This window comes from Dicentrarchus labrax, unplaced genomic scaffold (genome assembly GCF_905237075.1).
Source record: "Dicentrarchus labrax unplaced genomic scaffold, dlabrax2021, whole genome shotgun sequence".
Lineage (NCBI taxonomy): Eukaryota > Metazoa > Chordata > Actinopteri > Moronidae > Dicentrarchus > Dicentrarchus labrax.
In genome coordinates this window covers 14,342,622-14,402,329 of record NW_026136719.1, presented here as the reverse complement: position 1 = coordinate 14,402,329, position 59,708 = coordinate 14,342,622, and the positions used below count along the sequence as shown (strand labels likewise).

At 41.1% G+C, this 59,708-nt stretch overlaps 1 protein-coding gene across 1 annotated transcript; it reads right to left on the bottom strand.

The window, feature by feature from the left end:
- Window positions 1–20,188: 20,188 nt before the first annotated feature.
- On the bottom strand, window positions 20,189–52,709 carry acsf3 (acyl-CoA synthetase family member 3). The gene is made up of 10 exons (XM_051379947.1): window positions 52,626–52,709; window positions 51,026–51,830; window positions 47,828–47,983; window positions 43,926–44,080; window positions 43,132–43,277; window positions 38,321–38,415; window positions 37,867–37,993; window positions 24,404–24,538; window positions 23,801–23,912; window positions 20,189–21,500 (listed from the first exon to the last, which is right to left on the bottom strand). Exons 2-10 carry the CDS (start codon window positions 51,746–51,748, stop codon window positions 21,386–21,388), a joined length of 1,764 nt encoding a protein of 587 aa, XP_051235907.1. The 5' UTR covers window positions 51,749–51,830; window positions 52,626–52,709; the 3' UTR covers window positions 20,189–21,385.
- Window positions 52,710–59,708: the final 6,999 nt, after the last annotated feature.

Sequence of the window (59,708 nt, the reverse complement as noted above, 5' to 3'; positions counted from 1 at the left end):
ATACTTAAAACACTAAACAATGTCCCTTTATTGACAAGTCCCCTCTTACGATTTAGAGGAGCATTAATTTATTTTTTTACCACTTGGGGGCAGCAGAATAAGTTATAAACACAACATTAACATATTATCTGTGGTGAAATATAACTAAGTAAAACATTTTTGAGGAACTTATAATTTACTTTATGCTACTTTATACTTCTATTACTCTACAGCTCAGAGAGAAAAATTTTACTCCACTACATTTATTTGACAGCTTTAGTTACTAGTTGCTTTTAAGATTAAGCTTTTACGTGCAAAAAAATATGAGAAGCTTAGAAAATGTGATGCAGTGCTTTTATTAAACTAGCAGTGTATACTGTAACTAATATTGGGTACACATTGATAAATTACAACAACAAGTAATAATATCCAATAATATAAACGTGTTATGAATAAGTAAAACTCTGAAATGAGTGTTCCTGCATAATGAATACTTTTAAATTAACATTTAACATAAGGAGAATGTGTGGTGAGAATGTGCACAATGATGATGTGGACATGAAATATAAGGTGAGAGATGTAACCTTATAGAAAAACATTGTTTGCAGTCCACACAGCCTTCTGTAAAATTTCACTCAGAGGCGTATTAATAAACCTAATTTTAAGTAGTACAAACAAATTAAATAACATTATAAATGCAGGACTTCTACTAGTCATGGAGTAGCTTTTACGTAAATACTTCTTCCACCACTGCATATTATCATTCTGGAGAACCTGTTAGTTACACATTCAGGAGACACAGAGCAACTATCATTAATTCAGAGTCGGGTTTCTTCCGGCCTGACAGATAAGTCCAATAGTCTATTCAACTTTATCTTAGTGGGGAAATGAGAGCAGTAAGAGTGAACAGTAAAGTTGCAGGATATACAACAGAAACAATGAGCTAAAAAATGCTAAATGTATAGTTGAGGGGAACCACAGAGCACATTTGTACAATCCCTTACACTTCAGACTTTCGCATTTGAACCCTGTTAATAATAAAACATTAGTGCAGCTTTAAGGGACCTCATCTCAGTAACTGTATTTATATTTTTGTATCCCCTGCTTCTTTAAAGGAAATACTTCGTTCTTTCTTGTCTTTTCTTGTATATGTTTTTAATTAATTTCATTTGAAATTTGACCCAGATTGGTATGCTGTAGTGTCTTGAGCTCTCAGGGCCAACACACTTGCTTGCTAGTACTGCAGCTCGCTCAACTTCTGGCACTGCTGTTTTGGGTGATATGTTTGATAGTCAAACTGGCCGTTCAGAAAGATAGAAAGACTATGTCTATTATAAATTAAGTGAGTGACATGCGCCAAGTCAGTTAACAGTTCAACAAGAAACGGCCAGTATCAGAGCTTTCAGTATTTTTTCTCTTTGTCAAAAGAGGTTCAACAGGTTTGGGCAATATCATTACATATTTATGGAAATTACAAAAAACAACAACACAGGAACTTCAGAAATTTGCAAGTTAATTATGTAGAAAAGAAGATGACATCCAAAAACAGCATTTGTGCACTGCACCACGTTGTCAGCTTTGAATTACTGAAGAATATCAGACCCAGCAGAACATGATGAAATGAGATTGTAAGTTTCAAAGGCTTATTCGTGTAGGGTCCCACTGAGGCGATAATAGCAAAGAAGACTTGTGGTGCTATTGAAGCTGCAGTCAGATCACTACACAATATTCTTCTGAAAACACAGGTGGCTCGGAGCCCCACTGATCAGGAAATAAGGAGCCCAGCCTGGTGGCTGTCTGGCTCACCAGGCAGACAGTAACACTATTAATGATGAATATTGGAGGGAGGCAGAGGAAACCTGTTGGCTACTTGGTTTTGACACTATATTACTGACGTCAGTGCCCTATATTTAGTCAAAGTGTCATATGTTCACCAATATCCACGTTAATAAAGGTGATTAATATCAGGCCATTTTCTCCTCCAACAGACAAATCCCCACTTTAAGGGTTGATTAGACTTTTACAATTCACTGGAAGAAATCGGCATTGGTCCAATATTTGGGTTAACAAGGAATTGTCATAAATACTTATATTTATTTATTGTATAGACACTTTCATTAATCTATATGCCCTTTTTTCCTAATTTCATTCAATAACAACACACATTCCAAAACAAGCTTTTTACATGTATATTGTTTTGGGCTTTTATTGCCTTTAATTAATAGTGACAGCTGAAGAGTGACAGGAAAGAGGGGATAGAGAGGGAATGACAGCAAAGGACCACATGTTGGAGTGGAACCTATTTCTGCTGCAGTAAGGACTCAGCCGTGGTACATGGGGCTCCCACTCTACCAAATGAGCTATCTGGGCTCCCCCAAAACATCTTTTAAAAGAAAACTAAATCAACTCAACTTATTTAGTACTTTGATTTAGGGTTAGGGTTATTATTAGGGTTATAAATAACCCTAATAATGTTTGCCTCCTTGACAGGAAGTCAATTCCAATGGCAACAAAATATTACAGCCCCTAAGCAGCTAATTAGGCCAAAACTCTAACACCCTTTGAAGTGCACTGCAAAGCACTAATATAATTTCTGCATGTATAATGTAGAAGTGAAACTGCCATCATCAGTGTGAGTCATTGATCAGTCGTCAAAACACTCGCTAATGTTGCAGTTTTGCAAAAAGTAGCAAATTGGTTAAAAAAACACAAAGTTGTGTTATGTTTGTATGTTAATTTTTTTAATACACCTATATACTATTACATCCCATCTTTCTTTGTTTATATTAAATGACTTACAGTAGATTCCACCTAAACCAAATATGTATTGTTTAGGTGGAAAATAACAAACCAACCAAACAAATGTATGAATAAAAAACTAATAAGTTAAGTAGGTGCATATCTATTCAGCATAGTCATGGAAGACTGAATAAGACATTTTACACTTGATAAACTTATTTTTTCTCAACCAGTTTGACAGCAAGATTATGCCCACCTAGTCTACCTAGGATTTTTGTGCCTTTTTCATTTCCTTGTAGAAAGATAAAGATTAAACTGTGACTGGCCAAAAATCATGTCTTTGTATTCTGTTTCAACGCCAGTCTTTTCTACTTTTTACAGCAGTTGTACACCTCCAGAGGGCAGTGTTAGACCATGTAAGCATTCAGCTGAAGAGGCGTATAGAGGAGAGGAGAGGAGAGGAGAGATAGAAATCTTGTGACTTGAGGGTTTGTCTAATAAGAGATCTGTTTGAAGAATAGAACAAATAATGACCCTGAGGATGGAGAGGAAAATATTATGCAGAAAAACAGCAGACACCGACTTACAATACAACAGTCAAACAGTAAAGCGCAGACTGCTAATCAAAATAACACAATCGCAGAGACAAAAGCATTGCAACATGCACCACTATGCTATACACCATACAATAGATACATTATAATGCTCTCTGTATTATAGTCAACTAGTCACCGTGTTTTTTGTAATGTCTCTGAATATGTATTTGTATCAAATTTGTTTACAAATCTGTAATTCATCTGATTTCTTTGTCAGAAAAACAACAGTGACGCGAAAGCCTTGAACAACACAATGCAACATTTCCAAAGGCAACAGTGAAGGGAGGTGAGTGTGTGAGAGCAGGAGGTGGTTGGGTTACTTCAGCTCTGCCTTCACCCCAGCCTCAACCAGGGTGGGTTGCCAATTAGAGCCAACACATATGACACACTTGACTCCCCCGCTTGAACCATGGCTGGAGATAATAGGCCTCTTCCTGCAGCTCAATCGATGACATACTGTCCCAGGGTGGATGTCTGCCTCAGTATACACACACACACACGCAACACACTCTTTCTTTCCCTCTCTCTGGCTCTTATCTGTCACAGAGTAAAATGTCAGCTTTCTGTTTCTTACACAGAAATATACAAGCAATACACACACACACACACACACACACACACACACACACACACACACACACACACACACGCACTCACAAAATGGCTTTCTTCTTTCTTTCTTTCTCCCTCTTTTTCCAGCCATAAACAATAACTTCCAACCAGAAATACTGAGCCTATTATTCACGGTGAGATAAAAAACTATAGTGCGGACAACCCTTGATGCACAGTGAAGTTATTTGTATATACTATACATATAGTTAATCCATCAGCTAAGTGTGTTCATACGTCTAGCTAACCTCAGAGGAGGCGTCTGGGCTGTGTGAGGGCACCCGAGTCATGGGGATTACAGACATTACGGTAATGGATATCTGCTGTGTACAGTAATAGGCAGACGGCTTGCGTGAACTTGCTCTCAGTACTCAGGTCTCAACATTGTTGTTTCTGACTTGCATCTTGATTCGGTTGTTAGGCCTCGGCAATCTAAACGGCTGGGTCACAGCTGGCTAAGCAAAAGCATAAACATTCACAAAGCTGTGTGATGCAAACCCACCCGCGTAACATCATCCCCTCAGTGCTGAGCCTGTAATGCTCACTTTCTTTCGGAAAACATGTGAAAAAGTGTGTGTCTGTATGTGTTTGTCTCAGTTCTTTTGTGTGTGTACAAGAAATGGACTAAAGGCGGGAGAGTCAGGAGTCAGCGTTGCTCTGTATGGCTGGGGGAGAGGAGGGATGTAGTTGCAGTTGAGGGACGGAGAAGAGTGGAAGGAAGGCCTCTGTGTGGCTTTTTGGATGGGAGGGGGTAGAATTGAGAAGAGGGGTGGATGGGGATGGGAGATGGTTGACAGTTGTGTGCGTGCGTGAGCCTAATCTGCCTCCATCAGCTGTCAGAGTTGGGGATGTCAGGGCTACCGAGGCTCCTGGTCCTCCCTCTTTCTCTCTCTCTCTCTGTCTGTCCCTCCCTCTCTTCGCTGGCAATGTCATGTTGTCAGCCCACATATGCTTGTCTGCAGTGGAGGGGAGTGGGGGTAGGGGGGTCGTGTGGAGGGGACATAGGCACATGGGCAGCCTCCGTCTTTTTCCTGTCGCTGTCGACACTTGTCTTCTTGCCTGTGCGCCACTGACGCTGTTCCCTTTTAACCCCTCCAGCTCCCCCTGTCCTCTTTCCCTGCTGCTCTCCTCTCTCCGTCTCTGCATGGATAACATCAGAGGCACCGCTTAGATGAGTCGAGAATTACACTCACAGGGATTTTACTTTTTACTGGTATGATTTTGTCTCCCTGCCTCTTTCTGTTCACTTAACATCACAATAGATTTTGGAGCCTCTGTAAAATTTGGGCAGCAGGGTAGTGCAGTGAGTATGGGGACTGTTTGTACTCAGCAGTGACCGTCGGATGTGACCTCCCAGAGACTTCCCACTACAGGGAAACTGTGCACTGGATTGTAATGCTAACAAAATTAAAATAATACATTTAAAAATTCAACAGCGACATGTTTTTCCAGTGTCCATGTTAATTATTTCTTAGCCTCAGTTTTTGCCTCTTGTGATGTATCACCAATACATTAAAGTCACAGAGCACAGCATCCGATTTTTGATCTTTGAAAATCCTGTAAGGTTGTTCATCAACATTTACCTCTGTTATGAAGGTATTTCAAAAATCTTCAAAGACTCCTCTGACCATTTGGATGAGAAAATATGATAAAAGTTTTGGAATATTTTGCTTGTGTTTGACAAAAAGACTAGGACATACACGAAAAGGAAATACAGTCACACCTTGAGAATCAGAGTCATTGAGAATTCTGGAAATATCATCAGAACAACATAACCTTCTGGGCTTTTTAAAGATCTCACGGTAGCCTATTTATTTTTTTGAATATATATGCTTGAATATATTTTTTTATGATCTGATGGAGGCAAAAATCTTAAAACCTCGACAAATAAATACAAAATTGATCTGATTGGCTGAACACCACTAGGGGTATTAAAATGCTTTTTTGGAAATTGTGAACCAGTCATTTAAGAACCTTACATTGAAAATAAAAATGTTTTACAGTACAATTCAGTCTGCAGTGTTTTGTTCACTGATCATGTTCTCCTATTTTTGTCATTTTACTCTATGACAAAACTATTTAAAGATGGTGTTTAATTTAATAATAGATTAAAAACATGACAGTGGTTTATGAACTATACAATACAATGCATGCTTTTTTTGCCACCTTTCCTTATAGGCTCTGATGTATGGCATGCCTGTATGTGCATTTATTTGTACTCTGCATGCTATTTATTGCTGTGTTTCATATCTTCCAGTAATACACTGTGTTTCTATAGAGCCCTTTTAACATCTGAACAGGGACAACAAATAAAAAACGGGCGCATTTAGAATTTCTGTCTACAGTGAACTGTCCCTGAAAAATAAAAAAATAAACAAATAAAAAGGTCATCACTGAATCATATCTCATTTCTGTGGAATCCTCTAATCTTTTCTTTTAACTCCAGATGAGAAACCATTGGGCTCATGTGTTCTGAGCAATGAGAGACCCATATGCCAAAGACAGCAGTCAAGCGTTTATATCTATATGGGTAACAGTGCTCTCGCCCCAGTGACCTGCCCCTGGCACCTGCCACAGGGGGCTTTGAGACTACCTGTCAATCAAACTCAGATGCTCCCCCCCCCATGCTTTCTTAGGAGTCACGATGCAAGTCTGGGCTAACTCATTATGTCCCGACCCCCAGTTTCCACATAAATATGACATCTCTATACGTGCTCATTGAAGCGCACCGCCTCCCTGTCTCAGCATGCACGTTGCATGTTAACTATAAATCCCATATACTGTACAGTATGTCTGCATGAATGGATTACTGTTGCACATTCAGCCACAGGCTACAGTTGTGGTTCCTTATTGAGCTGAGCTACAACCCTGTCTGAGGATTTCTACTCTGTAGGATATTAATGCACAGCAGCTTTAACCAGGAGCAGGTCAAGTCTGACATTAAAGCCTCTGCAGACTGCTTGTGAAAAAAAAATGATTTGTGTTAGCGGAATTAGAGTGCTGTGCTGCCCTCACTGCTTCTAGAAACCAGGAAAATGTCTGGATCAGACTGAGAGATATTTCTAATTAATCTTAATATTTAGCCTTAGCAATTATATGCATGATTCATAAAATGTGATCAATGACATGAAGCTTTCATGAGCTACTCCTGTGCATCTACATTAAATTTTCACACCCACACCTGCACACACGCTCAGAAAACACAAATATGCTCAATGAAAACTCTCTCTGTCACACACCAACACAAACACACACACACACACACACACACACACACACACACACACACACACACACACACACACACACACACACACCCCTTCTGGCTATGAGCACCCTTGCCCCGAGTGCTCCCTTGCTGCAGTCTCCATAGCAGTCTGAGTGCTTTATGTTTGCTGTAACACAGAGTCATCACTGTCAGAGCCATTGATTTGTCAACAACATAGTGATACACTGTAGATGGATAATGGCCCATCTTGTGCACAGTTGCTGCATTTTTCTGGACAGCCAAGGAGCATCTGTTGTTGTTGTTCTCTCTTTCCTTCCTCCACCTCCTCCTCTTAAACCTCCATCTCCCCACCCACACATGCATCCTTGCAGTCTGAAAACAATAAAATAAAAGCAATGTGTCTTGTTCAGCTACTAAATAGCTGTCTGGTTTGTGTCTCCTGAGGTGGTTGCACATCAGTGGCTGGCCCATCTATCAGACCAATGCATGGCCCTCAAACCTCCAGGTGTAGAGATGATAAATACTCCACCTCTTGAAAAGGGCATAGAAAAAGATGGATGGATATGGAAAGAGAGAGACAGTTACAGATATCGAAATGGAGTGATTGAGGGGGGAAAAGCATGAGAATTGAGGAGGAAAAATGAGGACAAATTCAAGATGAAAGAAACTGAAGAATAAAAATCCCAAATGTAATTTAAGCACACCAGGAGCTGGTTGCACCCGCTCTGTGTAAGTTCAAACTTAGCATATATATATATAAGTGGACATTTACGCGCCATATGGAAACTGCACCACACAAAGTAACTAGCCTTGTTCTCACGTTGAGATTAGTGACTAAATATTAACACCCATTAACCGCCACGTGTAACTGTTACATATGTAGCAACTGAACCAACAGACTAAGCTAATGTTAGCTTGCTAATACTTCATACGACCTGTTCAGAGTGAGGAGTAAACATGAACTAATATGAAATGTGGTCGCCATGTCCGACCTGACATTTAATCAAAATACTGTTTAAAACCCTTTACATTTCACACAAATAAACTCAAATTGCAAGTGGACTGTTACGAGTATCCCGAAACCCCAATAGTCCAAAAAAATGTCCCCCTGAACTAAAAGCCCACTGCTCCGAAGGCCCGTTTTCCCCAAAATATACACTATCTCTACCCTTAACATCTGTATTTGGAAGTGCTGAAAAGGACAATAATAAACATGTAAAACAATGGCAATTTGGTTGGGTAAAGTACTTTTGTTATATCAGTTAAGTTACATAAGTTGGTTATACCAGAGTGTGAATTTTTGCAACAACTGGCCTTCGGAACAATGGGCATTTGTTTTCGGAATAACGGGCTATTGGTCCAATGAGACATTTTTAAGACTGTTGGCGATTCGGAATTATGGGGCATCGGACCAATGGCATGACACCAACTGCGAAACGTCAAATGACTAGATGGCGAAATAGCCTCAGCCACATTTACAAAGAATAGGCAGTAAAGTATAATATATCTTTTGGGTCACTCTAAAACTAGATATTTAGCAGTTACGTTGCAGATTGTGATGCTGCAGTGGCTTCCTGCTGTTGTGACTTCCTGCTACAGATGTTTCCTACCAAGCGATTAACAGCTAAACCCTTCCTTAAGTTTTGAAGGTGTAAGGCAATTTAGTAAATCACTAGTGTGAAGCTAGCTAGTAGTTACTAAGAAGTTAAGGACACAATGTGATGGATTTATGAATAGCTGGTACAACCCAGTCAAGGCTCCCTGCGCTCTTCCCCTATTCCCTCCACTGTTTGATTAAACAGTACTTTCCTCCCATTCCCCCTTATCTGGGCTGTCGCTGCATGAAGGAGCTATCTGCTGTGTGACTGGCAGACTACTGCCTGCTGCCTCTGATAGCATTCCACTTTGGTTAGGTAAATAGGAACTTAACTGAACTGAGACAATTTAAACAGTCTAAATGTAAGGAGATTAAAACTGGCCAAACAGTCGCTGAGCACAGGGATGCATCACTGCTAGTTATGCACTACTGCAAGAATGAGAAACACACATGCAGGTTTGTACACGGCACACATGAATTTCACAAAGTCAAACAGAAAGACCTGAGCATCAGAGATGCTGGGCAAAAGACACACAGAGCAAAAGGACACATAGAATCAGCCTTTAGTTGTTTTTGATGCCTTGGTGCCCTCTGACCTACAAAATCACTGTCTATGCTTGCAAAATCTCCACACACACCCACACACACAAACACAAATGGCACGAGGCAGGCAAAGCAGGATGGACCTGGGGACAAGTTTCCGCCTGGACGCCCTCATATCCAAGCCGGTCCTGCCCTGCTCTGCCCACAGGCCTTTCCAGACTGGCCAGTCGAGTGAGCGACCTACCCTGACTCTAACACTGTGTGGCAGGGGGACCTAGAGACAGATGTTCCCTGCCACTGGCATGGTGCAGACGAGGAGATGGTATCCCATGTAACCCACAGTATCTCTCTCCCCCTCTGTCCATGAAGACAGAGGGGGAGAGAGAGACAGAGAGAGGAGCTGAATGCTTGACTGGCGATGTTGGGAGGAAAAAAGGAGGAGCAGCAGTGGGTGGTGGTGGTGGTGGTGGTGGTGGTGGAGGGGGGGTTGTAAAAGGAGAAATAAATCAAGTCAAAGCAATTTGTGGCAATGGCTGCTGCAGTGTCATTAGGAATCCCGTCACGCAGCAGCTCCTCTGAGCAGTCAGCAGACGCAGGTTGACAGCAGGCCAAAGAGGAATTTTAATTTTTCCCCCTGTCTCACAGCTCCCACCTCAGATACATTTTCTAAGTACAAGCCCACCCTGCCAATAATAGCCTTTAAACTCATCCTCAACATTACTGGCCTTAAAGCCTCTTTTAATATCTTAATAATACATAATCGCTGCAAAAATATAGTTTAAAACAGTTAAATTTAGTTGTAATTTTACTACGGTTTCCTTTAAAAGTGACATATCAAGGCAGAGATAATTCATCTAGTTTGCAGTTCTGAATCAATAATTGTCACTTCATTGAATAAAACAGATCAGGACATTCAATATAATGATTATTAAGTGATATTTTTTTAAACCATACAATTTAGAATAGAAACAAATCTTTCTTTGCTTTATTTAAGGTCTATATTGATTGTCTACTATATCAACTAGTTATCAACATTAAAATTTCTGCAGTATATTCACATAAACGGGCCCGCATACATAATGCAACCCTGCTCCATAGAAGAATTTGTATATAAACATCATTTTCTGAGAGACATGGCACAGAGCTGGTGTTATTTGGTGATGAAGTGACAGTCTTTATATTCTCACTTTGGCTCATCCTGCCTCTACTTCAGTGTGTGAAATGATTTCCAGCATTTCCCAAAATGGTACACATGTGTGAAGATGCACTTTTCAGATGTGAAATATAAAAGAGAACATGGCAGTATAATATATGCATGTCACAGAGATGTGGTTGAGAAAGCAACCGAAGAGAGAAGTTGCTTCTATTTGACAAAAAGTCAGAGTTGCAATGATGTCTGGTGTGAGCAAGGTTGTCGCAACCACAATGAGTAGACAGGAATAAATTGTCCTTTTAACCAAATCTCACACAAATAACTAATTTAAAGACATGACTTGACGACTTGAGGTGCATTAATGACATTGATTAGATTACAGATGACATTACAGGATGCCTTTGACCTTTAAAAAAAAAGAAGAAAATCATTATATGTGATGGAGATAACGTCTCTCATAGAGAGATAAAAAGAACAGATATAGCACGGGTGTGTGTCAATCCCAGGACCAGCAGATCCAAATCAGTGTTATGAGAGACACGCAGCACAAACGGAGAACTTGGTAATAACGCTGCCCGAGCAGAGCAGGGCAGAGTAATGATGCACATTTCTCCTCTCAGCTGCCACTTTAATGAGCAGACAAAATGGCCACTGTTGAATAATTAATATGCGGGTCCATTAACAAGGCATTAGAATGCATTCTATCTCTTATTGATTTTTTCCTGTCTTTTTTTTTAGTTGAAAACTTTTACTCCATCCGTAGACCACTCTGCGTACAGCGCTAGTGAGAGTGAAATATGGCTGCTGCTGTTTAAATGTCAGCTTTGTAATTACACATGGAGCCACGAGCTGGGCAATCCCACGGCCTGAGGGCCTCTGATTTATGGTCAGGCACTGATGGCAATGGCACAGACACATACAGACAAAATGCATTCACACATAAAAGATCTCCTTTCCCCTCATACATACACACACCCAACCAAAACTCAGATTACGCTCCTTTTTAGAGTTCATCCAATAAGTTATGCTTTCATGTATTAACAATAAACAGTGTGTACAGTTGATCTAATACTTATATATAGTATATTTATACTATTAAATGCATACTTCAGGTCCTGAGAGACCTTCAAATGACTTTCTATTCCACAAATTAATTGTTTTTAACCATTTTAAGGTGTTAAAATATGAAAAAGTGTCTTTTTTGTGACTGGGATTTGTGACTACTTTGCCGACTAATTGGTGTTTGTTAAGTCACTGAGCAGTTACAGCAGCTTATGTGTAAAGAAATGCAATATATAAACATAACATAACATAACAGGCTACGTTAAGATCAAGGACCAAGATCAAGAAAACATTTCAAACAATATCATCCTCTCAAATGTTAAGATTTGTTGCTTTTCTGTGTTTTATAAAATTGTAAATAAAAAAATCCTTGGATGTGGGGCAGGCTTGGGGACAAACAAGCAATGTTAGTCAGCTTGGACTCTGGGAATTATTGTGCCTTGCATAAGCAAGCACAATACTACTCTTCCTCGTGCTTATTATTAAACTTATTATTATTCTTCCGTACGCTTTTTGGGCGCTTCTTCTCCCGCAGCTTTTGTCGCACATACACAAAAAGGTATCAAAACGTGCGGCTCGATGAGGACATTAGTGCTATGACTTTTCTAAGAATTTCGCCAAACGGTTTGCCGATAAATCGCCAAAAACCGGTCCAAAAAATGAATGGGTGTGTATTGCGAGAACCTCCAACTGAAAAAAACTGCCAGAGTGCGTGACATCATCGCTAGAGTGTGGGGAGAGAGAAAAATTTGTGGAAAAATAAATTTGTAAACTGCTGTCATGGCCACAAATTTCACTCTACCGAAATAACTTATAGATAGAAACGTAGGTAAATTCGTTGGGGTCGCAGTGATACTACTGCTGAAGCTGTCAGACAAATAGTTTTGGCGGGAGACGCACTGATGCGCCAGCAACTCCCTCTCACGGCCCCATCTACTCCCATATTAAAATGGAGAGGAGGAATCTTGAAAAATGCTCGTTGAACCTCTTCTCTCTCAATCTCCCCAGGTCACATTTTTTAACTTTAACCACTGAAACTCGGCAGTGCTATAGTCAACAAGATGACGACGCTCACGGTGTTTTCGGTTTTCATTTCGGTCGTTCCTTGCCATGCTTTTGAGGGGATTCATTTTAAATGTTTTCTGTCTCTCTGAGGAGTTAAAGACAGAGAGAGCGTGCGCAGCTGCTGTGGGCTCCCCTGATTGCCATGACAACCAAAGCCTGCTCACACACACACACACACACACACACACAGCTAGCTACAGAGAATGACAAGGCATTAATAAGCTAGCTGGCTAGCTAAAGATAATTAGCAGGTGGCTAACAAGCAAACAATTTAAAGCTGAATGATTTTAATATTAACACAAAATAAGAACAATACACCTTAAATATTTTACCCTACTATGAGCTGTTCCTTAATTTATATTAGCACTCCTTCAGGAGAATAATACAATTAAACACATTAACCAAAGCTAGCACTTAGCTAGCGATTAGCGCTTAGCTAGCGATTAGCGGTTAGCTAGCGATTAGCATGTAGCTAGCGATTAGCATGTAGCTAAGCGCTACCTTTGGTTTATGTGTTTATGTGTGCTAGCTCTATCTAGCTAGCTAAAGAGAATGACATGATATCAGTATGCTAGCGCTAGCTAAGGAGGATGACAGGTTATCAATATGCTATAGGGAGGATTACATGGCATTAATAAGCTAGCTGGCTAGCTAAAGATAATTAGCAGGTGGCTAACAAGCAAACAATTTAAAGCTGAATGATTTTAATATTAACACAAAATAAGTTCAATACACCTCAAATATTTTACCCTACTATGAGCTGTTCCTTAATTTATATTAGCACTCCTTCAGGAGAATAATACAATTAAACACATTAACCAAAGCTAGCACTTTGCTAGCGATTAGCGGTTAGCTAGCGGTTAGCGGTTAGCTAGCGATTAGCGCACAGCTAGTGATTAGCGTTTAGCTAGCGATTAGCACATAGCTAAGCGCTAGCTTTGGTTAATGTGTTTATGTGTGCTAGCTCTAGCTAGCTACCTAAAGAGAATTAGAAGGTAGAAGAAGGCTAGCTAATTAATTAATATGCTTTGTTTGCTAGATAGGATAAGCTACTAATGTTCTAGTGCCAGCTAGCTAGACAGAACAAGGTATGAATGTGCTAGCACTCGCTAGCTAGAGAGGACAAAAGATTACTGTGCTAATTAAACGTCACAAAAGACACTGAAATTCTTAATTAGCATCTATTTCAACTTGTTACACATTACACAAGTAATACAGATTCAGTAATGTAATAAAACATCAAGTTAAATTTATTTTGTGAGGAAGAAGACACTCAGACTGTTGTAACTGCCTATGACTGCACAGTAAGAATAGTTTTCTTTCTTAATTATGTATTATTTATTAATATAAATATTGTTATTCATATTATTGATAGCATTACTTATTATTGTTGTTATTATTATTATTATTATAACTACATACTTATTATTCCCACCATTGTGGTTATTACTTATTTAGTTACTTTAGCAATTTTAATTAAACCATGACCCTTCCTGCATTATCCCAGGACAATATTATGCCAAACTCCATTTAAGAAATACCATATATTAACAATTATTTGCGCTTACATAAAAGCACATAACTGTAGAAACACAAGAAAAAACTCATCATATCTCAACAGTCTTCTTGTTAACTCGGCATCAATATAATACATAAATACCAACTTTTTGGCCGACTTTGTCATCAACTCGTTACCAGGCTCACTATTTCAGTGGGAGAAGACCGTGGCAATAGATGGAAAAACACGATTTGTCATTAAAATACGTGGTTGTTAGTGGATCACGCGGACGCCGAATTAAACACGGGTGTCTCCCCTCATTGTACTGTAAACTACTCGGCAGTGTCAGTAATGTATGGGCCAGTGTCCGGGCCAGAGCAAGGCACAATCAAAATTGCTTTAGGAATTTTCTAGTTGTGATTACTATTTATTATTTAATTTTATAGACTAAACAATTCATCGATAAATCTAAAAGAAATCAACAGTTTGATTGATTGAAAATTATTGTTTAAGCCCGACACACCTTTATCTTTATATTGATTCATAAACTGATAAGAGTGTCACTCCTCTTCCCAGTGTGTTAGACTTGTTCGAAGTATAACCTCGGCCCCCCTTTCCTCCTCTCAGTGGTTTTTGCTCAGCGGTCTAACACACTCTAGTGGCATGTGGGACACCCTGGTTCAATACTCCCTCCCTTACGCACTCCACCCATCAGTCAGATTCTAGGCACAGATACCTGCTGGGAAAACCAATCTATATCTGGACGAATGGAGGAGGAGAGGCAAGGCCAGATCAATGTACAGATATTGATACACGCAGCCATGCAAGGAGACTACACCCCTTCTGAACTCATTCTCTCTCTCTCTCGCTGAAAAGATTAGGAATCGAGATGAACTGCTGAGTAAGGCGTGTGTGTGTGTGTTGATGACACTGTAACACACTGGCAGATACTACAGATAGAGCGGTGAGAAAGAGGAGAGGAGAAGGAGGGAGATACGTAGTACAGACACAGATTACCACCACAGAGCTCAGTAATGGTGTGAGGGGAGCATGTCAATAATAAATACCTCCCATTACACCACAGTGGACTGCTGCAGCAGCCTGTACAGCACGACACCTGCTGACTCCCTGATCTACCTCAAATCACACTGATGCTCTCACACTGAGCTTCTGTGGACTACAACACACACTGACTGCATCAAACACAGAGATATACAGCACAGCTATGCACTGAGGCATGCATAACATCAGCGCTGAATTCATTTTCCAGCACAGAACAGAGGTTGGGCATCAGGGTTTGATCCCCTCTGACGACTCCCTGTTGGGGTCTGGATTTTTTTTTAAGGCTGTCTCCCAACCCTCTCTCCCTCCCTCCCTCCCTCCCTCCCTCCCTCTCTTCAAAGAGACGAGGCTTGACATCCAGGTGTTTTATAGTATTTGTGGCTCTGATCATCCATCAAGCCGATCGATCACTCTCCCAGCAGCTTTTATTAATGATCTTGTCAGCCAGCCAGCTCTCGGGTGCAGCCGCTTGTCCAGAATGATAGATCATTAGCTAGTCTGCCTGCTATTTATTCTCTCATGACCTTGTCTCTCTCCATTGTTGAGCGGGCCGAGTTATGAGAGCTAGAACATGATAATTCACTATTGATTCTGTATTTTTTCCCCAAAAAAGTTTTTTTTTTTTGCTGTGTTCAACAGCAAAGACACATATAGTGGCGGAAGAACTAATAAAAGCAATTATTTAAGTAAAATAGCAATAACACAAGATACTGCATTATACGTAAAAGTTCTGCATTCAAAATGTTATTTAAGTAAAAATACAGAGGTTTCAGCAACAAAGGGGACTTAAATGATCAAAAGTAGATCTTATGCATCTTTAGCCAGGAAAATGGACCTATTAATTCTGACCTATGGCCTCTGATGACGTGAGCCATGTGCATAAGGATAAGGACAAGGACAGGAGGAGTTTTAGGCAGAAAGTTTTACATTAAAAAGTTGCCCATATCACCTCAAAAGGAAAACACCCAACAGAATCTATCTCTACAGGGCCCCCAATTGACATTGCAAGAGTGTAGTACTCATGCACAAAATAAGGGCACCTATAAGTTAGAAGGTAGCTAATGCTTTGGCTAACCACCTCCCAATTAACATAATAAAAGAAGACAGACTGAGAGACATCATTCAAATTGCATCAGGAGAACCTTCTTATAATCCACCCTCGAGAGGAACCATCGTGTCAAGAATACACACTTTGTATGAAGGCAATAGGGCACGGAGGATAAACATGCCTGAGTGAGCAAAGGAAGTTGCTGTCACAGGGGACGGTTGGACTTCTGCATACACTGACAACTACTTGGGCGTCATAGCACACTTCACTGATCAAGAATGGAATCTGCGATGTACTAACTGTGAGTAAAACAGAAGAGAACTGTATTTGAATTTAAATATACTGCCATTGTGTCAATTTTACATTAATACTGTGATTTTACATTTTAATATCCTTTATTACAAGCTTCAGTCTTAGCGATTAATTTCGGTTTTTTTAATCAAATGGCAGCACTAAAAAAAACTTGAAATGTTACTATCTACTTTAAAATGTGGACTATCCAAATTAAGTTTTACTGTATAACATAGCATTAGGAGGAGCTGTGGCTCTGGAGGTAGATCTACTAATCAGAGGGTTGGTAGTTCGATCCCCAGCTCCTCCCTCTGCATGTCGCAGTGTCCTAGCTCAAGATACTGAACTTCAAACTGCTCCTGATGCTGTGCCATCGGTGTGTATGCATGTGTGTGAATAGGTGAATGTGACATGTATTGATAAGAAGTGGTCGACCAACATGGGTTTTTTTATTAATGGCAGATGCTTTTCACTTGTAAATATGCAGAATACCTAGACTTTTCACAATCACTTGACCTTCATTTAAAAAAACATGTTGTGGAACATCACAGACAATGAGACAAACATAATTAACAGATAGTAATGAAGGACAGGAAAAGAAAGGAAAAAAGAGAGTGATAGAAAGAGAAAAAGGTCAACAGAGAAAAAGGCAAAGAGAAAACAGAGAGCGAGTCAGCAGGAGTTTCACAGGAACGAAGCCCGAGGCTGAGCCAGTGAGGTGTAAGTAGCTTTAGAATAAACATGAGCTCCATGTAAACAACAACCTGCCACTACAAGCATCGGTTACGCACCCACACAGACCTGCTGGGGTTCTGGATTCACTGATGTGTGTTTGTATGAGTGTGCACTGTATACTCAGGGTGTCCCTGGGGCTGAAGAGCCTTGCCTGTCATCCTCCCATCACTCCTCTCTCTACCCACTTACATCCATAAAGCCTGTCATGTTGATCAAGTAGCTACAGGCCCGAAGCCTTTTGTGACTGTCAAAAGTGTGCACATGTGAATATTTGACTGTATAATTGTAGCCTGATTTTCTGTTTGTGTCTATGATGTACAACAGACCAACAGTGTAGAAGTGCTCTGCCATTAATTGAGAGGCTGTGTTTCTGCGGCTTACTACTTCGGTGAGCTGACCTTCAGTATTCAGAGAGAAGAGGGAGGAACTTCTTTCTCCTCCAGAATCATTCATGATGGATGGCTTTCATGTTCAGAGCAGAATGACAGGCTGACTGAGACTTCTGGGGAGTCAGAGTGACAGAGGATGAGTTTCAAAGTAACATAATGTATGTCCAAATGCAAACTTTCAGAGCACAGGGAGCACATTACTACAGTGCTGAGATCTCGGCATTAGCTGCATAGTGACGTTTCAATATTAAATGTTAGTTATTACACATCAGGCACTGCAGTATGTGCATTTACTGTCTGTGCCCCAAAACTTTGGAATACTTTACTATTAGATAATTCCATGCAGTCTACTTTAAAAAAAACTTTGAAAACATAATTCAGTTAGTTAAGAATGGTTCAACATTTTGGGGAATAGAGTTAGATTAGAGAACACTGAAACCACTCTCAGTAGCAGTAACTATAAAGCCGGGAACCGGGGAATAGCTTGTATGGCTCTGTCCAAAAGTAACAAAATCTGCCTACTAGCATCTCTAAAGGTCACTATACTTAACATGCTACTTTGTGCTTGTTAATGGGGGGTTAGGCAAACTATTTCTGGACCATAACTTCTCAGAGTCTCTGCTCATTGCCAACCTCACATTGACATCAAAACTCCAGGCTACCTGTTTCTCTGTATCCAGTCTTTATGCTACGATAAGCCAACTGTCTCCTGATTGTAGCTTAGACCACTGGTGTTAAGTGGTTCTTTAATTTATTCTTTTCTGAAGCACTATGTGGCTTTTTGTTTAGAAAATGTCTATATAGATAAATATCTACTTACTTGCTTGAATGCAATATTTTTTTATTGGTTCATACCTGTCCTTGTGTCCTTTGTTCTGTTTATAACTAACTGCCCAGAGGTCTCTGTCAGCCCTGTGGCAAAGTAGCAAACTGTCAAGCATTCTGCCTGCCTTCAACAAGGTGTATGCTGGGATACAATTCTGAAAAGTGGATAGAGAAAATGAATCAATGATTGAATGAACTGGCATTCAATCAGTGTGCTCGATGTAATAAAAATTCTCTGTTTGAAATGTAATACTGTTTCAATTCTTTGTTAGCTTGTGCTGCCAGCTGGTTCCTGTTATAACCTAATGTGTCCATCTTCTGAAGAGGAAGCTAAATTAAATATCATCTTGCAGGCAGGCTAACATTAAAAGTGAAACTGTGACAAAGTAAGAAGACACCAAAACAACATGACAATATGAACTCTCCTGTCATCTCTTTTTAACATCACCTGCTTCTTTTAAACCTTTGCCATTCTACCCAAACTCTCCATGTGTCTCGAACACATAAACAACCTCACCGGTGTCCCCCATAACCCACCCTCCAGGACCCTGGGGCCCAATAAGCAGCCATCTGCAGACAACCTCTTCCCACCACGCTCCAGCAAACACAGGCAGGGAGTGTTTGAATGAGTGTGTGTTTGAGAGAGAGGGAGGTGGATGTAGTTCAAGGGCACGAGTACTTCATCAAGCTCGAGTCCAGGGAATATCCACCAGCTTTCCCTCCCCCTTATGTGCACCAGGGAGGCACAGGAAGCCGTCCTGAGTGCCCCCTTAAACACACACACCTACAGTAGAGTGTATCTATTACTGCACACCAGCTCTATGCTCTTCAGTTTTGATTTTGACCCTCTGTTGCCTGCTGCAGCTTCAGCGTGGCAGCCCCTGCCTTCCTGTCTGTGGCCCTGGCCGACTCTCAGCTCTGGCGTGGGTGGTTGGGGTGGGGCAGCGGGGGGATTTGGGGGCACCGAAGCTGTCCTCTGGTGCTCCTGCAGCCCTGCCTGCTCATCCATCCTGGCCTGCCAGCCCACAGATCGATAGCTCTGCTCTCTTAATCAGGTCTCTGGTGACTGTGGGCGGACGATTGTGTGTGTGTGTGTGTGTGTGTGTGTGGACAGGAGGTTGTATCGGCTGGGGGTTGCACTTGTGTCTCTTTCCATCTTCACTTCTCTGGCTGTTCATCACGACTGTTTATCTCAATTGTATTTTACTGCCTCCTTCTCTCTTTCCCCTTCTTCTTCATCTCCAAATCCTTTGCATATCACCCATTTAAAACCCCACACTGACTTTTTTATACATCCTCATTTCTGTCAGCCCCCTCTCTATCAACTCTCTCTAGCCAGCTCTTGTTAAGGCTCCAATCTCTCCAACAGTCCTGCTTTATATTTTTTCCTCCTCTCTGTGGCTTTTCTTTCATCTTTTCATGCACTCCCTGTCTATTCTGGCAGCACGCCAGGGCTCATTCAAAAGAAGTCTCACAGTCAAGTTGGTCTCGGTGCTACTGCAATCTGTTTTGACTTGTGATGAAGACAGAAGAGGCAGCAGTATTGGAGAAATGGAGATGAGAAAGGATGAGAGGTGAGAAGAGCGAGCGGAGCGAGAGGGTTAGTCAGATGAAGTGTGGGGCATCCAGCTGTGGTGTTGTGCCTTGCTAGAGAATCCGCCTTCAGGCTCTCATCACACCTGTGTAACCACAGCTGCACAGACACACACACACACACACACACGAAAAAACACTGTAATATACAAAAAATAACTCCAAACACTTCAAATTTAAATTTTTTATAAGTTTTTAATTTTCAAATAAACATTATCTGTTATTTCAAGTGCTTCTGTGTGTGTGTGTATTGCTAAGAACCTAATCTTAACACTGTTTTCTCACTGATCACATTTAAAAGTTCATCATGTCTCCTGTTCTACCACCAAATTGTCTTCTATTTTGTTTGGTGTGGGTGTAATTAACCATGATTCTTGATTTAAGTCACACAACCCTATCACCAAAATTGTCACTCTTTATTCTCTAAAACATCAGAATATACCAATAGGAACAATGAAAACACTCTTTCCCAGTGGGTACCGCTGTGTTTAAGTATTATTGGAACAGTTGAGCATCCTGTTAATGGTATGTGCAATTATTCATCAGGAGCCAAAGAGACAAAACTAGCTGTTCCCATTTTATTAAGACAGATTGAACAGTCCATGCCACAGTTCAGCTGGGTGCAGACACTATATAAAGGATATTGACTTTGAAGTAACTATATCACATTTTTGCCCCAATTATATACTACATACTAATTATATGAAGTATGCACTATATATTAATCTTTATAGTACAGACTGCACCAAAAGTGCCACAATCAAATGAACTTCACAAAGAGAGCTAAATTATTTTTCCAAAGATGTTATACTTTTTTCCAGGAGCCGTCTTACTGCCATTTGCCATTTATTTATATTTTGTTTGCAGCTGTGGGCAGCTCATTCATTTCCTTTGTACCGTACATTGTGGGGCAATAAAGTCTCCATTAAGACCACACTCAAAAATCAAGTGCTTTTAGTCTGCATACTGATTCTTACCTCATCTGTCATGTTTCGAATGTGAACATCCTACATACTCTAAACCTGCTTACAATTCATACGTAATATTGCCTCAAAAAAGTAAATATTAAAAAGATGATTTCCAGACTTCCTTGACACAGTAACTGATGAACAGAGCTTGACATAATTGGCATTCAGTGTAATAGAATTACCTTTGTAGCAGTCTTTGTAGTTGTAATGAAGTTACCTCAGAGGTTAAGTCATTTTCCATGAGGTGTTTATCCATTACTTTGTATTTCCTCTGTATACTTGTCTGTGATGAAAGGATCTAATCTGATCTAAGGACCAGATGGGGACAGCCCGGAAAGTGACGTGCACCTGCAGTTATTTAACCAGGAACGTGTATGTTGTCATACATATCGAAGCGTTCCAAGTCATCGGGAGAACTGTCGCAGGAGGTCCTTCTTGTTGACCTTGCCCATCTGATTCCTTGGCATCTCCTCCACCAGCTCCAGGCCCGTGGGGATGGTGTAGGGCGGCATGTGCTCCCTGCAATAAACACTGATGTTAAAACACTGAAGACTGTTTTTTGCAGAGAGGGAGATAAACACAGACTCAACTCAGACAGGCATGTGCAAGGACACACACTGATCAATGTGCACACATGGATGAGAGTATGCACACACACATATGCAGCAACAAAAAAGAAAACAAAAGCAGAAAACAATTGCAAAACAAAGGCTAGCCCTGTGGCAGAGTAGTCGAGATAAGGAAAGAAATGTCCTTCATACACTCTGCAGCTCTCCTCCCTAATATCCACAATTCGCCTTCCAGACACAGACAATTCCCTTCGTACAAAACAATATAATCACTGTGAGATGAAATAAAAAAAAACAAATAATAAAAGGAAAAACAGAAGGCTGGGATAATTAAAAGTGTTTTATTTTTTCCGTTTTGAGTGCATGGTTGTTACGTGAAGTCTTGAAGCCTGGAGCTTTTCTATTATCTTCTAACCTAGTTTGTTTGTTTGTTTGAGCCTGAGTGTGTGTGTGTGTTCCTGTGTGGTGCGAGTGAGCATAATGACTCATACTGCTGCCATCAAACACTCCTTTCAGCAGATGTCTCCGTCTCTCCATCTCTCTGACTCAGTGAGTAAAGTGTGAGTGAGTATATGTGCATACATACACTGTCTCTGTAATGGGGCTTGCTTGTGTCACCAATTTCTCCAGGGCAGTGTGATTGTGTGTGTGCATAAGGGGTGTGTGTTCAAGGCAGTGTGGGGCACAGAGGGTGTGATAAAGATTCAGACTGACAGCTGAAGCCAGGGCACTGAAGAGTGAGCATCCATCTACTTGTTTATGTCTCATTTTATCTCCCTCTCTCTCCCCCTGCACCCTGGCCTCAGCAGTGGGCTGTGCGCTGGCACTGCCTGTCTGCTGGCAGCACCCCTGGCTGCAAACACTGTGTGTGTAAGAGGTGTGTGTGTGTGTGTGTGTGTGTTAACCTGGGTCACAGGCAGCAGTAGTAATCCACCATGCTGGACCAGCAGCCCACAGCAGTAGGATCTAACACCCCCGCACCATATGGAGCCCACAGCTCTGACACACTCACACACTCACACAAACATCCTCACAATATGCACTCATATAGAATTCAGAGATGTGAATAAATGATAGTGGTGGGTAGTAGAAAGATAGCTTAAAAGACAAAAAACAGATGGTGGGAAAGTGAAGTAAAGGTGGACAAATGAGTTGGACAAAATTCTATGTAGAGGGTGAGTAAAAGAGGAGAAATAAAAAAGGAGAGGAGTGTTTGTGCCTTCAGTCACTCCAAAGCAAAGGGCTGCATGTCACAACAAACTGTCTGCGTTAGACAAAATAAACTCTACTGACATTTAGAAAGGGAAGGAAAAAAAACAGAAGACAAAGCCCTCCGTAACAATCATTTGTTTGCTTCCTCCACATCTTCCTCTTTTTCATCTCTCGTCTTTCCTTCAGCTCCCCTCATTAGTCCATCTCTGGCCTCTCTTTCCCTCACATCCCTTTGTATTGATCTGAGGACTTCAGGGCCGATCACTGGGGATATGTGTGCTAAACTGCAGAGTCTGCATTAGGAGCCTTCATTTGTTTACCACAAATAATTTAAAGAGCTTCTTCTTGAATCAGTGCAATAACATTTAACCAAGAGCGGGTCAGCACTTATTTTCTGTGTTTTGTGAATTCAGGATGGTGGATTGGTTGTAAATTATTTCACCTGCTGCTGGTGACATAATACTATGAGAAATAATTGTACAACCCTGAAAACTTTTCACAGTGACCATCCTTTAAACCGTCTTCACAAATGCAAAGTAAACAGTTCAATTACGATGTTCACATTGCAAAGTCAAACTAGCTTTACTAGCGAATGTAGTGCATTGCTGGATGAAACTGCATCGCGTTAAAGCAAAAGCCAGGCCAAACTTTTTTCGCTGGGCAACCCTGCATCTTTTTTCCCAGACATGATAAAGCAGGTCTAGACCATACTCTTTATGATATTATTTACAGAGATCCACCAATTCCCACCATGAGCAAGCAGTAGCAACGCTGTTGTCTACCTGAACACAACTTTTGACTGAAGGTTGCTGGTTTATACCCTTGTGTTTGTAAGCATCTTCCCAGCTTTAGTGGCTATGTGCACAAAAATCAACAACTACTCAACGGTAGCCTACCGTCCAGAGAGAAAAAAAAATTATAACATGCCTATAAAAAAGTCAGTTAATAATCTATTATCAAACTGTGGCATGAATTCAGCATCATTTTGAAAACAATAACACTCAAATAAAGAGATTATCTAGTTGGAAGTTACAGTACCTTGCCCAGGTCTTCAACTCAGCCAGGTCCATACTCTTCCCTTGCTTCAGCTGCACCACTGCAGTGACTTTCTGACCCCAGGTGGCATCTGGGACCCCTATCACAGCCACATCTGTAATGGTAAAATCACACAAAGCAGACATGTTGTTGTTAAGTTTCAACTGCTTGGTTTCCTTCAACTTGCAGTGCAGGGCTCAAACTGTCAAACTGAGCTGTTTATTTGGTTGCATTGGCTCTGCACTTCGGCACATTGGTTTTAAAATGGAACAATGACTGGTGTCTTTAATTAGAGGGTGGTAATGTGCAGATCAGACGAAAAGTGTTGGAACTATAGTCCTTTTTATCTATCTATTTAGTCTATTAATTTTAGGGGGCAATAAAGAGCATCACCATCCTACTGTATTGTTTTGTGGGATGGTTGCATTCATTATATGCTGCATAAAAAAGGCAATCGTGTTGACCTAATATTGATGTGAATGCCCTGAAATTCCTTGACACTTTAACCTGATAGTGATTTCATTTCACATCCAATGTGTCACAGAACAGAGCCAAAACGATGACAAAAGCCTCCATGTCCTTCTACAGACAAATCGGCACTCTTACCCATGATGTCTGGATGAGCCAGTAGGTGACGCTCCACCTCGAGTGCACTAATCTTGTAGCCACCGCTCTTGAGGATGTCAACACTGCTGCGGCCCCTGATCCAATACACACCGTCTTTATAGACCACTGTGTCTCCTGAAAAACACGTACACATACAAAGAGAAAGGCAGTGCAAATGAAGTAAGAAAGTGTCAAGGTCCATATATTTATAAAATGTTATTGTTTATAAGCAGGTTAAAAAGGAAGGATTGATTGAGAAAAGTCTGAAAATCTATTGGTGTTTATTTTGCATTTTTAAACAAAAGTCTACATCCGTGCTAGTGGATCTGTGAGGCTGTACTTGGACACAATGGTGGCACCATGGATATCTCAACTTTTACTGTAATCCACCACATAGTTGGTGAGATATTTCATTTTGGACCCAAGTCGTCCCATGACGTTAGCATGACCGAAGTTTGAACATTTATTGTTCAGCAATGCAGAAAATCTGCATTTTCTTTTCATTTTTGTTTTCTCTTTCATTACTTGAAGCATATTCTGAGCTGTGCTTGCTACAAGACAACTTAATTTGCTATAATTGCTTGCTATGAATGGTTTCTTGGAGGAGACAAAACATCAACTTTTGAGCTCGTGGGGGAAAATTTGAGCAAAAAAACAGAATATGTAAGTAGCATTCATATCACCTTTATGACTAGATACAAGAAATATAGGGTATGTAAACTTGGTTGAGTATAAGCTGTCTGAGTGTGTCTGTGTCTGTGTGTGTGTGTGTGTGTGTATGCGCATTGGATGGATAATGTTTTAAGATCTCCCCCAACATCATCCTCCAGACAGACACACACGCACGCACGCACACACACACACACACACACACACACACACACACACACACACACACACACACACACACACACACACACACACACACACACACACACACGTAGGTGTCTGGGGGACAGGTGTGGGGGAGGATGAGTACAGTATGTGGGATGAGGGGCTCAGCTGGGCCTGGGGATGACGAGCAGAGGAAATGGGTCAGTATGGATGAGTAGAGAGAGTCAGAGGGGGAGAAAAATGGACAGAGGAGGGAAGGAGCAGAGAGGAGAAAAGAAGGAACAGGAAGGTGTTCTTTTGGATTATTACAGGTGGTCTGTCCACAGCTGGGACCGAGGAGTGAACAGATGTGTGAGTGTGAGTGTGGGGTGTGTGTGACACTGTGATGAGGTTAAGCGGATGCTGTAGTTAAGGTAGGAGGATTGAATAAAGGTGGTGGGCTGAGAGGTCAGCAGAGGTCAGGGATAGAGGCAGCGGCTGTAGCTACAGTACCACTGAGGACACGGAGGACAATTCATCTCTGGAAATTTGGGGCTTTAATGATCTGAGGAGGAGTTTAAATTTCACAACTACACCCCTTGAAAACCACATTTGTTTTCTCTGTTTTTGGACAGATTAAACAAACAAGATATAATGTGTTAATTAATGAGCCTCAGACAGAAAAGGTAAATGGACTGTACTTGTATAGCACATTTCTAGTCTTCTGACCACTCAAAGCTACATTCACCCATTCACACCCATACATACAGTGATGGTAACGGCTCATCAAAAACAAAAACGAATCCATTTATTTACAAATTTGACACTTTGAGGTGCAGTGGACGACCCGCTCTACCTCCTGAGCCACAGGGCTGGTAGATGTGCTGGTAGACAGATTTTATTACCTTTGGACAGACAGGCTAGCTGTTCCTGTTTCACATTTCCTCTTTTTAGTCTCTATCCTAAACTAAGCAAACAAGTTCCGGGTGGCAGCTTCGTAAATAACAAACAGATATGAGTGTGGTATCGATCTTCTTATCTAACTCTTGGCAATAAAGCTTATGCATGTATTTTCCAAACTGTGGAACTATAACTTTATTTCTTCGGAGGGGTGGGGGAAGATTGCACCGGGAAATTTTGGACCTCAGTTTGCTAGCACAGCAGGAAAAAAAGTCTACACTTGAAATATGGAATCAATAAAAGAAAACAACTGGCACCGTTTTACCTGGAATCAACATGATGAAGCATTTTAGGAGAAGGATTTTATTTTGATGGTGGTCTGTTTTTACCGCCATCTTCCGTCTGTCCACTACTCAATCATTTAATCTTATTTGTTCTCTACTCTAACCCTGTATCCATCATTCATTTCTGCCCACGTTTTCAGCTTCTCAGCCCAACAGACACAACTATGTTTTTCTTACTCTTTAAGTCCCATCCTTCTATTTTTTTCTCACTACCTCTAGAGCATCACATCTCCTGTTTCCTTCTCTCCACCTATCTTCCCGTCTCTTCTTCCCCCTCTTGCCTCTCCGCTTCAGCATCAATAGAGGGCCCATCTGTTCCCATACATCACGCACTTCATTTCAGTTTATTAGCTGGGATAAATCATAAATATTTCATTATACATCACGGGCGGCTGTCGCCTGCACACCGACAATTTATCACCGCTGCCCTCTCTGCCGGCTTGCCACGGCGGCTATAAGCTTTCCAGTCTATTAAACAAGATTGATACAGTGTGTAAATTTAGATATTGGGAATTTCTTCACAGACCACTGCTCTGCACTGATAGGCCAGGGTAACAGGGGAGGGGAGGGAGGATGGAGGGAGAGGAGGGAGCAGAGGGGGGAGTAGAGGAGCTTGGTTGGTTGTTAACACCACTAACAGCGTAGTTACAGTTTCCCCCTATTCTCCTTCTCTTTTGGGTGAGGGGGGGAAAATAAAATAAAGTGTAGGAATAATTTGGTTACAGCCATGCAGCTCTCTCGTCTTATGCAAATAGATATAGGGAAAAGAGCAGTTTACATGCACACTGATAAGTTGTTACTCTGTCCTGTGTGTACATGCACGGCTACTGAAACAGATAAAAATACAATAAAATTTGTCCATTTTGTTACAAATGTTTAAAAGTAGAAGGAAGGAAACGGCATGGCTGAGGCAATGTTTGACAGAGGGGTTGAAAAGAAACACTCAACAGACAACATACTTGAATTGAATTTGAAGTACTTATACAGGACTCTCTGACCTTGTCTCTTTGAGGAGAAGGAAATAACGAGTGATAGAACAGCATGTTTGCAGAGAGGCACAAGTGGGAATAGTGATTGGAGAACACAGACTGATAAAAAAAGGAAGGAAGGGTGGCAGAGAGATTGTTGGGAACTGTGTTACTAGGACGCACACACACACTCACAAGCTTGTAGACATACACACATACATACTGTAAGTACACACACAGTACATACATACACACATACACACACACACACGCACACAAACACTACTTCAGGCATCAGAGACTCTCTGCCATTATGTGTTATGGCGTCGGAGGCAGATATGGCCGAATGGCTTTCTTAATTAAAACGATAAGAAGCCTAATTGCACTGGGCTTTCATCTCATTCTGAGGCATTAAAGAAAGTGAAGGCACAGAGTGTGGAAAAAAAAAAAAGAAATAAAAACAGATCAAGACTTTAACTGGAGGATGGAGGGCAGAGAAAACTTCCATAAAGTCTTTCACTAAACAAGAAAATGACATTTGTTGGGTCTGCAGAAAAGTTCATTCATAGCGTAATTGAAATTTCAGACAACACAAAATTATTTGAAACCATTAATTGTCATTTTCTTAACAGGAAAAACAACATTGTGCTGAGAAGAGTGTTATCAACTTTTTTTTAAAAATTCCAGCTACAGCAATTTTTCAGATTAATACAAAATTGCCTTAAGAAGAATTTCTGCTGGAGTGTGACATTTTAACATTTTTATAGAACCCTGGTGATTGGTCTTCATTCCTGCTGTCGTTTTTTGGTTGCACAATAACGTCTACATAGATGTTATACTTGACCGTTTCCATGGTAAACCAAGCATATTACATTAAACAAACTAGATGGGAAAAAAAGAGGAGAAATATGAAGTGTCTGCAGTGACAGGGGAGCAACCAGTTGCAAAGGTAACTCCGAAAATGTAAAAACAAAATATCATAAAACATGTCACCTCCATACAGCGTCAAACAGCTGTATAATCTTTTACTGTAACGTAAATGAATGTAACCAAATGTCTAAACAAAAAACACATGCTATGCTATTTAACACACTTTTGATCCTGCAAGGCCTAATTAATATTTAGTTACAAGACTACATGTGATGTACTGGATGTTGGAGCTTAAATTTAGCCCAGACAAGGCAGGTAAGATCCTCCTGACTGCACCAGGCTATGGGCTCTTTACCCATCAAACAAACTGTTTGCCTCTCTCCCCGAGTACCCACTCAACAAACTCTAGGAGCTGGCAGGGAAGCAGCACGGGGGCTCCACAGTGATGGTGCCATTTATGTTACCTTAGAAAACTATGATTTGACAAGATTCAAAAGTAACTATGGGGTATTTTCAATGCTTTCCACAAATCATTGATTGCTGTGATTTATGCCTTGTATTTCTGATCGGGTGCACACATGTGCCTTGGAAAAAGATTTAATTGCAAAGACCAAAGTCCACACAACTATTCAGAATTACACAAGCACACACATAGCCTGGACATGTTGATTTGCTTAGACAAAAAGTGTGTGAAAGAAAAGGGCAGGGTGTGACATTATGACAAAGGCCAGCATCACAAAAACACTTCAGCCATTCTGCCACTAGCATTTCAGCTAGAGGTGTTGGGGAAGGAGAAAGGCAACTAAAAAGGCACGAAACAGTTTTTGTGGAGGTGACAGAAATCATCTATTAGTCTGTCTGGACCTTTGATCAGTGGTAAGCCCAGACATTTTTCTATATTTTTCAATACATAAACTGCAAAAAAAGAAAAAAAGGGAACGCTTAATCATCACAGTATAACACCAAATCTGTGAAACTTCAGGGATATCAATCTGTCCATTTAGGACGCACAGTAGATTGTGAGTCAATTTCCCCTGCTTTGGTGCAAATACAAGTGAACAGGTGCAATGGATAGGCAAAAGCAAGACAACCCATATTAATGGAATGTTTTTTGCATGTGGTGGCCACAGACAGTTGCTCTCTACTAATCCTGCCTGACTGATTCCTCTCTAGTTTTTGTTCTGCTAGTGTCCTTGCCACTACTGGTAGCATGAGGCGGTACCTGCAGCCAAATCAGGTCGCACAGGAAGTCCAGCTCACTCCAGGATTGCACATCCATAAGTGTGGTCGCAAGAAGGTTTGGGGTGTCTCCCATCACAGTCTCAAGGGCATGGAGGAGATACCAGGAGACCGGCTGTTACACCGGCTGAGAGCTGGATAGGGCCGTAGAAGGGTATCAACAGCAGGACCGGTATCCGCTCCTTTGTGCAAGGAAGAAACAATTCGGGATTCTCATGTGGCCAGAGAGTGTAGGCAGTTCCTGGTTGGCAAAGGCACTGATGCCATTGACTGGCCTTCACATTCCCCTGACCTAAATCCCACTGAGCACCTATGGGACGTTATGAATAGGTGGATCCGCCACCACCAAGTACCGCCACAGACTGTCTAGGAGCTTATTCTTGCCCTGATCCAGGTCTGGGAGGAGATCCCCCAGGATAATTGATACAGGCACGTGGGGGCCATACACACTACTGAGTCACATTATGAGTTGCCGTGATGAAATTCAGTTGCATCAGCCTGTGATTTTTATTTTTTATTTTGATTTGCAATGAGATTCCATAGACCGTTACACTCATTTTGTTCTGAACAATGTTTTTTTTTTTTTTCAATTTCACTGCAACAAAATGCTTAAAAAACATGCATCACATTTATATCAGGGATTTAAGGCTGCAACAATCCTAAAAAAAAGCCAGCCAAAAAATCCCAGAGGGACTGGAAAAATACAGAAATAAGGGTTATATGTGTTTGGAATTGAATGTGATTGGAGTCTGACCTTGATCTAAGTACCATGTACTTGTTTTTGTGTGGACAACCTACTCAACCCTGGAGATGTGGCTGGTGTGTAGCCTCCCATAAGTGCACTCTGAGTGATAAAATGAAAGCATGTACACATTCACATTATTTTCTCATTCTGGACTTGACTTACCGCACACTTAACTCAGACTGCAACAGTTTAAAAAAGGAAGAAACACATTTTCATCCATGGGTAGGGTGCGGCTAAAAAATTTGAGGCCCTCAAGGGGGTCATTAAAAGAAAAAAGTCTTTAATAGATATGGACTACTACTTTACGAAAATACAAGTTTTACTCTTAAACTAACATGTCTGTAATTCTCATCATTACTCCAGTGAAATAAGAAATCTGTGTGATCAACTGATGTTAACTACTACATCAAAAAGATCTGAATTGCTTAAAGAGTTTAAGCAACTCTTCACAGCTAAACAAACAGAGGTGTCCTTTCCTTATTCTGCAAATTGTTCTGTTAAATCCTCATTAACTCCTGTTTTCTTTTCACAGAATTTGAAGGTTTGAAAATACTTTTTAAGCCTGGAGTAAACTTCTATATCAAGGTGTTGCCATAGCTACACACTGTAGTAAAATCAAGTTTTTATTTGCATAACATACTATCGCATTCATTTTTTAAGAGTAACAACAATCCCTGACCCAGTCCAATCTCTAAAAAAAGAAACAAAACAAACAAATCTGCTTGAAAAAATGATATACTTCTTTCATGTAACTGCTATAAAACCACGTTCTAGTCTAATGTTTAAGCTGATCCCAAACTATAGATTTAGAGTTGTTCAGGCTGTTCTCATTGCAGGTAGTCAGCAGCAGTGAACTGTAATAAAGCACATCTATTTAAGTACAAATATTAACTATTTCTACTACCTTACGTGAGTATTTCCTTCTCATGCCAATTTCTACTTCAACCCCACTACAATACAGAGGGAAACACTGTACTTTTTATACTACTGCAATTATTTGACAGCTACTAGTTCCTTTACAAATAAATAATTTTGCACAAAACATCTGAAAACGTACAAGCACAGGTGAAATGTTGCTGATTAATTTTTTTGACAAAAAATGAATTAGCAAATATTTTGAAAACCATGACAATGTGAGGATCTGCTGCTTTTCCTTTTATAATTTTAAATAGTTTTAATCTTTGGACTGTTGGATGGACAAAACAAACATTGTGAAAGGTTCATTATTTTCTGAAATTTTACAGACCAAACAATGCATTGAATCCATAAATTGCAAAAATAATCGAGAGATTAATATTTTTATATGGAAAATAATGAGTTGCAACTTTATATTTATAAAAACCAGCACTACATCAACCAAACAGTAAAATCCTCTCTTAATGTTCAGGGCCATTTTTCTGTATTATGTACATTTGATTATTAATAAAAAAATCTAATTCCTGATTATGTTTATATAATTTAAGTAACATCTTCAATACAGTATTTTTACAGTGTAGTATTAGTACTTTTACTTTATATGTTGTAAAGGCCACAACTTAGTCCATCTTTGACCTGCTACTGTCTTCACAATCACCACTCAATCCAGTAAACTGCTTTGAGCTGACCAGTTATGGTTCTTGCATAAGCTGTAGGATATAACTGTATTTTAATTTTTGAATACGTGAATAAAAAAAACGTCATCATCTCTGCAGACACCTAAGCACGGTGATACAAACTTTTTAAAACCAACTGAATGGTTCAAAAAATTACCCACAATCAACCAGAACTCAAAAGTTTGTTTTGAGTTTTGTTTATACATGTCACTGCACTGGCACCACTGAAGTGCCTTAAGTGAGCCTGATGAGGAGATGCTTCTCCTCTGCGAGTACAAGTGGAGTCATGATCTTTCACTGTATTCGGCACAACCTAACCTCTCACACCCCGGTTAAAGCTGAGTGCCCTCCATCACTGTGGAGAGGAGAGCCTTATCTGCACAAAGATGAGAGAGGTCTAAATGTGACTCGTGCCTCTTCTCAGACTGTAAACACTTAGCATATATGAATATTAATGTTCCACATTAAAGCCCCGATGACTAGATGGAAGAGTTAATGAGGATAAATAACAGACAGTCAAGCAGTGAAATCTCAGCTCTGACATTATTTATCATCCTTAACTTTTGTCACAGCTCCTTTTTTTAGTAATTAATATCGTACAAGAAAGCACTTTGCACTTGGATGAGTGATCTAATTTGTTTAATATAATGCAATTAAAGAAGTTTGAATTGCTTTATGTTAATGTTACTGATTATATTCCTTGCTGGGTTGCCTCTCCACCAGCAGATAACAAGCTGAACTTGAGGATTGATGTCTGTCTCAGACCTGCCATGTTCATCAAGCTAACTACTTAACTGCAGTTTACATGCCCCCTCTCTGCACTGAATCACACAAATCTGAACAAAGACACTTCGACAGCAGTCGATTATAAAGCGCGAACTCTGAACAAACCAGACTCAGATTAATTTTACTTTTGACCACAACAAATGAATGAAATGCTGAATAGAAGTTTTTTTTCCCCCACGTCTACTTTGTGTGTTTTCTGCCGGAAAACAAAGTGGCAGCTGCTTCAACGGTTTGCCAAAAATCCTGCAGTTTAGTGGCTCACATGATGCAGTGTTCAACTGCATTTTCCTGCAACTGGTGTTAATAAAACCAGCACCACCGTGCGTTGACACCTTGGCTGTAAATGTTACAGGGATGGCTGGTTTGAAACAAAGTGCTGGGAGGGTGGGGTGTTGGTGGTGGATCCCGCAGGGAGCTCTGACATTGGAGTTAGGAGGACACAATGTGACTTGAGGTGAAATATGACATTGGGAAACACAGAGAGGGATGAAGGCAGGGAAGAGGAGAGCACGCAGCTGGGAGCAAAAGAGAGATGCACAAATGACTAGTGATGGCTCTGCAGGATATGAGCTACACTTCTGTCTGTCTGTGGAGAGAATTTACCCTGCAGACCTGAAGCTCACCTTTACAGCTGGGGTTACATCTCTCTCAGTCACACACAAGCAGATGACACACACATGCTTTAACAAGATAGCGCACACACGCACACGCGCGCACACACACACACACACACACACACACACACACACACACACACACACACACACACACACACACACACTGCCTCTGCAGCATCATACAATATTGCTTATAATATAAGTCTGGCACGTGCGTTCTAAAATACATTGTGAAATTTAGGTTTAGATTTAGTCTATACAAAACAATTTCAACTTTCCACATTTACTGCTAATTCTGGCTCTTACAGGATGTAGTTGTCCCGCATAATTAAGTGTGAAACTGAGGTAAAATGACACAGATTTAACCCCTTTGTTAACTTTTCTGCCCCTGATTCAAAGTCTGTGCAAGTTAATTAAATAAATAAAAAATCATCAGATAAGGCAGGGTAAATAGTTAGCCCCCAAACACAGCTTCCTCTACACTGCCTGCTACAACCAAGCCTCCATTATTCATCGCTGAAATGCAAAATATGAAAAATTGCTAATGCTCAAGCTTCCCTCTCTTCCCACAAGTCCTTACTAATTTATGTATTCATACATTTATTTATGGTTTATTTCCAAACATCATAATCCATTCCATGAGGAATGTGCTCTCTTGGTTGATAGGCACCAACTACACCCAAATATACTGCATCACTTTTAGTCGTTGTTGTTGTTGCTCTTTTCTCACTTAGGCTGCCCCCCCCGACTGGCTATATTTTGTTGCTTGTATTTATTTATCTGCACATGTAATCCAACAACGAAAGCCCTTGCAGTCCTTGTCAACTTGAGCTGAACTCGTACTGTAGCTCTGGACAGCAGTCGGAGTGTAGAACACGCACAAAAAGAGGGTTAAAAAAGGTGAGAGGGGATCAATTTGCTCAGAGATATTTGTGAAGATGAGTGGAAAGAGAGAGCACTCAGGAGAAGGTGACAGCTTCCCTATAGAGCTGCCAGTCATGCTACACAGCACCCGCTCGCACTAGAGAAGACACCTCTCGCCAGCTGAGAACTTATTGATCCAAACTCTCACACTCCTTTCTCCACTTCTTACCCTCTACTTTTCTTTCATCATCTCGCCTTTGCCTCCTCTTCCTATTGGCCTGTCAGTCTCCCCTCTTAGCTTTATTTTCCTTATTTTCTCAGATTTTCATCTTCCACATTGTGTCAGCCACTCACCGCAAAGGTTTTTAAGACCTTTTCAACTGCAATGGATTTCATTTCAGCCAAATGCAGTTCTGCTGGCTGATCTAATAAAACACACTTTTTGGTAAAAAGGCAGGAACATGACTTTCTGCAACAGTAAGTACATTTCCATCCTTCTGTTTCTATGTGAATTTGCTTGGTTTTAAAAGGTGAAGCCATCGGTAAGGTTGTGTCATGCATAATTACAATGATAGAGAACAACATTTTAACGTACGTCTTTTGACTTCTAATTACAAGTGTTAGCTGAAGGAAGGCTGTAACTGACAGAAACAATACGTTTACGTTTTTACAACTGTAATGATAACCACTTTCTAACCACTAATCCAACACAATACATACAAATGTCTTTGTCTTTTCTTCCCTTCCTTGATCTAAACACAATTTTAAACTCACGCATTTCTGGAGGTGACAAACTGCAGTGTGTGTAATTTCAAAGCTTTGGTATTGATCAACAACCCCATTTTTAACAATCGTTTAAATAAAATATATTAACCTGACAAACACTGTACATTACTTCTGCTGTAAGTTTGTGTAGAGTATTTTTAAAGAGCCACCAGATCATTTTTTTCTCATCCCCCATGTCTCAGAGAAATGTCTCTCAGACTGCATAGAAATCCTGCCTCCTTTACAACAACTGGCCGACTGAGAAGCGTGGGAGCTTGGGAGTAGATGGTGCTTAGGAGGCACAATTCAGGGCAGGAAAGTCCCTTAAACACTTCACTGTGGTCAGGTTAGTGGATGTATGAGATGTTGTGCATATTTTGCTGCATTATCTTATTAAGTCAAACATTTGCTATTCATTGTAAAAGTTAACGCATCAATTTTGACTGTTGGAAGTTAGAAAAAAGTACACCTCAGTCAGATCCCTGAAAAGAAGTCTAGTGCTGAACACCTTTCACTTTTCCTCCCTGACCTGAAGGTCAAATCCTGGAGGAAGTATAAAAAGTGAGATACAGAAAGCTCTGTGGAAAAGTGACAAGAGATCAGACAAGAGTTAGCAAGTCAGAGATGGAGTGTGAGGATGAGACAGAGTGTCAGAAAGAAAGGTGGAGTGTGAAACAGGGAGCAGGTGTGAGGGTAAAAAGGGTAAGAGTGTGAGAGGAGAGGTAGGACGCTAAGGAGAGGGTTAAGTGCAGACAGTCTCCATCTAACAACACCCCCCACCCCTGCCCCAGATAGCCACACCAAGAAGGTTTGTGTGGACATGGCAGAATGTTGTGTGGACAAGAGTAACTTCTGTGGGAGTTTACTGTCCACGTGAGCATGTGCCTATCTATGAATCAGCTGTATGTGTCTCATTATGTGTATATATTTTTTATCAGTTTAAATGATTAAAACTCTTTTTCTGTGTTTCTATGGTACGACACAATGACAAATGGCTCTAAAAACAACAATACCTGTGAGCCTCAGACACCACTGCTATGGAGAAGAAGCCAGTCATGATACATGAATCAAAGCTGTAGGAAACACTTTATCATTAGAACTGTGAACAGGACACTGCACCACAGTTGCCAAATTAATCTTTTATTGACTGGGAATATAAAAGAAAAGTGATAAAATCGAATTTGACATTTTTTGGAACTGTGCTCATTTGCTTCCTTGCTGAGAGTTGAGAAGATTGATACCACTCAAATATGTATGCTATGAAGCTAGAGCCAGCAGTCAATTAGCTTAGCTAAGCAATAAGATTGAAAATAGGTGAAAACAGCTTGCCTGTTCTGGTCCAAAGCTAAAAAAATATTTTTTTATTTTTAAACTTCAAATCTTCAGCCCCAACCAACCCAAGACCCATGTGACATCGCCTTAGGCAATTTATCAGATTTTGTGCAGTTCCCTCTGGATGCTTTTCTTCACATATATAGTAGTATCCCCCAAGACCTGTAAACAGACTTTGATGTGTAGAAATCGGTGTAGTTTCTCTATATAAAGTTTTTAGTTTTAAATCAAAGAACTGGATATCAGAATGCTCATCGTTTGACCCGATGATTCACTCCTAAGAGTTGAGCTAACATTGTCGGAGCAAAAAATAAACAGAACTTCTGGTTCTTCTGGTAAAAAAACAAAACTCCACCCACTTCACAACTCTGTGTGTGTGTGTGTGTGTGTGTGTGTGTGTGTGTGTGTGTGTGTGTGTGTGTGTATGTGTGTGTTTAAGTTGGCATCAAGCAGGTGGGTGGGCAAGGAGTGTGTTAAGCTTCCTGTCTACAGTGTGTGTGTGTGTGTGTGTGTGTGTGTGTGTGTGTGTGGCTTGAGGGACCAGTCTGTGGGGAGCTGATTGCGCGGGCTCTCATTATGTGGCCAGTGGCTGTAATGGAGTGTGACAGCAGCGTGCTGTGCTCTGGATCTCTGTCCTTCCAGCCTGCAAAGCCAATTAAACACACTCTGCCCTGCTCTCCCACTGCCTTGCCCTGCTTCGCTCTCCATCACTCGCTCCATCCTTGCTTCTTTTCACGCACCCACCCTCACCCTCACCCTCACCCTCACCCCCCCCCCTCCCCCTCCCCCTCCACCACCACCACCTCCCCATCCCAGCCTTACATGCCACCCTTTGTAGCTGACTCTTTCTAACCCGTCCACCACCACATCTCAAAGCTCAATACTTCCAGCTCTTTCCTCACTCTTTTGCTTCTGGCTCTTATCTGCTGTTGTCTACATGACAATTAAAAGCTCCAATTGCTTCTGCCCTCCCTGCTGAACCCCCCAGCCTCACCACACTTCCCCCTAACGCCTGTCTCCCGGTGGCTTTGCAGTAAAGCAGTGCTCCTTGGTGGGTGGGGGGGGCAGAAAGAGAATTGCAGGGCTGCAGGGAGAGAGAACCTCTGATGACAGCTTCCCCGTGTACTGCCACACACACACACACACACTAAAGAAACAGAGAGAGGGAGAGGAAGAGCGAGACAGCAATACTTGGTTTCTCAAGACCCAGAGCAGTCACAACCACTTAGGAGGAAAAATGCCCTGCAGCACCAAAAACACACATAGTCCATTTATCACTCCCTCATAGTCCCCCAAAAAGTGCATACACACATACAGTACACACATACTCAGTTTGAGAGTGTGAGTGTGAGTGTGAGTGTGTGTGTGTGTGTGTGTGTGTGTGTGTGTGTGTGTGTGTGTGTGTGTGTTTCCTGGACTGGACTCCTGGTTTTTAAGTGTTTAAAATCAAGCTCTGAAAGTGCAGTCTGCAGCAGAGATGAAAAAACTGAATCCCTCTGAAAGTACAACTCATGTAGATGCAATTAGTGGCAGAATTCACTCCCTCTGAGGGAATGTGTGTGTGCATGTACAGTGCTGAAGTGTGGGTTAAGAGAAAAGGGAGGAGGAGGACAAGGAGGATTTGGTACCTGTTTTGAACCAGCCGTCATCAGTGAAAGACTCTCTGGTCTCTTGAGGTTTGTTCCAGTACTCCTTAAAGACAGACGGCCCTCGAACTTGGAGCTCCCCTTCTTTCCCCCCCATACCTGGAAGTACCTGTGATATATATTCACACAGAGAATAATGCATAAATGACTATGCACTTCATGCCCACTTCATGCTGAGGGATGTACTAGCCAACAGCAGCAAGACAACAATCTAACTTGCATGCAGATCTATGAAGAGTTAAAATAAAAAATGAGAATAGCCCATCTGTTATATTTATTTATGGAAATATGCAGTCATTATCTGTATCATGGTTTATATAGTAGAGTTTTGGGGTTTAACATTCAAAATCAGTTAAACTACTTCTTGACTGATTTCTGTGATTTTTCATCCACTATGTAGAAAAATGGGCTTATAAATGATTAATTCATTGATTACCTGAGTGTCTCTGTGATTGCCCTCCGCAAGTGTGATGTTCGTGTCATTCATGACAACCCGAACTTGCACAGCAGGAAGGGGCAACCCCACAGCGCCTGTCAACAAATCAAGCAGAAACACACTCAAAACACACAGGTACAGAGTTCAAAGGGAATATAGTCGATTGGAAGCAGGATTGAAAGATTTTTGTCCCTTTTAAAGAAGTTGAACACGTATATGGGCATCAACCTTTAGTGCAGGATTTCTACCACAGTGGGGGTTGCTCTCTTCCAAGATGGCATTAACTGGTCACTAAATGGTTTGCTGAGCTTGTAAAACACTAAACTGAAAGCCATTCATCTCAGTCACCAGTCAGCTTACTTGGACAGTAATGGGGATTTCTGGGGCAATGCCTGATGCAGCTTTTTTCTCCAACATCAAGTAAATAAGAGAACTGTTTTTTGGACATTTGTCTTAGACTCTTAAGAACAGATACCAGGCCCAGAATACACTCCAGGACACTGATGTACTGACAGAGTCTTCTCAAAATGACCTGAACTGCAGCATCCGTGGCAATAAGTCAACACAAAATTCCTTCCATACAAAAATAATAATACCCCATGCATATCGACAATGATCCACTGTAATAACAGTCTCTATTTTTGCAACAGTTTTCCATTGTTCCTGAGAAAAAATCCCCCAAAGTACTACACTAGAATTCAGTCCTTCAGTCCTAACTACTGCTGACTGCTTGACAAGGATTTTAATTACAGCACAGTGGCATAAAATGTTGTAAGTGAGCTGAAAAAAATTATGAAATACAATAAGAACTGTCAGAAATTCCTTCTCGGATTGTTCATAACTGCAGTGATGTTTAAGTGAAACAATTAATAAGAAAGGTGTAAGAAAATGTGTTACAAATAGAAAATTCCCACACGTACTTACATCACCTGCAGTCTTTGTGTGTGTGCAAGTGTGACCTCCAGAGTTAAGTAATTATAGCAAAGAGTGCACAGGGGATGCACGGAGAAGGTCTCAGTGGCCTTTTCTGTGCGTGTGCGTGCATGTGCGTGTGCCCGCCCAAAGGCTATTATGCCATTTCACAGACCACTGCTCTCCCAATAAAGAGCAGGTCAGGTCCTGATTAAAGAGTGATTCTCTCACTTCATATTGATCTAATCCACTCCAGTCCTGATTGGCAATGTCTATCACACACCCTCCATCACTTGCACTCAGTCCAGCAGGGAAAACCAACTGACCGCAAAAGTGTTTGTCAGTCGACAAGCAGGATAACAAACTAACTCAAGTCAGGAGGTTAGACGAATCTAGCCATGTTATAATGATCACAGCATTATGAGCTGCTGTGGGTAGTGTGAAAAAGGATATTTGAGACCTAAAGCACAATGTGACTCTGGTGTCTTATTTTCATTGGAGTCGCAGTATACTGGATCAGGATCAGCTACAGCTGGAGGACATTCAATGTCTTGCTCATGGACACTCTAGCAGGGATAAGTGCTTGTACTATGGTCAACTAGCGCCTCCACACACACACACACACACACACACACACACACACACACACACACACACACACACACACACACACACACACACACACACACACACACACACACACACACACACACACACACACACACTTTTCAGACACTTACGACCATTTCTGTAACGTTCTGAAACCGACAACCTGACATTCACACCCACTTTGCGCTGTGATTGGCCAGCTGTGCAGAGGTCTGTCACTTTTCCTGTGAACAACCAAGTGCAACACTATGAATGTCAGAGACTGTCTGAAAATGGCCACTGTTATCTCCATATTTCAACTATATCGTGCCTCCGCCCGCCCGCCCGCCTCTGTGACAGGCCAGCTTTACACATCATGTTTGAGTGTGACCATTACAGAAGTCGCCACATTCCCAGATCTCAGAATCAACATGGTGATTAGGGATTAGAATCCTAGAAAAAAATATACTTAAGGTCTAAAAAAGGGAATTATCCTTTAGAACAAACCTGGTAGATAAGAGATTACACACCCAAACCAAAGAGGTCAACCTCTTGTCCTCCTTCCACCGATCAGGGTGAAGAGGTGTAGAACCAGTAATCTTCCTTCAGTTCTTCACCCTGTCAAGCAAAAAAATGCCATCTACAAAATGACAAAAACAGACTCCTCTCCCTCGAGGACAATGTCTCCAAAATCCAATTCAGGGAATCTCTCTTCCCTTTAACGCCCTCTTCTATCATCAATTTTTTTCCTCTCACGTCAGGAGCTTTAGAAATCTTGGAGACTGGTGGCATTCTGGTTTCGATGATTCAACAAGATTGAGTGCCATTTTGAAGAGTACAGGCAGGTAATAAGTGCTGGGTGGGAAAAGGTCTGTGTGGAGAGGAGAGGGAATGACAAAGGTCTAGACAGGACTGTTTTACAGTGATTCCTGCAAGAAGTTCATGAAAGACTATATAGTTTTGGGCTTCAAATGACATCAGGAGGAAGACTAATTGCGGGAAGGTGGGACGCTGTCTCTGTTCTCTAGGTCAGCAAAAACACAAAAAAGAAGCTAAAAAGTAGGAGGAAGAAGAATAAAAAAGATGAAACGGGCAGCAGAGTAAGATAATAATAAGATGGAAAGAACTAGGTTGAACTAATCTCACATATTTACATCTCAACAAGGGCAATATGACCTAGAAAGCCACACTGCTGTTAATCTGGAATGCTCCAAAACTGTAAGCTACACAACAAAATCAGGCCAATTAGATGCCCTGAATAGAGTAGCAAATTATTAATAAAATTGCTGTCAATAAGTGTATTAAGAGCTGAGCTGTCTTCTGCTTAGTTGGTGGAGGATAGAAAGAAAAGAAAGTGAGTGTGTGCAAGAGAGAAAGAGAGGGGGTGACTCCACTACTCTTCTGAGAGTGTTTCCTATGGTTCCTATTGATCCATTTTAACCTACTTAAAGACAAGACAGGAACACACTGACTCAAACAGGCAAAAGCTCATGCCTCCGTACAGACACACACACACACACACACACACACACACACACACACACACACACACACACACACACACACACACACACACGCACACACACACACGCACACGCGCACACGCACACACTGTGCTGCAACGGAAACATCAATAGAACCACAGACCTATTGAAGCCATTCTTAATAATCACTTGAGAGGAATCAAACACAGCCTGCTCAGTTTATGCCTAACATTACCTGACAAACAAACAAAACAATACCCCGACAAAACAGCCAGACTCAAGGATTACTCAATCCACTTGCAAGCTAATTAGCGTTACCTGTAAAGAGGAAGAGTTGGCTAGGGAACAGGAAGGAGAAGGTGGGGAGATAGAGGAAGGGGGGAGGACAGGAGAAGAAAGCAACCACCACTAGTCTGACCTCATTTCTAGACCTTGCCTTTGTCTCTGGATGTGTGAGGGTGGTGTAGTTGGGATCATGGGGTTTTATCTGACATCACACCAGAGAAAAGTGTCTATGATCAAAACACAATATGTGAAGCCGAAGTACTGAATCAAACTGGTGAGGGAGGTAGAACAACAACAGGGATATTTGCGAGATATGTGATAAAGAATAGGAAAGTTACCGAGTGTGTGTTCGCACCGACAGTTTAGGTTTAATCCAGAAAAGTTGAATTTAACAAGCTGTTATTACTGCAGTGGAATCTCATTTGTAAACGTGGGCAATAATGTTGTAGTGGAGGTAAAAGAGTGCACTTTATGTGCTTTGTGTACAAAAGTGGTTAATTCTGTTCACCTTCTGCTGAGAAATATGTCAGTCTTTTAAGAATATGCTACATATTGAAATACAGTCATCAAAATTATGTTGAATTATGTTATGTCTAAGATCTAGATGTCTAGAAGCTTTTAATCAAATTTTGCCCCAGATTTTGCCTTGCAGATTTCACCAACAAATCAGCAAAACCACACTTAATGGGATGTGCTATTATCAGCTGCTCCACAATACACTTCAACTTAGGAAAAGAACGGAAAAGCAAAAATCCCAAATCCTCTGCTCGATTAAGTCATTTTCATTTTAATTAATCTCCATGAAAGCCTCAAGCTCTGTTTAAAACCCCTGAAAAATAAATAATAAAATATATATATATTTAATGTGATTGTAGTGGAAGAAATCACTGATTGTAAGTTTGTTGATTGGGAACCATAAGCTAACTGAAAACTAATGCCAGCTACATGTAGGGCTTAATTATTACACAGCAACAACAGACAAAAGAGGTAACATGGAGGTTATTTCTTTTGCTGAAAGCCTTTGATAACAAATTTTAGACTAGCAATTTGAATCCACATTCACATAGGCTGCATTCATCCATCAGAGAGGGTGACTGTAATGGACTTGCACTACATCTGCATTCTTTACTGTACTTGACCTTTATAACAGTTAAGAGCACATGTGGAAATATCACCCCAGCTTGAGTACTGTAACTGCTGATTATATGTCAAACCTGTCCCTAAAAACGGTTTCTTCTAGCTTAATTTCCTGCCGTTGATCCAGCAGTTGGCTTGTAACCTCACCACAGTTTGCTTGGAAAAGGACCAAGACCTTCACTTTCAGCTGTTAGTGTTTTGAGACCTGAAGTCGCATGACATTACTGTTATCCACCAGAGTTAGAATAAATAACTCTGAAACACATAACAATAGCTGGTCTCAGTGTGACCTTGGTTAGATTTTATCTTACTTTGTCCCTCTATAGTGTTTCTGCATACTGTGTTAAAGTAAAGTGTGTCTGTGGGTGGGTGTATAAGAGTATCCAGTCAGACAAACTTACATACCTGGGATGTATGGGCCCTCGAGACGGTTGGACAGTGCCATGCCAATCTCGGTCATGCCATAGCGTTCCAGCAGTGTGTGTCCTGTTATCTCATGCCAGCGCTGCAGAGTGGGAAGAGGGAGAGCAGCCGAGCCCGAAACCATCAGCCTGGAGGGAGAGGGACGTACATGAGCGAGACACTCCAGGCTCCAAATATATGTGTTGTGGGTGATTTGTGTGAGTCAATGAGTAGAGGATTTGGTCCACAGTGTTCCAGCTAGAACATTTCTGCACATTTTAATGAAAAACCTTGAAGTAGCAGAACATATTGGCACCACATAGCAAACAAATTAGAAAACTGCAGATACTACAAAAAACACCGATGCCCCCTAAAAACTAAAATAGTTAATTCTTATTCTGATATGTATGCACACGTACAGTTAGATGTCAAATCAAAAGGAGAAACCAACATTGCCCTGACAATGTCCTTGTAAGGTGTTGGCAAAACGAGCATGTGGACCAGCTTCATTGCTGCTAGAGGGATGAACACCATTATTCCCAAATATATTCCTTTATTCAGTGTTTTAATGATGGTGGTGGAGAGATCTGTCAGACAATTTGGCCCCAAATTTCCCAAAGGTGTTTAATCACACTCATTAAAACATTCAATCACACTTTATGCCATGAAAGGAAGTAACTTTGTTATGTTTCCCCTTTTATTTTCCTTTAATATGTCACCAGTCTGTACACCCACCCACACCCACAGATACATAGAGCCATGAGTAAGTTCTCTGTCACTGATCCAACAGCCACTACCTGATCCTCTCTTTGCAGGCCGCTTTGACAAAGTTCAGGACATGAGGCTGTGACAAGTGTTGATCACAGTACTGGATCAGCTTAGAGTAGATAGTTGGCACGGCCATGAACACGTTAACCAGGGGAGCCTTGGAACTCAGCAGCCTCTCCCACACCTGGGACACAGAAACAGAGAGAAAGAGAGAAGAGAGATAAGCACAACATATAACTGAAGAGGGTAGAAGGGAGAGGGAGATAAGGAAAGGCGAAAAGGAAAGTAGTGTAGATTCATTCCATTAGTGCAAGTGCATGTGACATTTTTTCTTTTATTTGATGTAAATGGCAGACTAAGGTCTGGACAGCAGCCTTACATTAAACCTGTCAACACAACGCCAAAAAAAGACAAGAAAAAACGTCAAGAATTTAAAGGTCAGGGGGAGGAAAACAGCAGACTGCTGTAGGGCAGAGCTGGCACTCTGGCCAGTTAAAAGGCCTTCTGTACGGATACTTTTGACAAATGTGCTTTTTGACTGTTACAGAAGGAGCCACTCATGTCCTCTGCTGGATCAAGCATTAAAGAATGCCGCTTTAAAACACAAACACAGGCGTTAATGGACATAAACATACATCGTGAACGAAATGCACATATAAAAATACTGTTTAAATATCACATAAACTCACTTGTTCAAGGACAAAGCCATTTTACATACCCCGCCCCTCCCACTCCACCTCATACCTCATCCCTCACACACACACACACACACACACACACACACACACACACACACACACACACACACACACAGAGTCTGGGTACATCGCAGTAGACGATGGGAGGATGGGACGACAGCATGAATTAAGTGAAGGTGAACGACAGCTTCTCTAGGTCTCGTCTCCCCCTTGGGAGACAAACGCTCCTCCCCAGCTGTCTCCCCTCCCCTTTTCCGCTCAGTCTACTTATCCTCCTTCTTCTTCTTCTTCTTTCATTCTACCTCCATTCCCAAAGTGCTTCTTTTTCATTCTCTACTTTCATCTCTGACCCCACATTTTTCCCTTCATCTTTCTTTCTCCCCTCTCCCTTTTCACTCCCTATCTCACATTCACTTACCTTCTCTCCATTTCGTAATTTCCTGCTTCGCTGCCTCTGCAGTCTCTCTCTCTCTCTGACATACACCTAGACGCATACTCACACATAGAAAGATGCAGTCTTTCCCATCATCTCTAACCTGTAGTACCACCACATCATTCTTAATGTCCCAACAAATTCTAAACTCTTCCTTCCACTTCTCCTTCGAGTCACCTTGTCATAGACTCAACTAATCTATTATCTACTAACTTCCCTGCCTCTCACCTCCCCTGCCTTTAATAAACAAACATAACTGAAATATATAGAAAAATAGTGCTGAGGTGATTCACCTTTGTCAACAGTCTGATCAGATCCCTGTCCCGTTTCTCACAATATAATTACAAGTTGAAAAACTGTGGGTGTTCACAGTTCACCTGTATAGAATGAAACTTTGTGCAGAGAGACGGATTATTAACCGAGTGTGCCCTGACCGTTCTGGGTGTTGTCTATCAAGCGCAGTGGAGCGCTTCCACCAAATCCAGTCTGGAGGAGAGAGGAAGGCAATTTATGTCCGTCAAAGAGCTGGCCTCCACCTAGGGGACAGGATGTGGTGAGAACCCAGAGCCATGGCCTGCATCCTAAACAACTCAATGAGCTGCTCAGCCCTGCATTCGACATGGGACTTCAACACAATATTGCCAATTCTTCCTGAAGAGGACTGGATGTTGAACATCAATGTGTCCATAGTGCTGAGTATCGAAAACGCCCTGGTATCAAAAGTTGCCACTGATGCTTGGTCAGATTTAGAGTGTTTTATTTAGGAAAGTTTTTGTACAGTGTTAAAAAATACTAATACTGAAAACATCACTAAAGGAACGGTATCAAACAAAGTGTAGTTTTGGTCTTGGTACTGAAACGGTATGGTATGTACGGTATGGTCAATAGGCACTACTATCAAAATAAGAGTCTACAGCCATGCTAGAGGTGCTGTGATGCTGCACTTTGGCACAGCGTTGCTTTGAACTAAATGAACGTAAGCATACTAAAAAGCTCATAACGCTAATATGCTGATGTTTAGCAAGTGTAATATTTACCACTTTCACCATCTTCATTTAGAAAGTGGGATTGTCATTAATTTTGCTAGTATTTAGTCATAAACCAAATAATTGATGATGGTGCTATATGAAAAGTCAAGGGCGATTACAATTAATTCTGAGGGAAACATGAACGTCTGCATCTAATTGTCATGACAATCCTTCCAATAATTCAATAATAATTGTTGGGATATTTCACTCAAAAACTCCTCATGATGGCGGTAAAGGAAAAATCTGGGGAGCAAAAATATCTGCATATATTTTATGAGATGTTAAGATATTTCACAAGATAAATTAAAATATTGACCTGCTGGTGGCACTAGAGGAAAGGTGGGGGTGATCACCAAAGTCAGCATGCCTCATCCTCTGGGGACCATAAATATCTGTACAAAATTCCATGGAAATGTTAATAGTTGCTGAGATATTTCTGTCTGGACCAAAGTGGTGGACAGACTGATCAAACTACTGTATGCATCTGTGGAACCTCCATCAATCAGGCTACTTAATAAAATGCCTTTAGCTAATAGAACACAATGAAATGACTGAAGTGATTTATTACCCTGGCTCCTGAATCAATATCTCAAAAATGTTTTTAATGTGTTAATAAATAATTTCCTCATATTAATACAATTATGAATGTGCTGTGATGAAGTAGTCCATGAGAATTCAAAAAACACAAAAAATGTTTAAGTACTGTGTGAACCCGAGGAAGAGTATCTGCCCCCATCAGTAAGCAACAGCACACTCGAAATAGACTTATCTGCAATTTACTGGATCACTATTCCTACACTGAAAATTTTTGTCACTATCTCCAGGCGAAATCAGAAAAAATCAATGGCGGCCTCTGCTGCCTAGGCTCCCCTTCAGAGATCTTAGGGGATAGAAGAGACAGACTATCGATCACTTCATCAATGTACTGTAACTTCAGGAGGAGGAGAATAAAGGCTTATTTTTAAGGGTGAGAGGAGGGGTTTTGCGGTTTGGTGCACAAGGTCAGGGATAACAGCAGAATACTGATATCCATAACAGAGTAGCAATACCCATGTTGACAGATACATATGTCCTTTAAAGACCTTTCCTTTCCATCTACCGTCACTGCCAGTGAGTTGTGGAGGTCCTGACATACAGACAGAAACACACATTGGAAAACACAAGCATTTACACTCCTAAATGTTCCAAAGCCACACACACACACACACACACACACACACACACACACACACACACACACACACACACACACACACACACACACACACACACTTAGCACCCCATCTTCCCCTCCCTTCCTAGGGCCAAACAAGCACTATCATCCTTCAATGTCAGCTCATCGATTGATCCGCTGCTTAAGCCCCAGCCGTGAGTCGGCATTGGTCAGATACAAAGCCACACAGGGCAATTCATCACTGAGCCCCAAACACTTAGTTTGACAGTCAGAGAAGGAGGGGGAGGAGGAGGAGGAGAGACTGATAGGAGAGAGGGAGAGGAGATGAAGCGAGGAGAAAGGAAGGAGAAGAAACGTGGAAGGGCAAAAGGAAGCACTAATAAAGAAAGAGGGATTTATGTGGAAAGAGTTGAGGGTCTTGTCCATACAGGATTTCTAAAAACTACATACTTCTTAGGCTACATGTCAATGACAGCTTCGTTCTCATAGTCACCTCCTGAGCTGTAAGGCTGCCTCTTTTGTTCAGTGGAGTTAATGTAAGGTATACTGTACCAAGATAAAGCATTCGAACAAGAAAGAGACAGAGTGCAGTCCAGACCTTCTGAGGGTCGAAGTCAGGAAGCATGATGCAGGTGGCGCCCACCCAGAGCGGGCACAGCAGCTTGTTAATGATGCCATGCACGTGGTGGAGCGGCAAGGTGTGGAGGATGACGTCATCTCTGGACCACGCCCACTCTGAAACCAGACACTGGATCTACGGGGTGAGGGGGGAGACAGGGGAGGAAAGAGAGGAGGTCAGCACATCATACTGTCTTTACAATAAACCACCTCAATCAGCTTTTACTGTTGCACACTATTTACAATATTTTGTGGTGTCGTGATGCAGTTTACTTGTTTTTTTTAGTGCTTTTGGCTTCCTGCCAACTTGCCGTATTCACACCTCAATTAGCAACTTTCTGCTTTTGGAAGAATGACATCTGCCCCCTGTGAACACTGAATTTGGTTGCAGTCGGAGAGCAAAATAATAACTCAAAGTTATTATAATGTAACTGGTCTACTGAGGATCCTGTTGGGGGAGAAATCTGTATATGTCTCTTCAACAATTAATTTCTCCCTGTGCGATGTGCAAACTAGTATTAATAACATTTAGTATAAAAAAAGAACACTAGAATCTGATGTTAATCCTTAATGTTTTGAAAAGTAGATTGCTGCTATCATTATAACTATTATGAAACAGATACAATCGGCTCAGAATACAGCATGCATCACCAAAAACTGTTTGATAATAGCATCTTATTCAATGTTGATTTATCCCATTTAAGAAGCCAGTTATTATGCAATCCTGAATTCTAAATTGTGGATTTCTCACAGAAATTAAACCTCCAGTTATTTCAGGAATTAATAACATCTTTTTCTTCTAGTCAAGTCAATTTGATCTGTATAGCTTAAAATCACAGATTCATCTTGCACGACACCCCTGTCCTTAGTCTCTTGATTCAAACAAGGAAAAACTCCACTGATTAGATTAGGTGATTATGGAGGGCATGGGAATTGAACTTCAACCTTGTGCTCCTGAAAACACTTCAACAGTATACAGGGGAATTGTGCCTGTTTAAACTATTTTATGTTTTTGGCTGTGAATGTCCAGTTATAGAAGAACACCGAAAATATAATGTCATTTGTAAGACCCACTACCTTCATGAAGCTTATATTGTTTAATTTTGGTTAACGAAAAGATAAATTTATAATATAGAAAAAAATTATAAATTTTAGATAAATAAAAGATTATTTGTTCTACTGAGTTACCCAGGTGTTCTGGTTATTGTGTCCAGTTCCCTGTATCAGACAATAAAGTATAATCTTGCCTTGTTTATTAACAGTGAAACTTCCACCACATGTTTCTGAATGAAAATGCAAAATAAGTGAACAGATCACAGCTAGAAATTGCTGACACACTTGCAAAAACACACACATGCAGAGATCAGACCTCTCGTTAATGTTTGGTTCTAAGAGCCAGTAATTTAAATCACAACACCAACAACTAGGCTATGTAGGTCAATGCGGAGTGCAGTTTCTGATCACTCAGATGACATTCGGTACCCCTCTGACACTGCTCATGATGTTGGCATCTTTAAGTAATGCACAAAACACACCACAGGTAAAGTGCACCTCAATGATTAGGTTAGGAAATAAGTATGCAAGCTTTTCAGTGTCCCATTCACTAGGAAAACAACAACATTGCAACCTTACTGTCTGTGTCTGCTGGATCAGGCATTTCAATTGCCAGAATGACGCAAAAAACATTCAGTGTATTTATTCACATTATCAAAGATATACAAAATGGGGATCAGATGGTCATCTTAAATCCAAGCTTAAATTTATTTTCCTTTCCAGCTGGTCTCAGGTCTTCATTCACATTAACCTGACAGAGGAGCTTTCCAGGAATTCTGACAACTTGATGTTGTTGGCTTCCAGGAAAACAGACAGACTCACTTAATCATTCACTCACTCACTCACTTCCCTGAGCCAACCACAGACAAATGAAGCTCTGCTGTCTTTCAGGGTGATTTAATTTTCCACACTATTGGACATGTAGGTCAATTTCGCTTAGAAAATATACAGGAAAATCTTCAGGAGATCTTTAATGGCATAAATTAGTGATTATTCAGAAAGCTTGACTGGAACAAAAGAGGAATGATGCTAATCAGGGAGTCAAATAGGAGTACGGGGGTGTCTAAACACTCAAACCATGAATACATTTTGTGTGTCTATATGTGTTAGTTTTGTGGAGCTCCGGATAGTCACTTCATAATCTCTGCCTGCACTGCATGATATCCTGTAGAAAGACTTAAATAAACAATATAAATAACCTTGACTTGAATATTGAAGTTGACTATTAATTATTTAAGAAAGCCCAAGTCAATTAAACCCATAAAAGCATATATTCTATGTAATACTACTCTGTGTTTCATGACAAACAAACAAAAACAAAACCTGTGTGCATTCTTTACCTGACAGTAGTCATTTACCAAATATTCCAAATAGGTTTAGATATTAACTGTCTAACCACTGTACCTGAGTTGTAATGGTTTCCTTTTATTTCTATAAAGGTACTAATGACGAGGGACCGTTTTGAAAAAGAATAGCAGTCAACAAAAGAACATCAAACTCACTGGACAAACATGGACAAAAAGAAGAAGACACTATAACATTTTCTTGTATGGAAAATGTAGAAAAATTTGATTTCTGATGTCAGAGCTTCCTCTATGCGCCTGAACACACCAACAAAGAGGCGTTTAAAGCCCCCTCCCCCAAATATTCTGAAGATGTGCCATTCTGACTAATGTGTTATGGACAGTCACGTTCCAGTAGCAAACAAATCTCTTCTATTTTGAGAATCTGGACAGAACACACAGACAGCGGATGGGTAAGGAAATTATATAAAAGACCGGAGGGTAGACTAAAAACATACCAATCAGTCCCAACACAAATCACAATCATATTAAATACCAATATCATCAATTACACGCCGACGGATACAGCATTTTCGAGTTTCAAATATCCAGTACCTTAGCTGACATTAATCTTTTCCATAAACACATCACATTTTGACGTTGATAATTTATAATATTTTTTTTGTGACCAAGATACATACTGTTCCTACTTATTGGTAGCACCTTACTTATTAGCACCAGCTGTAACCTCCTCTGCTATATCAAAGCTTTGAATCAACCTCAAACTGAAATGTAATTGGCTTTGTCTCTAATGTAATTATAGTTTAAAAGACAACATTTACCATGGCTTGGATGCTTCTGTGCGTATGTAGAACTCCCTTGGGTCTCCCCGTGGTACCACTGGTGTAGATAATCATCGCTGGTCGATCAGCCCAGTCTGCAATGGCTGTCTCCTTGTCTTGGGAGTCTGCCCCAGCTAAGGTGCACAGGTCAGATGTAGGGGGCAGCGTCAGGCATGGCAGCCCGAGTCTCTGCGCCAGTGGTTCGAGGGTTTCAGCATAGGGATGCCCTGCCACCAGCAGTGAACTCTGGGAGTCAGAGATGATGTACTCCAGTTCAGATTCAGGGTGTTTTCGGTAGAGTGGCACGGCCGTCCCACCACTCATCCAAGACGCCCACTGTGCCACTGTATAGGAAGCATCATTAGCACACAGGAAGGAGATTCGTTTGCCTTCCAGACCCCCAAAGTCGCAGTTGAGAGCGGTAGTGATTCTACCTGCAAGACCTAAGCTGCTGCTGTACAGCTGCTTGTAGCTGTGGCTACCACTGCTATCTATGATAGCAATTCTATCTCCAAATGCTGGAGCTCTGGCAAACACAGGACCCAGGTTGATACTCGATGACTGTGCTGTAGTCCATCTATGAGCCTGTCTTTGAACCACCGTTCCCAGTAGCCATTGCCTTGGCTTTGATGAGCAATAAGTTCTGTGAAGAGTGGCTTTGCAGCGAGGCAATGTCCACTTCAGAGAGTGGCAGGCAGCAGCTGCAACAAGTCCTGACAGCATGTTTGAGACTTCAGACCCTCCAGAGTTAGAACCTCAAGAAGGCAATCCTCAGTGTGTGGCATCCACTCATATCAGGTGATGTCTGTGAGTTGTTGGGGGGAAGAAAGTGGATGTGGGCTTAGTTTTATCAAGCAGCACACAAAGTTTGACATCTTCTAAAGGTATACCATTTAAATCTTATTATCCTCCTTCTGTAATATTCAGTTCGACCAAGTTGCTATCACTTCGCCTGCACTTTCATTTAAGTAGCATGGCACTACTTAACACAAACTCACTGCCCGCAGCTTGAATGTACCATTTCTCTGATGATTTTTAATAAGCAGATTTATTATTATAGTAAAATATAACTCTAATAACTTATCATTACACATCACACCTCCAGAGGATTACTCTTCCAGACTTTGAAAAGCTCCCTTCAGACCCACAGAGGACACCATACAACTGTCTCACAGGCGGACAATTACCATAATACCATCTGTGATAATGTAATTGCAGCTCATGTGTGAAACTGGTGCCCCTTTTTATTATCAACAACTTGGGAGTTTTTGGACTGACAAAGCAAGCAAACATCTCCAGTTGTTAGCTTCATAATAAACATATTTATTTCAACAATAACCGAAGTTAAAACACGGACTCGTGGGTTTTATTTTTTGTTTTTGTCGCTATTAAGGAACATGTAGTGTTAATGCTGACCATGACTGACTTTTGACATTATCTAACTAAAAGGGAACTGACGGACAGAAGACGGACAGAAGACGGACACCGACCGGACTTTATCCAAAATAAATCTCCTTTCTTCAGCGAATAATATATGAATGCTGCTTAAGAAATACACGTGTTCCGCTTTATAACGTTACATATCTCCTTTTCACCTTACCTAAACCAAAAGCCCGGTATATCTTGTAGTGAAGGACGGTGCAACGGAATTAGTCTTCCGACATGAAACATACGTCGCTTGAATGGTTCCTACCTCGTAAGTACACACTACAAACCCTGCTCTAGTGTGGCGACTGAGACTTCAAAAATAGGAGTTTTTAATAGTCCAATAAAATTGTTTTATTACTTAAGTGGCTCTATACTTCCCTTTTGAATACCTTTCACTACATGAAATGATTTAAATGCATATACTGTGAGATTATGATTTAATATCTGCAGAGAACTAATAAATTGTAGGCTTATCGCTCCTAGACTGAATTAATTTTCTCTTTTCAGATCAATTTCAACCATTATCTCTTGATATGTTTAAGTTTGAATGTTACAAATGATCTAATGTAGTACTTTGTACTTGCAGGCTCACAGACAGCTAGTTTCAAATCATTGTATCATTCATTACAGAGCTACGGAGATGACTTGTGTTGTTGTCTGACATTTTGTGATTCTTAACTCAGCCTGGTTGTCTAGATCCGCCCTCATTTTTGAAGATCTGCAGATCCAGTGGAGAGTCTGTTCACCAGAGGCGAGGACGGGAGAAGGGAGAGTGCAGCATATATGCAGCTACCCCACACAGAGCTGTGTTTGGCTTTAGATCACATGCCAGTCCTACCACTCAGTGTGCCAACTAGCTTGGCTGACTTCATCTTCACGGTGCAAGTGGGCACATTCAGCCGCCAGCTGGCAGTCGCGGGCCTCAGATAAGAGAATGGTACAGACATGGCACACGTTCAAAAAGTTTTCACTTCCCTCCCCAAACCCCCTACACTGCAAACAAGGATGGCATGTTCCTAACGAAATTGGAGCCTTTGTTTCAGAGAACTCCCCTCCACTCTCAGGAATAGTATCGTCAAAGACCACTCGTTCCCATTCGTGGGGAAATCGCTATTCAATGGGATGCTATGCTACCCCAGCAGCTATGTAATTTCCAGAAAATCCTTCATTTGTAGGGCATTTCAACAGTCTTTCGTCTTTTTTTATGCAGATGGCACTGCTGCTTTTTCTAAGGATTCAACCGAAAAATGACCGAATGCATCTCTGATGAAACGAAATAAGGCACAGATGACCAATGTTTTTGGATTTGCTTCCTGGAAGTTGGCCATATTTTTGACATGCGTTACATGGGGACTGGAATCTGAGCCATTGTGAGTCTTATTTACAGCTACTGGAAACATAGAGAGATGGAGAAAGAGTGGAGGAAAATAAAGGGCATCATGTATAAGTCTGTTTGTCAGGGGTGAGAGGACAAGACATGAGGCGTTATAGTTACGGTTATGGCGACAACATGATTAGACAGAGTATCTAGCAGAAGCTGGCATTCTGCTGCAATGGCCTGCTGCCAACACACCATTCAGCGAAGACCACCTGAAAGGATCTCGCCACTGATGGGCTGGACGGCCGCAAGCAGGCGCCAACTCCCATCTTGGCAAAAGACTGCATCTGAGGAAAAGGGAAAGAGGGGACCCCCCACAGATCTGTGAGAGAGGCTGAGATGGTAACACAAACCGTGGGGAGTACCCAAGCATGTGTCAGGTTGGCATCAATGTGAGAATGTCTTGGCAAGCGCTCCCTTCTCTCCCCTCCCACCCCAGCTCACACACAAACACACTGTTGCCCTGCTTGGAACACATGGTACATCAGCAGCGGCATCTGGCCGCGCTGACTCCTGGCAGCTGCGCTTCGTCTTCACCAGTTGGGAGTCTTGGCACTGCCACTTCATCAACTACCTGTGGCTCCTCCCGGGTAAAAAGGCGAGCGATGAATTATTTCGTGGCTGCAGCTGCAAACTTGACTTTCATCCAAGAGATTCACTGTAAACATATGACTGCCTCACAGAGCACATGCCACCCACATACTAATGCATGGTTGACAACATGGCTTGTATTCTGCGCAAAGGGACTTGTATGTCCTCATGTGATGGCAGGGTTCATTTGAGGTGAAAGATGAAGGATGCTCTGTGAATATTCTCTACGTGTTGTATACGTCAAACCATAGTGCTTTCAAAAAGGCCCAGGAAGAAACAATGCACAGACAACTGGAAGCTCTTGGCTTTCATAAAGTGTTTTTTAAAGCCTCAAATAAAAAAAAGTGAACACAAACACAAGTGGCAGTAACATAACATTCAGAAAGGCAATGCGTTTTGGACTTCATCAGACAGCACTGGCCTATCTTTTTGTGTTGGGAAATGGTGTTGAAAGATCAAATCAAAAGGCAGCCATGGATTACTCTGAAAGGAATTTCCCTCCCACTTTTATAATGAACAAATGGATGGGAGCAATTATTGCCTCACATTCCATTTCTAATGGAGGTTTTGACAACCAAGGACATTTGCCTGAAGCGCTCTGAATACATTTTAGCTGTGACACCATTGACTGTTGAAAAAGAGGGGGACAGCTTTGCCTGAAGATTACCTGGGGGAACATTTCCAATGGCATCTTTGTGAGACGTTCTAACAGAGATTCAATTGGTTACATCTTGTTTTAAAAAGTCTAACATAATAGAGAGTGGAATGTAATGTTGCATTGTTTAATGCTTGATTATTTCAGTGCCACTATCCATTGTCATGGAATATACCATCTACTGGTCTGGATTATTCCATTTAATCAGTGAGGTGCATTTAATGCTAACTCCTCTCCATATCCCCAGAGATGTGTTTGGGTTCTCCTGCACTCTTAATTGATTTTTCTTGTAGAGAAGCCCTGACGTTCCCAGGGCAAAAACCTAAAGTTTTCAATTTATCCCAAATGTCAGCTTTTATGTTATTCAAGTTTAATAGCAAAAAAATAAATTGATTGTGTGTTTATTGTGATCACAATTACAGTATTAAGTGAAAACATGACATGGGACTCAAGTCATGTTTTCACTTTTGGTTTGGTTTATACATGAAGTAAAGTCAAGGAAGAGAAGTTAAAAATGCAGAAAGACGAATTTTATGTTGGGAATTCTTGACATCCCCTGGCTTTCTTCAGAGTTCATGGTTTGCTCTTGGCTACTCGAGCACTGCATGACCCAATTTGAATTTAAAACTTGTTATATTTTTTTCTATCCTTGTTTCAAGAGAAATGTTGCTGGCAAGCTGTTGAAGTCTGTCAAAATTTAACTACATCTCTCCCTTACACACATACACATAAACACACACACACACACATATTCTCTCACTTTTTTCTGTGGGTGTTAGTCATCTGACAGTGACCCAGTGGGAGTTTTTTCTCCATCTGTGTCGGTCTGACCCATTTTAGCCCTCGGCCACGTCCAACTGTTCAGTTTCCCAAACATATGTGCGGTGGCAGGGGGATAAGCGAACCGTCGCCGCGCGGGACCTGCAGATACACACTGCAGATATGACACTGGACCCTGCCTTCCTGTCTGTCTGCTTCCCACAGCATATGCCATCATCAATACTGGCCCCAAGGACTCACACCTTAGTGATTTAAAAAAAACACCGCTACTGTCTGTTTTATAAATCTGATTATCGGATGAGGTGAATTTGTTAAGATTTATTCCTGTTAATTGGCCATGACTGATTTTCAGTTGTCATCGTGACTCTGCAACTCATCCCTTGCTTAACCTCTCAAAAGAGTATGTCTGAAAGTTTTCTGTTTCTACTGGCCAGCCTCTTTTTAGGCATTTGACTTGGTGGATTTACTGGCTATACTATCTGTGCAGATCACTAGCCAGTGAGGGCAGAATAGGCCGACCAGAAGAGGGATTGTGTTTTTTTTCCAAATGGTCTATGTTGGCAGATGAGATGGTATCACTGCACAGAGCCAGGACCCACTGGGGACTGTGGGGTGTGAGGCACATATGGGCAAACAGGCTGCTGATGAGCTGCTTACATGAGCCTCTCATCATGGCCTTAGACAGAAATGTCTCCACCAGAGGATTTGAAGTGGCTATATGCTATGGGTCTGCATTGTTTGGGTTGGCACAGGATCTTGGATTCAAGCTACTTAGAGAGCAGATATCTCTCTCTGCAGGGAGGCTCTCTCTCTTTATTTTTTATAAAATGTCATCCAAATTCATCAGGGACGATTTATAATAATAAAGGTAATATGAAAATGCTTGTAACTTGCTATTGTAATTTACACATTCTCTGAATAACTGAGGCAGGCAGCGTGGTCAAATGGATGTAATAAAGTTGATTTAACTGTAGTCTTAAGGTAACTCACCTTAAATAAATGATACCCAACTTCCTGACCTACTGGCTGTAATAAGCTTTAGATCGCTCCGGAATATTTTGATGGCTTTCCACTAATGCCTTATTGATTCTCTTCTTTCCCTTTTAACTCACACACATGAAAATGGAAACTATTCTGCTAGACAGACGATCAGGACTTCCGCCTACACCCCCCCCATCTAATTCAGCTCACTGACTTTGTCCTGCATTCTCAACAATACGCTGCCCCTGATCATCGAAAAGTTTGTAGCATCCCATTCAAACAAGCATGCCAAGGTTGCATACTGTTGCACTATATTACATACAGATACAAAGTGAAATATTTAGTTCTTCCATCTCCCGTCGCTTTCTGAAATATGTTCATGATGCAGCTTTGATCAAAAATAGATTGTCTGAGTTCACATAAGGAGATGGTTGTTTCTAATGCCTTGCAAATGTTTGTCATGTTTAATGCCTATTTAGCTTATGTGGCTATGGAAAAAAAGGCATACATCTGCACTTTATTTCTTCTGCCATGCAACAAATTTTGGCAGGCATCCTTCTCGTTCCATCTTCTGCAAACATGCACATGCTACAGGCTCCCTTATTCACCCTTGCACAGTCACACATACATAGACACACACAAACACACAAGGCTGCCAGGCTGCTTGGGTGGTGTGTTGTTCTCTGGGAGACAGTGCCATATGTTGTCTAGCCTCCCAGGGAGGGCAGAGCCTACCGCTGTACTCTTGTCCTGACTATAAGGGAAGCCCACAGCAGAACACCTCTAAAACTCAGAAAACTCTGCCTATTTCTGTGCAGTTTATGTAATTTGGTTTTCAACTTGCAAACCTTTAGTTTGAGACTGCCCTTGTAGCGCATGAATGAATGTTGTGAAAAATGAAATACAAATAAAAAATATGTTTTTTAAAGGTATAAACAATCCATATTTCATTCAAAATGGATATGTGGATTTTCATTCAGCTATTCATTTTATCATTTAGACTTGACACATTGAGTAAACGAGCCCAGTGTGTTTTTGTTTTCTTGTAATTTTAAATAAAGAAGGAATACATGCAAAGATAATGTACAGTAATGTATGTGTGCACTTAGCTCCTAACATCCTTGTCTTGTTGAATGACAGGAAGTACTACCAGAAGTACAGTGTGAACACTTCTGGCAAACTGTAAACAAGTAAAAAGCTGTTTAGATTGAAGAGGCAATTCGAGACAATGGCTAACCTTGCTGGGAGAGGCTCACTCAATGCCTATGCACATCTGCAGATGAGGAGTCCTGAAAAATTCATTAAAGTGAAAAAAAAAAGCTTTTGTTTTGTAGTGCCATGTTGGGTCTTTTAGAGCCCTTGCATTTGTCCTTTCTTCTCATTTTTATATGAAGGAGAGACAGAGTCACAAAAGAGGTAGACAAGAAAGTACACAGTAAAACTGCAGAGAGCAGAGTGATGTGAAGAGCATGTTTGGATACCTTTGGTCAGGAGTGCGGGGAGGTGATGGGTGTGTTTGCTGAGAAGGGGATGAAGGAAAGAGTGGGTGTAAGAGTGTGTTTGTGCATTGACTTGAGGGGTAGGGGATGCGTGTTCAGAATTTATCTTATCTGTGTGTTCAAAACTACTTTGCATTTCAGGCAGAGAGCTTGGGTGCTCCACTAAATCGCAGGAAGGATTGTTAGACACGCGTGTTATTAATTTTTTCAGGGTCCCTGTGGCGTCTGTATGAATCTTAATGCTGCTGACTGGGCTGCAGCTCTATCGACTTTCTTTAAAATATGAAGAAGCTTTGCTGGAAGCGCCTGGGGTCATTAGCTGAAGAGTAGGCGCAAATCCCTCACCGAGCCTGCTCTGGCTTCGCCATGTTAAATGTGCTCTTAAAATATTCATAATCATACTCTTGCCTGCACACACGCACTTGCACACACACACACACACACGCACTTATGCACCAGGGACATAAGGGGATCAATATTAAAATGTATTCCTGTTTTGGTGTGTGGTTAATTAGCTGCGGTTCTTTTAAACCATGAAGTTTGAGAACAGATTAACAGTATCTTTTTGCACACAAGATAATATTTACTTCCGCTCCATCCGTGCGGACATAGATGAAATCCACATGTCAGTGGATGTTGACATATGGACCCCAAAGAAAACAATAATTTTGTTTTGTTTTTGCTTCTTTAATGTTTTACAAAATCGTTTCAGTGTCATATTATGATAAGTGAAATATGCAGTGGCTTCTGTTTCACAGACGCACTGACTACACTTCTAACTGCAATAATTTGTATATTTGTATGTCCCTCTATGATTCAGAGCGGATTTGCATTAAATTTGCATGAAACTGGCATTTGATCCACTATAACAAAAAGGTAAAGCATGCATTTCCAGATAGTGTATTCTTTTTCTATTTCTTTTCTCATTTTGCATTTTTAATATTAAAATAAAGGTTTTAGACAACAACCACACTCGGGTATTGTTTGATTACTTTGATGAGTAAGATAAAAATAAAAATAAAATCATGATTTGGAGATTATTACAGCTTGACTTGTATTTTTATGAAAGGATGTATTGATCCTTTCAGTACTGACCTTTGATCGGTGGGAGTTTATAGGGTCCCTGGTTTTTATAGCCAAAATAATGGTCCTTTTTGAAGCCTTGTTAAGAGAACTGCAACCCTTAATAGCGGCTAGAGATCAATAACAACACTGTTGGTCAGAAACTTGTGTATATACTGGGATTGAGTCAGCCCTGTATTTCTGATTGTGTCCTTTGTCCATATGAGTTGTACACATGTGTTGTGAATGCTGTCTGCTTCCTCTTTGGTAACACTGGTTCCTTACAGTGCTCTGCTCTGGCTTTCATTA

Coding starts and splice junctions, on each gene's coding strand:
- acsf3 (XM_051379947.1), bottom strand. CDS start 51,748: ATGCTGTCAGGACTTGTTGCAGCTGCTGCCTGCCACTCTCTGAAGTGG. Junction 43,278..43,925: donor GCCTGCAAAGAGAGGATCAG/GTAGTGGCTGTT, acceptor CTCTCCCTCCAG/GCTGATGGTTTCGGGCTCGG. Junction 24,539..37,866: donor TGACGGCTGGTTCAAAACAG/GTACCAAATCCT, acceptor CGTGTTTTTCAG/GAGACACAGTGGTCTATAAA.